This window comes from Diadema setosum, chromosome 7 (genome assembly GCF_964275005.1).
Source record: "Diadema setosum chromosome 7, eeDiaSeto1, whole genome shotgun sequence".
In the NCBI taxonomy this organism is placed as follows: Eukaryota; Metazoa; Echinodermata; class Echinoidea; order Diadematoida; family Diadematidae; genus Diadema; species Diadema setosum.
Window position 1 is genome coordinate 40,272,925 of NC_092691.1, and position 72,089 is coordinate 40,345,013.

At 37.2% G+C, this 72,089-nt stretch overlaps 1 protein-coding gene across 1 annotated transcript; it reads left to right on the forward strand.

The window, feature by feature from the left end:
• Positions 1 to 21,591: 21,591 nt before the first annotated feature.
• Positions 21,592 to 54,859, forward strand: LOC140231328 (epithelial sodium channel subunit gamma-like). Its single transcript, XM_072311483.1, has 6 exons — positions 21,592 to 21,943; positions 35,994 to 36,402; positions 39,872 to 39,972; positions 48,808 to 48,971; positions 53,553 to 53,748; positions 54,783 to 54,859. Exons 1-6 carry the CDS (start codon positions 21,592 to 21,594, stop codon positions 54,857 to 54,859), a joined length of 1,299 nt encoding a protein of 432 aa, XP_072167584.1.
• The last annotated feature ends 17,230 nt before the right edge of the window (positions 54,860 to 72,089 follow it).

The window sequence follows — 72,089 nt, forward strand, 5'->3', positions numbered from 1 at the left end:
GCCTTAACTTTTGATTGACTTGCGAATGGGAACACAATGATATATGCTAAAAGTTATGCCAAGTAACGGTATGTACTGAGCAAAACGAGGTCATGCGTTGTCGAACGACTGATTGGAACACAATTTCCGTTGAACGGCAGAATGATGTGTTCAAAATGAACCATATATCCTCTCGGGCATAAGAGGAAAAAATAAACAGTTTGAGTGCCCTTACGTCTGAAGTTGGAAAGATCGCTTGCACGGCTAATTTGTTCTGTATAAGGTTGTCGGTGTAAAATTCCAGGCACCTCCCTGAAAATTCTTACAACCGCTATCACAAACCTTAGCACAGGTTCCACAAGAGATCAGCTGTAAATAGAAATTGTGAATTTCTCTCACGTGAATTTGTGAGGAAGGGCTGTGTCTGGGGGCTATGTGAATTATATACCAAGAAAAAATGAACTAAATTCGTCTTGAATTGTGTGTTCTTGTAAGCTGTAATAATGATAATAATGATAATAATAATAATAAGAAGAAGAAGAAGAGGAAGGTCTTCTTTATGGAAGGTAGCCTCTTCAGTGTTGGCACAGCTCTACAAGAGAGCTATGCTGTTATCATTACCCCAGCGTTGCCAGGTACCCATTTATACACCTGGCGCCTGGGTCGAGAGGGACATGGTGGGTAAAAACATCTTGTCCAACAAATCCAAGGGCGTACGCACGGGGTGTAGCGTAACATGAATTTAATCAGCAACTACAGTTCAACATGAATTCAATCAGCAAATTTTCAGAATCTAATTTGGTTTACGCAATCACAACATATGACATAAGTGTACAATCATTATTTTATTCATCCTTACCAGACAGGTAGTTCTCTGGGTATGTTTACTACAATTACGGAAATGTTCTACTTGCCAAACGTACGGCACTTTATTTAATCAATGTCTAAAAAGGTGTCAAATGAAGACCACGGTATGACATAATTGACAAGGTTAAAAAGGAATAAGAGTGGATCTATAAATACATATTTGATCACATTCTATGTACAGAGTGATGTCTCAGACCTAAAATGAAGTATTATAATGATTTAAATGAGGATTTTCAGTTTTCGTTTGAAATTGAATGAAATGCCAACTCTTTCAGCTTGTCTTTAAAGAAAGAGAGGGCTGCCAATGGACAAAAAAAAAGAACAAAACAAAACACACACAAACTAAAACAAAGCACATCCTTTTGGGTTTGTTTGTTCATGTGTTATTATGTAGATTGTATATATGCCGTTATGCCTTTCATTAGGTGCCTTAACTCTTCATGTGCCACGTTCGCACGTCCAGCTCAGTCGACGGCGTGCCAACTTCGCATATTCTGCTCAACAAACAAAGCCGCCAAAACCGATCGATAAATCGCTAATCACTACTAATCCCACGGCACAATGAAAGCGTTTTTCGTGCTTTGGTCCCTCTCATATGCGGTTTGCATTCTATGTGCTGATTGACTATCAAGCGATGTTCCCAACTAAATTTTCTAGTACATTGTATGTTTCTGTTACTGTTTTATGTGCAAAAGTCATGCCTTTACAGCAATCATGGTAATGTAGCAACTGGTCATTCGAAAAAGAAATTGAAAATAAATTTGTGATACAATTTTTTATGGAAACAAAGTTTGGCATTACTCTTTAACTTTGCCTACTATTATGCCCATCCTAACAGAAAATTCTAGAGGTTACACAAAATAGAAAAACAGAATTCTTTCTCAAAGCATGACTACCTTCGAGTCTCGAAATAACGTGGCAGACAGGGGGTTTCCACCATGGCAAATAAAGAGTTAATTGCACTGAAATATCAGCCATTTTGTACAAGTCGGGTATCAAGTAAATTCTGAAAAAAATTAATGAGTTCGTTTTTTTTTTTTGTTTTTTTTTTTGTGCCTCTGCTATGTAAAACGCATCGCTGTAAATACAAAGTTACAATCTGTCTAATTTTCTGAAAAACGCCTGTGAAACATGGGGACTCTAGTCTTTAATCACCACCCCCCCCCCCCAACCACACACACACATACATAATACCGTATAGGTATACATTACGCGTATTTAATGAATGCTGACTCCTCGAAATATAATTGAGTCAGGCTCATACTATACATATTACAAACGAAATGAAACATGGCAAAAATTGCAACATTACGCACCATAACAATACAGACTGGTTCATTTAAAAATTTAGGTATTGAGTAAAACATTGATTTCGTGACATGTTACTGTAAATATTGTATTATCCATCAAAATACATATTTCGATAATCAAATCAATTCGAATTACCATGTTATCACAACTGCATGTTTACGGAACGATTCCTTAATGTGAAAAAAGAAGAGAAGAGGCAATAAAATCGATTTTAAATGCGACATTACTGCCGGATTATTGACTTGTTCTTTTATTGTTTAATGCTGTGAAATGCACTCTGCCATAATTAAGCTTATAAGGGAAGTAATAGAAAGTAATAAGTTGGTTTCTAATACTCTTGTTCATTTGAGTTTATTTTCATATTTCTCAATTAGATATACATCAAATATGATAATAGCAAGAAAAATGATGAAGAATGATGTTCGATATCCAATTTCTATGCACGATATGGTATTACAATCATAATATGGCGTTAAATCATGAACATTTGAGTCTGAGTAAATGATGCTAGAGAATAGTATTGAACCTACCAGCATAAATCTAGTGTCGAGATCAAAATAAGGAGCACGAAAACAACTTGGGACCCCCCTCAAAAAAAAAAAAAATTATATGTATTATTACTGTACAGACAAGCAAGTAGTTAATACAGCATTTCGTGAAAATGTATAAATACATTACATGACCTGCGTGCCAGGTGCGTGGGGCTAACAAATCAGTGAAGGAATTCCTCTGAACAATGCTGAAGGAATGGCAGAAGTACCACAGAAAGTCATTAATTTGACCGCATATGGGGACTGCGAAATTCATGCGTGGGAGTTACCTGCGAGGTGCTGCCGCTAAAGGCATCCTACTGGCGTTCTGCGTGTACCTCTAAGGGCAATTCCCACGACTCACCCGGAAAAAATTTTGATCATGCTGTAAACTTAGCTGCGGGTAAATCGGACTTGCGTGCGCACCTCTGGGCAAATACAGGCGAGATACGCGCTAGGTACTGTCAGGTGCGGACCAACTGCGGAGGGCTCCAGCTGGTAGCAAATTTCCTTCCCCGCAAGTCAAACTTTCCCAGATACGGTATGACAAGGCCTTGAGCATGTTCAAAATATGTTCCGAGTGAGTTGCGGGGGTATACACGCCGAACACCAGTAGGAGACCTTTACCGGCGGCACCTTGCAGACAACTCCAACGCAGGTACTTCGCAGTACCCGTAAGTCGCTCGTGACAGAAAGGGGATCGGTTTCAAAGTTCTCACGCAGGTCAAACGGAATACACGGAATACAAGCCCGCGCAGCTAGATAGACTTTGGATCCGAAATGGATAATAATAGCCTCAGAATAAACACGCTTGTTGATCCAAAGTCGCTTAGTCGTGCGACCGAAAGTCGTTTAGTGTGCGGCGGGCTGAAAGGACAAGTTCACCTTCATAAACATAAGGAATGAGAGAATGCAGCAATATTAGTAGAACACATCAGTGAAAGTGTGAGGAAAATTGGACAATCGATGCAAAACTTATGAATTTTTAAAATTTTTGTGTTGGAACCGCCGGATGAGGAGACTACTAAGGCTCGTGATGTCATATGAGTACAACAGTTTAAAGAAAATGTAAAGAAAATTCAACATATTTTCACTTTTTTTCGCATGATAAAAGAGCACTTGACTTGCCTCTTTCTACATGCAATGGGAATAATATTACCCATGACATATGTCAGTAACGAGTCAAGGGAATGTGTACTTTTTTTAAAGATGAAATTTTGTGAAATTCTCTTTATATTTTCCTATATTGATGTACGCATGTGACATCATACACTGCAGTAGTCTTCTCATCCAGTGGTGACTGCACAAAAACTTCAAAAATTCATAACTTTTGAGCGGAAAGGTGTGACACGGCCTTACAGGCCTTGTCATATCTTTCCGGGCAAGCCTTGCGTGCGACTTGCGAAGAACAATTTTTACTACACAGAGGTCCCCGCAGATGACCTGCACGTAACAGTACCTGGCACGTATCTCACCCGTAAAGGTGCGCACGCAAATCCTTATTACCCGTACCATGTTAAGGCCTTGGCACACCTTTCCGGTCAAGCTACGCGGGCTTGTTGCGTGTGAGGATTTTCCAGCATACCGGACAATTTCTGAGGGCGGACAAGGATTTGTGCGAGTTATGCATATGTGTCTTACTTGCTGGATGCGTGTTACTAATGCTCTTCTTGCGGGTATTCTGTGTGATCTGCGTGCCAGGGGCTGACAACTCGGAAATTCATCTGAAGGAATGGCAGAAGTCCAACAGAAATGACAGAATGTTATTACCTTGACCGCGCTGACCGCATACGGGAACTGCGAAGTACCTGCGTAGGAATTGTCTGCGAGGTGCTGCTCAGAATTTGCCTGCGGGTAATAAATCGGACTTGCGTGCGCAGCTCCGGGCAAAAAGTACACATTCCCTTGACTCATTACTGACATATCTTATGGGTGATATTATTCTCATTGCCTTTAGAAAGAGGCAAGTCAAGTGCTCTTTTATTATGCGAAAAAAGTGAAAATAATGTTGAATTTTCTTTACATTTTCTTTATACTGTTGTACTCATATGACATCACGAGCCTTAGTAGTCTCCTCATCCAGCGGTTCCAACACAAAAGATTTAAAAATTCATAACTTTTGCATCAATTGTCCAATTTTCTTCAAACTTTCACTGATGTGTTCTACTGATATTGTGAACTTGTCCTTTAACAGTTAAGTTTTCGACCTAAAACTTCAAGTTTGGCAATTACGTGTGAACGTAGCTAAATATTATACTGGGTAACGCCCGGGTTCCAGCCACCAAAAAGAAAACAAATAGGGCTCCAGTGAAACAAGACCGCATGAAAAGGATTGAATGATTTCCTAATAAAATGAAGCAGATAAGACCTCGTCACTTTTAGTTTCGAGTTTATTCAATGTATTTGTGGTGCGTCATCACGTGACCCGTATGAAGTCGGAGATCATACATGTCATAAGCGGAAGAAAATGCGCGTAAAGCTGACTTTGCCAAAAACAACCTTTACAGTTCTCTAACTTTCGGTTAAAAAAAAAAAAATCCCTGTAATGAGTAGAGCATATCATATATCAATCTAAAGCTAAGCATCTGAAGGATTCATATCTGCTAAAAGGCCAAAGTATAGTTTTCCCGACATTATACGTCTTTCCTGATGACGCATGACATTTAATGTTTTTACAATGTAGGGGCACAAGAGCCAAACCTCCAGATCTGTTTTAACTGCATGATACGGCTATGGATCCCTGCTCTTCGATAATAAAGAGACTGATTTCATGAGACGTGAAACTGCATTAGAAACGACGATGAAAGGTAAAAAAAATAATCACAACGTCAGAGGAATTTTAGTTGAGTAAATTGCTAGCCCGCATAAGGAAGTGAGTTCCCGAGAAGATGATAGGGGCCTTGAAGACAATTTAAGAAAGAAAAGAAATCGCGTGATAAGTGGACAATTATTAAAAGACGGACATAATAAATGGGCAGTACTGACCTCGGATACATCACATTGCATCCAATACTCGATGGTACTCGAGTCATATTTTGAAGAGTCTTCCCGATGTTTCCTTCCTGAAAGAGCTCATTAATTTTACAGCAGATGATTAGACACATCGACATCGTCACTCTTGTGGCCCAGTCTGTGGTCAAGCAGTGATTTGGAGCAACCTAATAAATACTTAATAAATTCGTAATACAATGTATTCATTTAGTCCCTCATGGCACAAACACACGGTCACATGGTTTATGTGGAAATGAAATTTGGACGTTTCCACGTAAACCACACTGTGCAACCGTGTGTTTGTACCATAAGGGTTTATTTATTTGTTTATTTATTAATTTGTTTTTGTGAGGATAACAACATATTTTTTTTTCAGCTTTGATTTAAAGGAAGGAAAAGTCAGAGCACCTTAACGCTGTTCCAGAACCGGAATCTATATGAAGACATTCCTTTAGATCACTGTGAATGCGAACGTTATTTTGACTGACATGATGGAATTCTTGTCAGATATGATCAGAATTTATTACCGGTACTTGAAAAGTATCCCTTCAAAATTTGATCAAATTGTGAATTGAAACCTTTTTCCCTGTCTGAAATACTATTCAAAATTGATTAGTTTGTCTGTTGAGTGTACACCCGCGGAACTCTTAATTTGGTGGAGTGCATGTTCTCTGCTTTACCATCTTAATTCTGTTTTTATATTGTACAATATGCAAACTTTAAGATTATGTGATCATAGATGCCTTGATGGTGAAATCATATACGAGTACATTGTATTTATTGTTTCTTTGTCTGTCGGTGAACAACTTTGAATTAAGTGTAACTTAATTCTGTGATCACTAGATGCCTTGATGGTGAAATCATATACGAGTACATTATATTTATTGTTTCTTTGTCTGTCGGTGAACAACTTTGAATTAAGTATAACTTTAAGATTATGTGGTCATAGATGCCTTGATGGTGAAGTCATATACAAGTACATTGTATTTATTGTTTCTTTGTCGGTGAACAACCTTGAATGAAGTATAACTGAGTGCGATATCAAGACTTTTAGTTTAAAAAAGAAATAAGCCTTCGCATCTACTCTCACCCTGAATTATACCCTCACTAACAGAAACCATGGAAACAGTCAAATGATAAGGATCGATTCAATAACATCATGGGTATTGCATGAATCCAAGGATGATTACGGCAAAAGAGAGACACATGTGTGTGTGTGTGTGTGTGTGTCTGTCTGTCTGTATGTGTCTAGTTGTTTGTGTGTGTAGGTGCAAACAGTAATATAAACGCTTAGATTTGCCGATTTGATCGCGGAAGTAGACCAAAGCTTTCCCTTATTCGTGCATCATTTTCTCCATCTTATTTGTTTTATTCAGTCAAAAAGTTATATTTATATGAATATTCTATATCCTCTTATTTTTTATTGCCATTATTTTCTATCTTTGTGTTTATTTGATGTCTTTTGCTTTGACTTATTCACCGGATTCGCTGTCCCTGATTCGCCCGGCACTTCGTCACTTGAAGGGTGTTTTTTGTTGTTTTTTGTGTTTTTCTGTGGGTTTTTTTTTACACATATTCGCGTTAAGCGATCAGCCTTATGTTAAGGACTGTCTGTGTCAAATTGTGATTATTATACCCACCCTTACCCGACCCTTCGTATATTAGGGCATGTTATTCACGAAAAGTCGGGTAAAGCGACTATCCGAGGCGAACGCGATCACCCAATGGATCGAAGTAAGTACAGATTTTAGGGCCCTTCTTTATTATTATTATTATTATTATTATTATTATTATTATTATTATTATTATTATTATTATTATTGTTGTTATTATTATTATTATTATTATTATTACTGTTCTTTTCATTGTTATTATTATTTCATGGCGACTTGCAGCAAAGAAATTGCTGAATAATTTTACATAAAAGACAAGCATTCATACAAACAATGACAAGTATAACGAAACAGTCTATTACGTGATGGACTATACAGATACAACCACAAAATCACATTTCGTCGTAGATATAGGGTAAGATTGCTAAAAAGACATTAAATTGGTGATCAACCAACATTGTAATCCTACCGGGTACCCATCTATTCTCCTGGGTAGAGAGCAGCAATGTGCTGTGATGTGGACAAAGTGCCTGGCTGAAGGGTAAACTTTATGTCGAGCTTCGCTGGACTCGAACACACGAACCGAAACCACGCCCATTTGGTTCAGAGACCGTGTTCTCTATATTACACTCGGCCACGACACCAGGTGTCCTACACAGTACATAATAATTATGTGTGTTTTTTTTTCTTGTGTGTGTGTCTGTGTGTGTTTGCCGGCGTTTGTAAGTCAGTTGCTTTTTCATTATGCTGTAGAAAAAAAAAAAACAAGAATATGTTGAATTTGTTTATACTTTGTTAATATAACTATCCACGCATGACGTCACAAAATGTTGCAGTCTTCTCATCCTGCGATGGCGGTATTAGAATTCATTAACATTTGAACGTATTGTACGATTTTCCTCACACATCACCGATGTATTCTCCTCATGTTGCTGCATTCACTCAATCCACTTTAATATATAATTTGAGTTTCACACGCAGCGGCATGTGGAGACTAACACCAGGGCCTGAGACGAAGCTATGTCATTGCATTGACAAGATAAAGCTTGAAAAACCCCATGACTCACAGCTATTTCGTTCTTTCTGGTTTACTGACATTTCATTTCGTCATCAGGACTACACGTCACATGAATAATGAACCAGTAGAAGAGAAATCTGAATCCATGCTATTTAGGTATATATATTTTTTCCTCTACAGAGGTACTTCATTCATTCATTTCCAAACCTATACATCGAGCGATTTCTTTTTTAAACAAATATTGATTATTGTTCAATTAGATATTAAGCTACTTCAATTTTTGTCAAAACTTGGTAAGTTGAATAGTCACATCTATTTTTGTCAAAATTGGTAAGGTAAATAGTTACATCTATTTTTGTCAAAACTTAGTAAGTTAAATACTTACATCTATTTTTGTCAAAACTTGGTAAGTTAAATAGCCATTTCAAGCGAAGTATAAGTGGAATATTTGCTGCTGCAAATTTCTTATTTCAATTGGACTATTTGTCGTTGAATATTAACAATTGTCGTGACGGAAAAAGCTAATACTTCTTTGATACGGTATAGCAGACTTTATGCCAATGTGAACTGGGCGTCCTCAACAAGTTTCAGTGGGCAATTACATTTAATGCAGGTCAGTTATGGCTGTCAACGTGATATCACTTGTAACCACTGAATGTTCACCACACTCTTGTGTCATAACCGTCTTTTGCAGTTTTCGTTTTGGTATATTACTTACATGGTTTATGTCCAGGGGTCAGGGTTTTTTTTAGATACTTTAAAGAACATTCGAAGAGTTTGTTTGCAAAAACCGATAAGTCCATATTTGTCAAATGGAGATATTTGCCATTAAAGGTCAAGAAAAACAAAGAGAATAATAAGAATTTTTTTCCTTCTTTTGACCATAACTTCAAAAATGTACCTTAATATGTAGTGACCAATATATCATTTAGAAGGTATTATTTTGTACTTTATGACAGATACCGTACTTAAAAATCTTCAAAAATGGACTTATCGGTTTTTGCAAACAAACTCTTCATATTTCTTTCTATTGGTAATATCATGAGATTACGTGCTATCAATACTTGGCCATTTAGACACTCCTTGCGAAATGGAACTCAGAGACTGAAAATTATCTTGCAGTATCGCTTGTCAATATCGAAACAAAACGTCTGCTTTTCCAAGTTCCTAACTATACAAGAATATTTTCACTTTTCATTACATCGAAATAAAAACTGCCTGAAAAGATAACATTAGATTTGTAACGGTTTATATCCTATACCATGATAGTTATTTAAAAAAAAATCATTCGTATAAACCTAAACCGTCTACAGTTATGGTTTATTGAGAAAAATAGTGATATCTCCTTAGATTTCAGGCGTGTTTTTTTTTTTTTTTTCAAAATGTGTACATAGTAGGATGTTTTGTGATACAACTGACCTACGCATATGCATCATAATGTGAGAACTCGAACATTTTTTAAGTCACTGCTCCTCATGGTAAACAATACATTTAATGAACGCATGAGTGGCCGTACAGCACAGCAGTACTACTTTATGAGTGAGTGAATGCTGGAAATGATTGAACAAATAAAACAGGGCATGCGCAGTACTTCATAGTTTGCTGCTATGATTTCCGCTCACAATGAGAATAGCCCTGTCGCTACATTGAATTCAGAGAAGCATTGCACCATTTTATTCTTAGCACAACTGGACTGAGGAGTTGTGGACTATTCAGCTGCGTATTCGGCACAAGGATATTGTCACATTGCACTTGATTCGCCATTGCTGACGGTGGATTTTTGAGTTCCCCTAACCTTTGGCAAACTTAAACACTACACCAGGACAGAGTTTGGTGTATGTGACTCTGGAATTTATATTGAGTCTCTGTTTCTGAAGTGGTGAGTTTATTCTCTCCCAGACTTCGCTTTGACATTGGATCAAACATTAGTTCTGTGGACATTTTGCTAGGACTCCGTATTATCATTAAAGTCATTCAAAATCCATGCAAAGCACCCATTCATTATTTTTTTATTTATGAAAATTGAGTATAAGGCCATGATGTTTCGCGCAGTAAATTAACACTTTGTCTAGGGAAGGGAAACATGTTCCAAAATTTTTCAAAAGATTATTGCTCCACGGTGGTTCTTGTATAGCTTTAGAGAGAGACTCTATTCAACTTGACATTGTAATTTGGTGAACGTCTGCAATGATAAGCTATCCAGACCGGATAACCGGAGATTCGAACCGTGGAGGCCAGAGTACACGAAATGGTTCTAACAGGCATTCAAAGCGACAATCCAAGAAATTATCCAAGAAACCGTAGATCAGGTGTATCTGCTGGTCTCGTATCAGGACAATTACCCCCCCCCCCCCCTCTACCAGGCCAAGTATCCCCGGCGAAACATTGGTTAGTGATAAGGTTAGAAGAGTAAAGATTAGGATTAGGGTAAAGAGTTTGGATTAGGATTAGGTTCAGGATTAGGACTAGGGTTAGGGTCAGGGGAAGGATCCGGGGTAATTGCCCAGGGGGCAATTGCCCTAGACAATACAATACAATACAATATGCAGGGCTCGACACTAACGGTGGCCCGGTGGCCCGGGGCCACCAGAAATGAAAGTCGGGCCACCAAATTAAAAAAAAAAAAGGGCGTATTTGGTGGCCCGCCTCGGGCCACCAAAATTTTTTGAAAAGTATGTCAATAAATTCGTAACTTTTTGCGCCGGAAATTAGCAGTTAAATTTGTTTAAAGGATGGATGAAAAGGACTGAATGAGTGCCTGAGAGTGAGTGTTGCGAGTTTGTTGAGGTTTATTTATGATATGTCCAACTTCCAATTCTTACTATGATAAAACTTAAATATTTGACTCATTAAAAAAACAGGACTTTTTATGCTTTTTATTGGGGTTTTTTTTTTCGGGCCACCAAATTTTTCTCTCGGGCCACCAAAACTTAAAATTGAGGATTTTGGTGGCCCCATCGGGCCACCAAACAAAAAATTTAGTGCGGAGCCCTGCAATATGTGAAGAGGGCGACAGCACCGATTTTATCACATCTTTAAATGCAGAAACCCAGGAATTAAATCTGGATTTTGATTTAAATGATATTTCACTGAAAAATGTATCTTCTAATTATCTTTTGGATAATGATATAGTTACATTGTCTTATTCTAACCCCAAAGATCTCTTTGTTTCGCATATCAACATTAGAAGTTTGAATAAAAATTTTGATCAATTTCTTTTATTTGTTAACGAGTTACAATTTAGTCACATGATCATTGGCCTCAGTGAAACTTGGCTAAAGGAAGCGTCGCCTTCTTCTCAATACTCCATTAATCGTTTTAAATTGCTTACCAATAACAGGACCGGGAAAAGAGGTGACGGAGTAGGTTTTTATGTTTCACAAACTCTGAATTGTCAATTGTTATATGAATACAGCATTACCTCAGAATGTATAGAGTGTATTTCTATGGAGTTTATAACTCCAAACAAAGGTAACATCATACTGGGGGAAATTTATAGACCCCCGCATTCTAACCCTACTGAGTTTATTGGGTTGCTTCATGATCTCCTCTCTGATAAATATTTTGATAACAAGACATGCATTATTATGAGAGACTTTGATATAAATCTCCTTAGTTATAATGATACTACAGTCAGTCAAGATTTCCTCAACCTTATGTTGTCCAAATCCTTCATTCCTTTTATAAGAAAACCTACTCGAATTTCCGATGTCACTTCAACTCTTATCGATAATATATTTGTTAATAATTTATCTCTTGATGTCACATCTGGTATTGTAGTCTCTGACATTTCTGATCACTTCCCGATTTATACCCTTGTACCTCAGTTTACAACAAGAAAAACTCCAACATCTAACCATGATATTCGTGACATGTCTGAACGCAATCTAAATAGGCTCAGGCAGGGATTTGGGTCCGTTGACTGGTCTCCTGTCTACAACGCAGGAAATGTAAACTCATCTTTTGAGGTTTTTATGAAAATTTTGATAGAAACTTGTGATAATCATATACCTTTGTTAAAACGATCTAAATCTAATTATAAAAGAATACCAAGACAGCCTTGGATTACTAAATCTCTTCTTAGGTCTATTAATAAGAAAAACAGATTATTTTGTAGATACCGTAAATCCCCAAATGTTTCAACTAAATCTCTTTATGTTTGTTATCGAAATACGCTGACCTCTACGTTACGCTTAGCTAAGCAGCAGTATTTTTACCGACAGTTCGATAGATGCAAATCTAATATAAAGAGTACGTGGAAGGTGATCAACACAGCTTTAAAATCCAGCACTAAGGCGAATTCCCCAAATCGTATTCTGAAAGAGGGTCGCCTGATAGACAATCCAGAGGACATGGCAGATGCATTCAAGTTTCAAGTTTCAAGTTTATTTCGTATTTCCATTTCTCAGTGATGGGATTACAAAATGATTGACAATAAAACAAAAGTACAAAACATATACAACCATATCTTATGTTTGAAGAAAAAAAAAAGACAAACAAACATTACACACAAATATAAATGGTCATTTTCATCTGAGGATATCACAAATAAATGTCAGAAATATGGTGGGGCCTACATAAAAGCAATGATGCTTGTAAAAACTGTAGGTTCCCGAGTTTATAGGCGTGAAATTATACGGAGAACGGACATGTTTATCTCGACCAACTTAAATTGTACCAGTGCAAAATCAGTATTAAAAACGAACTATCGAACCACATGAATACTTTAGTATCGCTTAAACGAGACTGTACATATTTCGCCGTGTTTACACACACACACACACACACACACAAAGTGCTATAACGGTATCGTCAAATAACTTGGAGCTGCAGACAAAGACAAAAGACTGGGGGTATAAAAAAAAAAATGTTGCTAAGACTTCAATGACTTCTTCGTTAACCTTGGGCCAGATCTTGCCAAGAATATACCTCGCTCCGGGACACCTTTTCATTCGTTTCTAAGGGATAGGAATGCACACACTTTGTTTTTTGTTCCCATTGTCGAGGAAGAAATTAAAGAAATTGTTCGCAAACTAAATAACAAGAAAAGTACAGGTGATGACGGAATTTCAGTTTTTCTTTTAAAAAACATAATAACTGAAATTATTACTCCTCTTACTTATATTTTCAATCAATCTTTGTCGACTGGAAAAGTCCCTGAAAAGATGAAAATTGCTAGAGTCGTTCCCATATTCAAAAAGGGTGCTGAAGAATCGGTTAGCAATTATCGTCCAATATCTCTTTTAACTTCAATTTCAAAAATCTTAGAAAAGCTTGTTCACAAACGAACTCTTAGATTCCTTATCAACTGCAATATTCTTTCGAATTTTCAGTTTGGTTTCAGAAAACAGCATAGCACAACCCACGCTTTATTAGCTTTCATTGATAAAGTAGCACATGCTTTAGACGACGCTTCCCATACTATCGGTGTTTTTCTCGACTTCTCGAAAGCGTTTGATACGATAGACCATGATATTTTGCTTTATAAGTTAAGCCATTACGGCATTCGTGGGACAGCTCTAGGTTGGTTTAAAGACTACCTTACTAATAGAAAGCAATATGTTTATTTAAATGGATATGAGTCTCTCTTGAAAACAACTTCTTGTGGTGTCCCTCAGGGTTCCCTACTTGGCCCGTTATTATTTATCTTGTACATAAACGACCTCCAAAATTCGTCCCAGATTCTTTCTTTCATATGCTTTGCTGATGACACAAATTTCTTTCTTTCACATCGTAACTCAAACACGCTTATACATATGTTAAACAATGAACTGAAACTTTTCAGTCCTGGATTCACGCAAATAAGTTGTCACTAAATACTGATAAGACGCATTATATGCTGTTCAGCAATTCTCTGAACTCTGTTTCTGATTATGTTAACATCAATGGTATCAATTCAAACCAGGTAGATAGTATCAAGTTTCTAGGACTTTACATTGATAGTGATCTATCCTGGAAAACCCATATTAACTACTTAAGTAAAATTTTGTCCAGAAACATTGGAATTTTAAATTTTAAACAAACTGAATTTTAAATTTTAAACAAACTGAAATATAATTTCCCCATATATATATTACAAATTATATATTCAACGATGATTTCCCCTTACCTCAACTATGGAATTCTAGCATGGGGTAATTCGTCCAGATTTTTGCTTGATTCGCTTTTCCTTCTTCAAAAACGCGCCATCAGAATTATCAATAACGCCGGATATTTATCTCATACAAAGGATTTTTTTCACAAGAATAAAATTTTGAAATTGATTGATTTGTTTGATTACAACGTAGGTATTTTCATGTATATGTAAAGTGGTGGAGTAACAAGCCCACTTTACTGTAGAGATTCTAATGGCGGAAGGCTGGAATATAGTAGCTTTCATGCCAAGACATGTAATATAAGGTTATGGAGCAACTTGCCCATTTTACTGTACATAGTGTTTGTAGAACCAGAAAGCTGAAATCTATTCATTACCAAGATACAATAGCTGCTTGGTACACAGTGTATTATATAGTGCCACCACGCAACCTAAAGGTTGAATGAGTTTATGAAACAAAAGAGGTACAGCCACCCTACTTGAATAGTGGATTTAGTGGCAATGACTGGACAGTGGCAATGACTGGACAGTGACTTAGAGATAGAAAACCACAAAAAAAGTGGCTGGTATTGTTCTATGTTACTTTGAAGTTTGCCACCTTGTGATGCCGTACAAAGAACCAGAGTACAGCATGCATGTAGAATTCTTTGTATTAAGTTTCTTTCTCAACCTCCCTCTCTCCCTCTCCTATCTCTCCCTCTGCCTCTTTGTCTCTCTCTCTCTCTCTCTCTCTCTCCCTTACCATTCATGGTCAGTTTTTGTATAAAGTTTTTGTATAAAGTTTCTTTGAGAAGGGTTAGTCAGGAAAGCTTGGGTACGATACCAGAGATAAGTATTATGGGATAGTAGGAACAGGAAAGTATATATAGCATATATTGGAGTTGATACTGGGTCAGTCTCTCTCCCCAGGGAGGTGGATTCCCACCTCCCTGCTCTCCTCCCCAAGCCCTGTGAAGTGGAAGGACGTGTTCTAGTTTCTCCGAGACCGAGCTGTTATACTTAAATGCTTTAGTGGAGAAACTCAACCTTTTGCATCTATGCACCAAATTCCGTCCTGACATAACTAAGTCATGTCTACTGTACATCAGTTCAAAGTTGTTAGGATGTTTCGAATGATATTCTATGGACGCTTTGCTGTACATTCGAAACGGTCTGTTATAATTATGTTGGTCGATCTAAGGAGGAGTCAAATGACTACTTAGTGTTTTGAGGACCAGACATGCAGCTTTTAGAATGTGCAGCAATCCCGAAGTAACTTTCACTTGGACAAGGACCACCCCCCCCCCCTAACTGTACAGATGTTTCGAATGGTATTTTATGGACGCTTTACTGGACATTCGAAACGGTCTGTTATCATGTTGGTCGACCTAAGGAAGAGTCAAATGACTACTTAGTGTTTTGAGGACCAGACATGCAGCTTTCGGAATGTGCAGCAATCCCGAAGTAACTTTCATTTGGACATGGACCCCCCCCCCCCCCAACTATATGTGTGAGTCAACTCAACGCAGAGATGTCTTCAAGTCATCATTCGCGGCTCCTCTTCACTTCGTGAACTGAGCGCTCCAACGAGATTCGCCATCAGTTAGCATGTTAATTCGACCGCGAGGACTGTATTTTGTGAGCATTTTGCGCAAAAATTGAATGGTAGTGCATGACCCAATCCCCTTCACTGAATATCAGAATGGACTTATATGTGAGTACATTCTTATCTCTGTCATTCGTATTATATAATGTATAATAACTCTTTTTATGTTGCATGGTTAAAAGAGACCAAACTGGTTGCTGTGATGCGTGACTTTGAATAAATCTCAACACCAACAAGGTGATTAATGTAATCCAATGTGTACTACATTGTCTTTGCCACTGCTTTGACGCCCACATACTTAGTTGGTTTAATGTTTCTGTGTGATATATCCATTTGGATGAAATTATGTATTCGGGGTGAGAATAAGCCATCCTGACAAGTGACTTTATTCTACACGAACACATTCACACTAAACACCCCCTTACATATACATACTCCACGAATGATCTTCCTGATGTTTTTCTTCACATGTTCAAAAGAAACTACTCAGTTCACAATTATCCCACCCGCCAACGGGACGCTTATCACCTTCCACGTACTCGCACAATTTTCGCGATGAAAACAATTATGTATGCGGGACCGAAATATTGGAACGATATCCCCCCTGAACTCAAAGGTTGTTTATGACTATCATCCTTCAAATGCAAATTAAGACAGTATTTATTGAATAATTACGCTACATCAGCTCATTGAAATTCTGTTTTGTGCTGTCCATGACTATCCCGCTATACTGTACTCCAGGGTTGTTGTCATGTTAAACCAGACTGTTTGCGCCCTCAAATTCTATCACTGTGTTATGTATATTTTTCCTTCTTTAAAGATAGCTGGGACGAGGAAACAGCTGGTATTTCACATTTTCATTGCACTGCAACTGGTTATTGTATGTCTTTTTTTTTTCTGGATTTGCAGGTGCATGTATTCCCTTCTTAATACACGCAATGTACACATTTCTAATACTGTCTAAACGGTATCATTATTATTATATATTAAGTCATATTGTATTGCCAGAACGACAATGGTTCATCCGCTTACAGCATGTGGCTTTTCCGACCCCTAACCTGCACTAGAGAAGAATTTGCTATATAACTGTATAATTGTACTTTTTTATTTTGTTTTTCTCTTATGTTCCGATCATTGTTGTACCCGTGCTCCCCTTCTCAATCTTAAACTCGTTTTTAACTGGGACCTACGCTCAACAAGCTCGCTTTTAAGTAGGTTCCTTCATATTTCGTTCATATTTCGTTTTTACCATTAATTTCCAAGCCTACCCGTGTCACCAGCCAATCGGCTACCCTCATAGACAACATTTTTTGTAATGTTCTTCCACTTCCTGAGTCTGGTATCGTCCTCTCAGACATCACTGACCATTTTCCTATATTTGCTCAGGTTCCAATTAAACTGACTAAACAAAATAATTATTATAAGCATCGTAAGATTACTGCAGATAATCTTACAAGTCTCCAAAACAGTTTAAAAGAACTCGATTGGTCTTCTGTATACAACACTACCGATGTCAATTTGTCTTATGATTATTTCATATCTACTCTTACCTCCGAAATCGATAACCATATTCCCCTGCGTAACATAAAAAATAGATATAAGCAAATTCCAAGACTCCCGTGGATAACCCAGTCTATATTACGATCTATAAATAGAAAAAATAATTTGTTTTATAAATATAGATGTAATCCCACTGAAAAAAATAAGAAAAAATATGTTTCATACAAAAACACACTCACCAAATTATTGCGTACGCAGAAGAAATTTTTTATGTTAATCAGATAAGCAAATATAAAAATGACATTAAAAACACATGGAAAACATTAAAGAATGCTATGAATACACCTAACAACTCATCTAATATTTTTGAAGTTCGGTGGGGCAATGCCTCCAGCAACACTCGCGCTGGCATGGCTGAAATTTTTAATGACTTCTTTTCTTCAATTGGAAAAAATCTTTCTCAAAATATTCCTCTTTCTAGTAAATCTTTTAGTGATTTTTTAGATACACCTAACTCCAAAACTATATTTTTTGACCCAACATATAAAGAAGAAATAATAAAGATTGTTGCCAATTTGAAAGAAGGTAAAAGTCCTGGCCACGACGGAATTGACAACTATTTGATAAAAAACATAATTCCTCAAATAGTGGATCCCTTAGTACATATTATCAACTCATCGCTTGCAACTGGCCATGTGCCAAATAGCATGAAAATTGCGAAAGTAATTCCTATTTATAAGAAAGGGGAGAAGGATGATGTCAATAACTATAGACCCATATCTTTATTATCTTCTATTTCTAAGATTCTTGAAAGAATAGTCTACATCAGGACATTACGTTTTCTTGAAACCTGCGACATATTTTCAAACTTTCAATTTGGATTCAGGGAAAATCACAGCACAACACACGCACTACTTGCCCTCATCGACAAAGTCACACACGCACTCGACACACTTTCACACACAATAGGTATCTTCTTGGACTTCTCCAAGGCCTTTGACACGATTAACCACGGAATCCTTCTCGCCAAACTGTCTCATTATGGAATACGTGGAAAGGCCTTGGAGTGGTTCACGAGTTACCTATCAGAAAGATCCCAATTTGTACATGTCAACGGCTTTGACTCTCAAAGTAAAACAATTGCATGTGGTGTTCCACAAGGGAGTTTATTAGGCCCATTGTTATTCATTATTTATATTAATGATTTTCATAGATCCTCGGAGAAACTATCATTCATATTATTCGCGGATGACTCTAATCTTTTTTTTTCCCACCCTGACCCAAATATCTTAATAAGAACAGTCAATGAAGAATTGATAAAGGTCATACAATGGATATACGCAAACAAATTGTCATTAAATATTCAAAAAACAAAAGTTATGCTTTTTAGTAATTCTTTAGATAGCCTCCCAGGCAATATAACATTTGATACTACTCCCTTAGAAGAAGTTTCTTCTTTTAAATTTCTTGGTGTCTGCGTTGATAACAAGCTTTCATGGAGGAATCATATTGATAACATATGTAAAATTATTTCACGTAACATTGGCGTAATGAATAGATTAAAATATTATCTTCCTCCATCTGCATTATTAACTCTTTATTCTAGTTTGATACTCCCTTATTTAAACTACGGGATTCTTGCTTGGGGTAATACATATCAGATGTTACTTGATAAACTTCTTTTATTGCAAAAGAAAGCGCTTAGAATTGTTTTTAATTTACACACCCGAGAACATACAGATGCTTTGTTTTCTGACCATAAAATATTAAAAGTAAATGATTTGTATGTGTTTCAACTTGGTCAGTTTATGTTTAATTACAACAGTAGCTTTTTACCTAAAATATTCCACGATTTATTTCATCGAAACAGTCATGTTCATAACTATCCCACGCGACGATCCGACGAATTCCATCTTCCGTTAATGAGAACCGCACATGCCCAAAATACATTTCTTTATAACGGACCCAGACTTTGGAATAATTTAGATAATAGTTTAAAAGATTCCCCCAAATTTGTCACATTTAAATATAAACTCAGAAAACATTTACTTTCTACTTATAATCTTAGATAATTTAAATTGCTATAAATTATGCTTGAGCTTTCACCTGTCCTGATGTCGCAGCACTTGGCGTGTTCTGTGTGCAGACCTCTCTTCTTTCTTCTCTCCTTTTCCTTTCCTGTCTATTGTTCTTCGTAGACTTGTATTGTTACCGTCTTCTCTCCTCTCGGTACTGTCTCGCGTCCAACAGTGTATATGCATGTGGGTAATTGAATGTGTGTACGAATGTATTGTCCTTGTCATATTTTCCCGGTACACGTGGTTCAATGAACAGTGTCCGGGCACTATAGCATTGGTATTCTATATTTTTTCCCGACCTGTGTATCTCAAAATAACTACATGTATATTGTTATAGAATAGTATATCATTCACTCATTATTTATCTAGCGATCCACGTCCGACAAGCTTTGCTTTTTAGTGGATCACTATTTTCCATGATCGAATTTATTTTCCGCTCGCCCACGTAGTACTTATACAGTGTTCCTCTTTATTATTGTACATATATGTTGTTCTATAATTTGTCTCGTATATTATATGAATCTTTTGCAAGCGTTTGAACAATATCACTTAATGACATGTATACATTGTACTATGTTTTTGATTTTCGTTGATTGGAAATAAACTATGATTAAATTGAAATTGAATTGAATTGAATTTCTTTAGCATTCATTCACAGATTCCAAACTTAACAGATCGACCACTATTATGTTTTATATATTTGCAATATTCTATGTATGTCATGTATTTCATTTAATTTTGTTATATTTGATGTAATTTTTCATCGAGAAATATGAAAATAAATTGAAATTGAAATTGAAATTGAAATATGGGTATTTACATAGCGTTCTTTCAATGAGTGGGGATGTATAACAGCGCTTCATAGAAATATTATATCCACCTTACACTAAGTAGGTAGGAGATGTCTACTTCAAACTTGTAAGATGGTCCTAGAAAATGACACTGAACGCAGTTGCTCTTGTTACAGTTTACAATGTTGTTAAAGGAGTACCTCACCAGATATCAATAATTTGTTTCTTTATGAAAACAAAAAATCAGCGCTCTTGAGAATTCGAAATTGTTATGTATAAATAGATGAATATCAAACACACAAGTGATGCGTGAAGCGTACTATAAATATATGCTCGGTGCAATAGATGATTATTAAGTGTGGTAAAAGAGAGAATGCATGAAAGGCAACTTCGCATTACGTGATCATGCATCTTTCATATTTACATATACACGTCGCCCTGAAGAAGACGTGTGATTACGTCTTAAACTTGGTTCATGCAAACATTCCTGTTGGACTTGCAAGTGCACTTTGTATCTCCCTGTTAGGGTCAAGATAATTTACTTTTGTTGTCATTGTTGCATTTGGGCTAAATCCTTACGTAAAGATACAAAGACTTGTCCCGCCTTTTTTTTGGGGGGGGGGGAGCAGGGCCTGAAAATAAGAAACTGACATTTGAATCTTCTTAAAAGATAAATTATGTGGTTTTTTTTTTCCTAAAACCTGACATGAATCAATCTTGATAGCAAAGGATAAGATTAAAGGGATGGTACAGTATTGGTGGAGATGAGAATTGGGCATTTAACTTTTTGCGAGATACCAAGAAAACACTGACTTGTGAAATAGTATACAGAGCATACCGTCTTAAGAGGAATTCAAAGTTCATTTGATGAAAATCGGGTTTGGAATTACTGAAACATCCAAAAACAAAGTGAAATAAAGCTATCGTAATAAAAGGTGGGTCCCATACTTTATTAGAATCGCTCTGTTTTGGATATCTCAGCCATTTCAAAACCAAGTTTCACCATATAAACGTTCAATTCATCATAGAATTACATGCTCTTTCATATTTCATTAGAGGTTTCTCATTACCTCACCAGAGAATGTTACAAACCTGAAATAAGGTCTCAACCAAAACAATACGATCCCTTTAAATGCTTCAGAACATTAGAAATTGACAAAAAGAAAAGGTTTGTGGAATATTTGTAGTTTGTTGATCTTGTTGATGGATATCTATTTTGCCGCAGTGAGGAAACATGGAGATGATCATAAAAACACAAGGTCAAGACGCTGAGGATGAGGGTAAGGTGAATGACTCCTCGTCCCCGATGAGTACAGCTGATGCCATCAAGGACTTCGCTGATAACACGACCACGCACGGTGTGCCACAAATCCTGAGATCAGATCGGTCCCGCCTATTCCGTCTTACGTGGGCCGTCATCACAGCGACCGCCCTGAGCGCGCTGCTGTTTCAGGGTTCAAACACCGTCATCGACTTCTTCCACAGACCGACGACGTCGAAAATCTCTCTCATCACCAGAAAGGAACTTCACTTCCCGGCCATCACTATTTGCAACCTGAACATGATGAGAAGAAGCAAACTGAACGGTAAAAAAAACGTTGACTGTGGTAAGATGAAAGAAACAATGATTATGGTACAAGTTCATGAAAATTGGCTGTAACGAAGTAAAGGGCCCTACAGGCTTTCATAATCAGAGTCTCATTTTTTTAATCACAATACAGTGATATAGCGGTCTCAACCACTGTTATGTAGATCAAGGTAGTAATTCCACAGTTCGCAACTTTTCTTCTGCTCAGAACCACTATTTGGCGGAAACACGTTATTGGCCAATTATCAATGAACTATAGACCCTTTCCCCTTAGATCCTAACATTGATTTTTCATATCATCTGATCGTGTGGGCGTTCCAAAAGGGATACTTTACTATGCGTAACCTTTAAGTCAGACAGGGCCCTGTCTCATAAAGTTACGCATGACTTTACGACCAACTGGAATATGAAGTGTCGACATGACATGTGTGCCCATTTTTTTCCTTACGAGGGTACGTCAATATTTCATCTGCATTGGAAAAAATATACTTTCAACTGAAAAAGTGTGTAAGCATGTAAAAATAATCATTATCATCTGTAAATTTCTCTTAAGCTATTGAAATTAACAATTAGTAGGAAACCCACTTTGCTTTCCATGTCTAAGTCATTCGTAAAGTTGTGCGTAACTTCACGAGCACAGGGACCAGGTGTGTATGAATATAATCTGTATATGCCTATACACATAATAATGAGTGTCTATGAGAATGTCAAAATTCTTCGAATTAAAATGCATCACCATATGACTTGCACGAATACCGACATTATTTCTCATCACAAATTTCCATGTTGAAGGGCCTACCCAAAAACATATTTTCTTCATTTGTAGCATTTGTACTCGATGTCATTTGCTTCCTTTTGCCAAAGTAGGGCAGTATAGGTACAATAGGTGCAAGTTCACACGAGCTGCTGTGTGTGTGGATCCCGAATCAGATCATTTGAGCGAGTGTGTGGTGTGTTATGCAGAGCCACGTTGTTGCGATCTGTGTGGATAACTTTTTGCGCTTGTAAACTGCTGCTCCTTTCAAATCCTAGCTTCTTTTCTAGCTAGATAATCATAAGAAAAAAAGGCGCGGGCCGGGCGGGCAGTCCGAACTTGGTCCGAACTGAGCTCGCCCGAGCAAGTTCGCACGTAGTCTAGTGGGCGACGTATTTTTAGCCTAAATCAGTGACTGGCAGTCAATAGAGGGCGCAACGATGTGGAAGTCAAGTTGACTAAAAATACGTCTAGTAAGAAACCTCCGAATAGAGGCGTGGAACCGGGTGTGGCAAGATAGTTGTCAGTCGTCAACTCTCGAAGTTTTATTGGCTGAGCATCGGATGTCAATCAAAATACGTCGCAGAGCCCGAAGAAATGCTAGTCTACTCCCCTAGGTATACTACAGATAATCTTTCAATAAAAATACAGTTTGCCTGTCTCTTTCAGCTTACTACAGTATTTTTTCCCTCTTCTCCATTCTTTTTGAGGTGTATTACATCTTACCTTACTTCAAATAGAAAAGAATGATGGCAATCAGTGCAACTGACTTCAGTTGTAAATCTATGAGGGTTTTGCACGTGGAAACTACGCCCAAATTACTGCCGAATGCAAACCTTCAATTATTGGAGTAAAGTCTACTTGATATTTACTTCAATTGTACGTTTCGGAAATGCATTTGATATCATTACTCCCCTTTATTATTTTTAACCTTCAGTTACTATATATTTTGTATTAAACTTTGTATGATATGTGCTTAACATCAATAAAGCTACATCAATCTCTATATCGGAGCACCGTAGACTTTAAACAGGCATTTTCTGTGGCGTTCACGCGTGATTACACTGTCACGGAAGAACTCGTCCGCGGTAACATGGGCGTCCAAGGGAAAAACAAAGAGGAGCTGCGACACAAAAAGATTCCTGCAAAGCCAAAAGCCCAGGGGAAATATGGTGCATTCTTTGCAATCATGAAATTACGAGATGCCATCTATGTGGTCCTGGCAACAAGTAATGATAAACCGATTCAATCTGATTCACATTTCATTACAAATGCATATATGAGGACATCTTTGTAGCCATTCTGTTTGCATGTATGGCTAAATTGAGTATCATCAACAAGCGAACAACTGTGGTAAAATGCACATACAAACACGCACGCACACACACACAAGACGTATTACGCAAGTGAGGCACAACACGCAAGAGTTGTGTCCATGTCCAAATCGCTAGAAGTGACACGTGTGGCTCTGCTTTAATAGTCCTTTACCATTTTCGCCTGGAACATCTCGTTTAGAGGTTAGGCGTGGTTGTTGAAATAGCATTCACTTGATTCGACCTTTCAGAAATGATTATACTCGTATTTTCTGACAAGATTTCAGAAATGATTGATACGTTCCTTCATGTCCTTTCTGGGATTCATCATTCCAAGGATCGTTAATCTGATAATAAAATCAGGTTCATTATTCCGAAAACGAAATATTCTTCTTTTAGTTACAAAATACGTTGATGTGACAGCAATAATAAAAAGGTTAAATATTGTGCAGTAAAAATTGAATGAAAAAAACGCACACGTATTCATGCCTACACACGCGCACACACACGCATTGACACACACAAGGACAAGTATAATGACAACCATACACAAACTAAAAACGTAAAAAACAAAGCATTCCTGTATGTGCTGATAATCCCCTTTGAAATACGGCCCAAATCATAGATCAGCTCCTTCCCACTCTCATAACTCAAATGCATCAGACATGCAGCTGTAAACCATGGATGACAGAAAAAGGCAGCAACGATGACGAAATTAAATCAGCCCACAATGTGCTTAGATAATACCTCAACTTATTTTCCACTTTGCTTAGAGTAGCACGCTTCTGAATGTGCTTTATCAAGACGTTTTGTCCAAGACACACGTGCTTTGGATTGCAGGGGTCAAATACCTCAGACAGTTGTAAATAAGGGGTGACGAAAGAAGGCGGTAACGGTAACGAAATCAATTCAGCCACAATATTCTTAAATAATCCATCAACTCGTAATTCAACATTGCTGAGAGTTGCATGATTCTCAACGAGCCAAATCAAGACATTTTATCCAAGAGACGTGCCCTTTGGATTAGAGGCTTAAATACTTGATGACGTTGTAAATACAGGATGACGAAATAAGGCAGTATAGGGTGACAAAATCGATTCAGCCAACAATATGCTTAGCGAAGACATCAAATCATTCTGCCACTTTCATTAGAATTGTATGCTTCTCAATGTGTCATATCAAGAATTTCTCTCCAAGTGGCATGAGCTTTGAATTAGAGGGCTGAAATGCATCAGACAAATGTACAGAAAGGGTGACGAAAAAAGGCAGCAACGGTGACAAAATCGAATCAACCTACAATGTGCTATGGTAATACAGTATCATACCACTTTGCTAAGGGTTACCTGTCTCTCAATGTACTATATCAAAACGATTCTTCATTTCTTCCAGGACACATGTGATTTGGATTAGAGGGCTAATATACATGATGAGGTTGTAAATAAAGGGCGAAGAAAAGAGAAAAGGAGAACGCTGACGAAATCGATTCAGGCAACAATACGCTTGAATAATACATCAAATCGTTTTACTACTATGATCGGAGTTGCATGCTTCTCAGTGTGCTTTACAGTGCATCAATAGATTTTCCCCCAGTGACATGTGCTTTGCATTCTTGGGCTCAAATACATGAAACTAATTGTACATGAAGGGTGGTGAAATAAGGCAGCAACAGTGTCTAAATCGATTCAGTCCACGATATGATTAGCTAATACGTCGAATTGTTCATTTTGTTCAGAGTTGCATGTATCCCAATGAGCTTTTGATATGGGGACTCAAATGCATCAGAAAGTTGTACATAAAGGATGAAGATAAAGGCAGCAACTGTGAGGAAATTTAACGAATCCTAAATGTGACCGTGCATCACAAAACGAACAAAAAGTCGCACACAGTGATTTTGTGTGAGGACTGAAAACAGGTGAAATGGGTCAACCTAACTAATGTTGAGTTTTTCATATTTTCTGAAAGAGCAAGTATTTTTCTATATTATATTAAAATTTGGGATCATAAAACAAACAGGAACTTGTATTCTCAGCAGTTTTTCTCGAACACTTTTTGGTGGAATAGTGTGATTAGTTGTTTCTCATAGAACCCTCGTCCCATTTCTCAAAAACCCTGTCCATACACTTCACTTTCAACTCCAATAACTTTAGAAAGAATAATGCTACTGCATTGAAAATTGGCATAAATCATGCGCAGAATGTGTTTATGAAGCATATTTAATTTCAATTTAATCTGATAATTCCTTCATTGCTGTTGCTCCGGTGGTCAACATCCAGTTTTTGTTCCATTCATCCCACAGCTAGCGTAACTTGGTAAAGATTAAGCGCTTGAATACACCCTGTACTTCAGAGCCTGTTTTCTCAGTTCACACTTTCCAGACTGTGTCTTTTCTTTCCAATATTTAGATAGGTTAGAGGAGTCCATTTGAATTGAGTTATACTGTACATCATTTTAAAGCTTAGAGTCTGCTCTTTCAGAATCTACTCTTAACTAAAAATCCTTGTCGGGCTACGTTTTGTTTGTTTTGTGATGCAGGGTCACAAACGTGGTTAGGCAATGTATATCAACTCGTCATACCACTTTGATGAGAGTTGCACGGTTCTCATTGTGCTACAGAAAGACATTTTCTCCAAGGGGCATGTGCTTTAGATTAGAGGGCTCAATTGTATCAGGGAGATGTAAACAAAGAGTGACGAAAACAGACAGCAACGGTGACGAAATCGATTTGGACCAAAATTTACTCAAGTACTACTCCACTCTTTATACCTTTCTACAGAGAGCCGAATGGTTCGTATTGTGCTTTATCAAGTCGTTTTTATCCAAGAAGAATGTACTTTGGATTACAGGGCTGCATGGTTCTCAATGTGCTATATCAAGAAATTTATAAAAGAGACATGTGTTTATATCAGAGGGGTCGAAAATACATGATGAGGTTGTAAATAAAGGGTGACGAAATAGGCAATCAGGGTGACGGAAGCAAACAATGTATCTAAATGATGCTTCAAATTGTTATACCAAATTACTTAGTGTTCCATGCTTCTCAATGTGCTACATCAAGACATTTTCTCCCAGAGACATGCTCTTTGCATTCGAGGTCTTAAATACATGATGCCGTTGTACACGAAGGGTTACGAAAAGGGCGACAACGGTGACGAAATCTATTTAGTCCAGGATATGATTAGCTAATTCATCAAATTGTTATACCATTTTATTACAGTTGTATATCACAATGTACTTTATCAATATTTTTTCAAGTGGCATGAGCTTTTGATTAGAGAACTGAAATGCACCAGAAAGTTGTACGTAAAAGTTGACGAAAAATTCACCAGCTATGACGGAATCAAATCAGATCAAAATGTGGTTACGTGATATATCAACTCGTCACGCCACTCTCTTGGGAGTTGCATGGTTCTCAGTTTGCTAAATCAATACGTTTTATCCAAGAGACGTATGCTTTGGATTAGAGGGCTTAAATGCATCAGACAGTTGTAAATAAATAGTGTCAAAAACAGGCAGCAACAGTGACGAAATCGAATTAGCCCACATTTTGCTCAAGCAATAAATCAACTCGTCATATCACTTCATTGAGATATGCATGCTTCTCAATGTGCTTTGTCAAGGTGTTATATTCAAGAGATGTGTCCTTTGGATGAGATGGCTCAAATGCATCAGTCATTTGTAGGTAACGGGTGACGAAAATAGGCAACAGCGGTGACGGAATCGAATCAGCCCACATTTTGCTCAAGTAATAAATCAACTCGTCATATCACTTTACTGAGAGCTGTGTGCTTCTTATTGTGCTTTATGAAGACATTTTATGCAAGACATTTGGGCTTGGATTAGTGGGCTCAAACGCATCAGATAGTTGTAAATAACGGGTGACGAAAACAGGCAGCAGCGGTGACGGAATCGAATCAGCCAACAATATTCTTTATTACCAGTACATCAACTCGTTATACCGCTTTACTGAGACTTGTGTACTTCTCAACGTGCGATATCGAGACGTTATATCAAAGAGAAAAGTGTTTTGGAACATATGGCTCAAGTATATCAAAGAGTTGACAGACAGGGGAAAACCCCACAACGAAGAGCTGTACGGTTCATATGCAGTGACTACGTTTTCCGCGATCCAGACTGTACAACGTGCATGAGGGAGAAACTGAACTTGCCAACTCTTACCTTGGGATGCCAGGTCTGGAGATTAAAATCATTCTTCAAAGTGGTAGAGGGGTTGGTCCCAGCCCTATATTCTGGAATTGTTTTCACTAAAGTAAGACCCAAGCGAAATATTACAGCAAAGAAATATAAAGAATGTAACGTAAGTAAAAAAAAATGTCGAAAATTACGTTACAAATCAAACTAAATGTTACACAGTAATTCACTGTAGCACATCAGTATACCGACCGAGTTTCCCTCTTTTTTCTTTTTTTTTTTTGGTGAAACCGATCCTGGTTTGGAATTAACTTCCAGCTGAAGTCGTTAACAGTATATTATGGAGGTTTTCAAAGCAAAGATTGAGCAAAGTCTTCTTCACTCTGACTACCAACGCTCCCAACGTGCCCTCTCTCACCCGGTGCCTTATACCGCAAAGTCCTGCACCGTACTACATCCAGAACCAGACAGGATGACGAAAAAAGGCAGTAACGGTGACGAAATTTAATCAAGCCATGACATGCTTTTAGGTAAAGCATCAATTCGTAATACCACTTTGCTGAGAGTTGCAGGCTTCCAAATGCTCTACATCAATATGTTTTCTCCAAGAGACAAGTGTTCTAGATTATAGGCTCAAATACATGATGACGAAGTGAATAAAGGGTGACGAAAAAGGGCAACAACGGTGACGAAATGGATTAAACCAACAATATGCTGAAATATTACATCAAATCGTTACACCAATTTGTTTAGACGTACGTGCTTCTCGATGAACTATTTCAAAACATTTTTGTCGCAGAGATATATGCTTTGCATTCGAGTTCTTCAAGGACAAGTTCACCTTACTGGACATGTGGATTGAGTGAATGCATTTATATTTATGTATAATATCATTTAAGCATATTGTTGCCTCAATCGATTTTGTCACCTCTGCTGCTTATTTTCGTCACCCTTTACTTGCACCTCATCATGTAGTATAGCCTCTAATCCACAGCACATGTCTCTTGGAGAAAACGTTTTGATACAGCGTACTGGAAACCAGGCACCTCAGCAAAGTGATACAACGATTTGATGTATTACCCAACCTCATTGATTAATTGATAAACATTGCAATTTTGTCACTGTTGCCTCTCATTTTCGTCACCCTATATGTACAACTGTCTCATGTATTTAAAGGACAAGTTCACCTTCATAGACATGAGGGTTAAGTGAATGCAACAATATTAGTAGAACACATCAGTGAAAATTTGAGGAAAACTTGACAATCCGTTTAAAAGTTATGAATTTGTAAAGTATCTGCACAATCACTGCTACATGAGAAGACTGTGATGTTATATGCATAGAACTATAATTATGACGAAAATAATAAGAGAATTTCATAAAACTTCGCTTTTTGAATAAAGTGCATATTTCCTGGACTTGTTACTGACGTATGTTATGAGTAACATTATCCCCCTCGCCTTCTGAAATAGAGAAGTCGATTGTTCTTTTGTTATGCGAGAAAAGTGGAAATATGTTTGATTTTCTTTATACTTTTTTTATATTGTTGTACACATGTGACATCACAAGCCATAGTAGTCTTGTCATCCAGCCAAGACTGAGCAAAAACTTCAAAAATTCATAACTTTTGAACGGATTGTCCGATTTTCCTTAAATTATCACTAATATGTTCTGCTAATATTGCTGCATTCACTTAACCCACATGTCTATGAAGGTGAACTTGTCCTTTAAATACATGAGTCAGTTGTACATATAGGGTGACGAAAATGAGAGGCAACAGTGACAAAATCGATTCAGCCAACAATATGCTTAAATGATACAAAATCGTTATGTATAAAAGTTTTCTCCAAATTACTAATGCTTTGGATTTGAAGGACACGCTGAGATAGTTGTAAATAAAGGGTGGCGAAAAAGGCGGCACGGTGACGGAGTTGATTCAGCCAGCATTATGCAAAAACTACATGCTTCTCAATGTGCTACAAGAAGTTTTCTCCCAGAGATATATATTATGCTTTGCATTCGAGAGATCCAATACATGAGAAAGTTGTATATAAAGGGTGACGAAAGAGGCAACTACGGTGAAGAAATCGATGCAGCAAACGATATGCTTACATACATCGAATTATTATGTCAGAGTATTTAGAGGTGCATGGATCTCAATGAGCGTATCAAGAATTATTCTCAAAGTGACATGTGCTTTAGATAAGAGGACTCAAGGGCATAGGACCGTTGTACACAAAAGGCTACGAAAAACGCAGCAACGGTGACGATATTGCAGTGTTCATCAATGAATCAATGAGGTTGGGTAATGCATCAAATCGTTGTATCACTTTGCTGAGAGATGCCTGGTTTCCAATACGCTATATCAAGACGTTTTCTCCAAGAAACGTGTGCTGTGGATTTGAGGCTATACTACATGATGAGGTGCAAGTAAAGGGTGACGAAAATAAGCAGCAGAGGTGACGAAATCGATTGAGTCAACAATATGCTTGAATAATAAATCAAATCGTTATACCACTTTGCTTAAAGTAGCATACTCCTTAGTGTGCTTTAGCAGAAAGTTTTCTCCCAGAGACATGTACTTTACATTTGAGTTCTCAATTTATCAGTCAGTTGTAAATAAAATACATGGTGACGAAATAAGCATCAACGTTGACAAAATCTATTCGGCTCACAATCTGCTGAAGTTACACACCAACTCTTCGTACCACTTTGCTGAGTGCTGCATACTTCTTACAATGCTTAATCAAGACGTTTTCTCAAAGAGATAGGTGCTTTGGATTAGACGGCTCAAATACATGATGAGGTTGTCAATAAAGAGTGAAGAGAAAAGACAACCACGATGACGAAATCGATTCAGTCAACAATATGACTAAATAACAAATTAAATCGTTAAAAACCACTTTGCCAAGAGTTACATCCGTCTCAATTTGTTATATCAAGAAGGTTTCTCCGAGAGACATGTGCTTGCATTTGAGGGCTCAAATACACAATACAGAGGTAAATAAAACAACCTCAAACCCGTTTGGAGATATATTTCATTGAAACGCCAGGACAGAACCAGCATCCCCATTCAAACAAATAGGAAGACCGAATTCATGACAGCAAAACTAAGGTTCAGATGTTCCTTAAAGAGTTCAAGTCCTTCTTCACGAGTGTCTTATCTGATACCAGACATAGTTACTCCACCCTCCATGAACAGCACACCGCTACACAGTCAACGGTGTGGAAACCCTGTTCGGGAGAATAGAGGTTTCGAAGCCACAGGTCCAGACTGCACAGGTCCCGACCCATTACCTAACACAGTGCAAAAAGAATGTGCAAAGGAGCTGGCTCCAGTGCTGGGGAATATCTTTTTCTTCAGTTGTCAGTAGATACAGGCAACTTGTCATCTAACTGGAGGTCTGCTCATGTCACACCAGTGTCGAGGAAAGGAGATACACATCAACCAGGAAATTACAGACCTGTCTCCCTGACATCCGTGATGTGTTAAAAACATGAGCAGATGATATGTAAGCATTCTTGCAACATTTGGAGAATCACAACATCCCGTCGCCCTTTAATCATGGTTTTAGGCTAGTGAACAATTGCCCAGCTCCTCACAGCAATGTATGATCTTTTTCTTGCCCATGGCAAGAAGATCCAGACTGACACCATCTTTTTGGATGTTTCCAAAGCTTTCGATACGTTACCGAACAGTTCTCAGGCGGTTACTATCTTTGTGCGGAATAAACGACCTACCAAATACCCTCAAGTCCCGACTCATTACGCCTTTTGGTAGATGACTACCAATTAAAAAAAATAAGTCAAGTCTCAGCGCGATTATCTCAAGTTACAAGATTCATTTCAACTGAAAAAAAAAAAAAAATGGGCATCCGACTGGGGAATGAGGCTCAATGGTGACAAATGCCAAGTTATGAGCACTGACGACAAATCCTCATACTTGTCCCAGGCCACCATAGACAAAATTATCACTAAATGCAATGTACATATGACCAAGAATGAATTTCTCAGGAGATATCACTTTTCATGAGCTGATATAGCAAAGTATACATGAACACCTCGTTACACTTGTCTGGGAAGAAGTGAAACTGAGCTTTCATCAACAGAGTACATTGAACTTGATGATCTCACGTCTGAAGATGGCTCAGATGTTTGGCCTATGAACGAGTATGCTGATGCACAAGATGGGATATAGTGACAGTGATGATGATTAGATACGGGAGTAGATCAAGTTCAAGAAACTTTACTGAATTAAAGGCATTATTTACCATGTGCAGATGAAACAAAAAACCCAGCTTAAGTGCTTCAAAATAGTTCTATTTTGGATTAGGGATAGAAACGACAAATGTAAAAATTAAGTACTATGTATTGTTGAATATACAAATTGGGTACAATAGTTATGATAAAAATTTAGCTAGACTAAACCGTATTAAGTTATAGTTTATTGAGAAAGGCTTTATTGGTTGGGGCTTTTTTATACAATGCATCAAAATTGACATGATAATTCGAACATTTTTAAATCACTACTCCCAATGGTAAACAATGCCATTAATAATCTTCATTGCCTCGTTAAATGTTTTTTACTGCTACTAATAAGTATTTCGTCTTGTGCACAACATCCATCTCTTTGTGTTGGATTCGCAGCATTTCGATAACATTTTCTATAGTTTCTAGGACTCCTTTCAAGTCATCTGCTCCTATCGTCATGGTTCGCTCGCATCTTAATAAAAACCGTGTTTAATTGGTCTTCTTGTTTTTGAATGGAATATAAGCAACAATAGTGAATTATGATCAGTGCACTTCAATACACAAGGCCAGCGCACTGGAGCAAACTGCAACCCACTGGTAGAATTAAAATTAACTAATCACATTGTTATGTGTACTATGACTGAACTGCAAACCGAATTTGGTTCACGTGAGTGAACATGTATTACACAATATAGGCCTATTTGAAAATGTAGGCCTATTGGCATAAATTTCCAGTATAGAGAATATGAACAAAAATATATAGCAAGATTGAACAACCTTATTGCTTTCCTCAAAGCCAACATAACTTTAATCCCCTTTGCTTTCTAATGTAAATGCTATCTCGACTATATCATGGCCATTTGAGATAAAATATTTGTTGTATGGATGATTAAACTGTAGTCCTATTATTATTATACTGACCCATTCGTCTTGCACGTTATGGTGGTAAAAGTACTCGTCACATGCAACCTTATTTTCTCAAAAGAAGGGCAATACAGAAAGCGTTTCAGCGCCTCTGTCACAAAATTCCATCATTTATCCATAAATTACAAATATATTCATCTCCCAAATTGATATGTTATAATAATCATCATAGATTTAAGTCATTTTCACCATGATCATATAAATCGTTGAAGCTATTTCTCCATAGTCATTAAACGACTCGGCGTTTTATGACAGCATGTTTTACAGTAGGGCCTACTAGTAGTCGTTGAAATAAGTTGTCGGTCTATTTGCACACATATAGAATGCAAGTTTTCACTTCATACCCTATTATTCGATAAGTTATTACTCTATTGAGGCACTTCCATCATGACTGGTGATATATGTGTCGCTGGACAGAATCTATAGCTTTATAGAGGACCGGATTTCCATGTTTCGCTATTCGAACAGAGTCACTTTCTTTGTCAGCTGAATTGGACACTGTGAAAAGTGTATCTTTTTTTCAGGCAAACGTATATCAAAGCAATGAAAATTCTGGCTTTCGTGCGCTAGCCACTAATGCAAGTTATTTATACAGATATTTGGTTGAATAGATGCAGAAAATCATGATGGATAAAGCTTGATAAGAAAACTATTACAGTGTGCTGATAAAAGAGATAACAGGGTCATTCGCGAAGCGTAAAAGCGGTATCGTGTTTAACATCTTCTATGGAGTGAGAATGGTGAATCTCCACATGCAAGCGAAGCTTCTATCTGAAATCGTTCGTCACTGCATTCAGAGCAACAATTTTGAAAATTCCAATTCAGATGTCCTCATGCTCACTCGACGTGCATCCATATTTAAAGAGTATGCTTTACCCATTTACGCCTATACTTCCTAGTCATATTTGACACTTTCAACAAAAATATAAAAAATACTGCTGGCGCTCGCGCATTTCCAAATATTTACCTAATGTCTATACTTTGTGATGCCACGTTGACCTGCTGTACTCCTGGAAATATAACTTTAACTTTTCAACCAATGTATAACGTCCCTCGAAGCACTTTCTGAGATATGAAAACCAGGAAAATAAGGTATAGGAATTACCATGAGCTACCAACTATATAAGCATGTATACAAATTATTCGTGGATGTTTGATTTGACAACCGTGAAATTGGATAAAAAATGACCATCACTTGTCTTTTCCGGCGCTTTGGCCATGGTCACATATCGTGCGTGTTATGCTTCAGTTTCGTAAGTAGGTCGTGTTTTTTTTTTTTCTTCCTTTGCGTGTGTGTGTATGCATCAGCCACATTGGTTAGCTTAATTTTCTGCATTGGCATGCATTTGGAATGGTCAGAAAGATGTCCTCATTTGCATTGGTAAAGAAATGTGAATCAGATTAAATCGGTTTATCATTACTTGTTGCCAGGACCACATAGATGGCATCTCGTAATTTCATGATTGTAAAGAATGCACCACATTTCACCGGTACCTTTGGCTTTCCATGAATCTTTTTGTGTGGCAGCTCGTCTTTGTTTTCCCCTTGGACGACCATGTTACCGCGGACGGGTTCTTCCGTGACAATGTGATCACGCGTGAACACGACAGAAAATGCCTGTTTAAAGTCTATTGTGCTCCGATATAGAGATTGATGTCTTGACGGTAGCTTTATTGATGTTAAGCAAATATCATGCAAAGTTTAATACAAAATATGTGGTAACTCAAGGTTAAAAATAATAAAGGGGAGTGGGTGATATTAAATACATTTCCGAAACGTACAATTAAAGTAAATATCAAGTAGACTTTACTCCAATAATTGAAGGTTTGCATTCGGCAGTAATTTAGGCGTAGTTTCCACGTGCAAAACCCTCATAGCTTTACAACTGAAGTCAGTTGCACTGATTACCATCATTCTTTTCTATTTGAAGTAAGGTAAGATGTAGTACACCTCAAAAAGAATGGAGAAGAGTGAAAAAATACTGTAGTAAGCTGAAAGAGACAGGCAAACTGTATTTTTATTGAAAGATTATCTGTAGTATACCTAGGAGAATAGACTAGCATTTCTTCGGTCTCTGCGACGTGTTTTGATTGACATCCGATGCTCAGCCAATAAAACTTCGAGAGTTGACGACTGACAACTGTCTTGCCACACCCGGTTCCACGCCTCTATTCGGAGATTTCTTACTAGACGTATTTTTAGTCAACTTGACTTCCACATCGTTGCGCCCTCTATTGACTGCCAGTCACTGATTTAGGCTAAAAATACGTCGCCCGCTAGACTAGTTCGCACGTGGTATCACCCTTGTCGGCAAGTTTCACGCTTGTCGGTAATTGTCTCTTCAAGCTCACGCTTGTCGTCCGACAAGGGTGATATACGCTGGCGAGATCCCTGATTAAGAAATGAATGAGATGTGTTCACGAATAAGGAGGGGAAGGTAGAGAGAGAGATAAGAGAGAGCTACTACTCTTTACTACTGGCTACTTTATATACTAAACATGATTGAATCGGTGCTTAATTACATCGGTGTAGGGCAATTCGTAAATCAGTTGCGATACATACAACTCGAAGCAAGAAGCAATTTGAATAGACATGCGATTCATGCATAGATATGACAGCATATAATAATTATATCAAAACTCTTTTGTTCGTATCAGGGACACGTTTTGAAGGACTGGTAGCTTTAGATGAACAGCACACTCGCTTCCAGGACGAATCCACAGCGCACGAATCCAGCAACATCGGTTTGGACTTCGGGTTCAGGGATCTGTTCCTGGATTCGTCCTCGAGTTCTACCGACTTCGGCGGTCTTCAATTTCCTTCCATCGTGTCCTCCGAATCATTTTCTACATGGGAATCTTCCTGGGGATCCATTTATTTCCCCACCTGGGAAGACGGGACGGACCCTAACGACTGGGAGTCTATGTACAGTCAATCCCAAATGTCGGATTTCAGCGACCTGCAGGGCGACGTGAAACCCACACGGGAAGAGCTGGACGAGTACGGACAGCCTGGCGTGGATTTGATTAGACAGTGCACCTTCGACAAGGAGAATTGCTCATTCAAGTGCGTTCTGACTTACTATTAAGCACATTGGCTGACTCGTGCTTGATCTCTTGTTCGTATGTATACTATTGTATGTCTTACTCGTTGCTGATAGAAGAAAAAATATCATATTGACCCTCTGAGCAAAGAAAAAAAAATGCACCCCGAGGTGCATTAACCATTGTGAAACTTATGGCTGAAATTACTGACTCTTTTCCTTCTTTCTTTTTTCGGCGGCAACTTGTCTATGACGTTTATTTTATTTGTCTCTCTAAGTAGGTTGGTTGTCTTTCACAACTTTTGAACACGTGGAAAAAAGTGCTAGTGCAATAGAAACTTACAGGTCTAACATACTTCCTGGCCTTTAACCTGATGATAAAGGTTCCAATTTATAAAGCGCTGCACAAAACTTTTCTCAGATTAAGATGTTTCATGGTATATTATAGCCTGTAATGCAGGAGGGCTGTCGTGGCTGAGTGGTTAGGTCGAGCCACACGAATGTAACACCAGGTTCGCTCTCTTAGCACAATGTAAATAAATACAATGTACAATGCAACGGTTATGTTTATAAGTGTGGATGTTCCTCCTTTTAATCACAGATTACTATTAGCAGGAGCAACAATATCTTTGACACATAATTCACATGGGGTTCATTAAGAAAGGCATCGATAAATATCCTCCAACTGCTATCATCAGAGAACTATTAACGGCGTTGTTTCGTGGGGAAATAACTGCTACTTTGGATTAACAGCAGAGCGTCCTTCAAACATTAAACAAATCAGGGGGGGGGGGTGTCACATCCAAAGAAGATCCAAATATGCGTTATTGTCACTGATGTCTCGAGTGTAGACTATCGATGAGATGAATCCATGAAGAAAACCCTTGAAAGGAGGTACCTTGAAAGGAGGTGCATATACAACATATACAAATGCACTAAATAAAAGGTCTAATACATACAGCGTGTTTGTGAATAATCTGCTAAACTTCTTAACCAAGTAATTGTTACGTGCACTTATCAATCAAATACATTTGTACTGACTATACCGATAATTTTATTTTATCAGCTCGAAGCAATCAAATAACTATAAAGGTTTGAATATTAGAGCAGAAGCTCATCTGTATCGAACATAAAGATTGAACTACACGTATTATCAAAGTCGAACCTAATGAGCATGTGAAGTTGCATTAACACTTTCATAAAACTAAATCAAATACCATCACTCTGAAAATGATTATCGTTATGGGTATTATTGGATATATTCTCTTTTTCCACTTATATAACCGCATTGATCTGATTACCCATTCAATCATGAATACTTTATCCGATGAAATAGAAATATATGTCATTATGACTTCTACACTTGTCAGCCTTGTCAATCTCAAAATATAGTTGCATTTCTCCTTATAAACATTAATAATGCAGGGTAGTTCTTAGCTATAACTGTACAGAATGTTTACTTTGGATGTCACTCATCCTCAATTTTATTCTATCACATATACTGCAGAAACCTACCTACTATTTATCAAAACACTTACAACTATGCTATACTATACTACACTATCATCAACGCTTACAACTATGCACTATGAACAATCCAAACTTGTTCTCCTTTTACCATTTCTACACAAGAATAATGTAACGGAACAATCATAATAGAATGGTAGTGGATAGTTACACTCAGCAGGGAATTAGTGATTACAAATAGATGGTATAACATACGAGTGTATCATATACCTATCAGGCCTGCACTGTATTTCACTACCAATGCATACTACGAACACAGGTCTTATCAGCTTTGTCCTAAAATCGGGATGAAGCCAAAGTACTAAAACAATCAAGTCCTTTCTCTCTGCAGAGGCAGGCTCTCTCTCTCTCTCTCTCTCTCTCTCTCACGCCCTAGCATGCAAGCACACCTGACATTAGCCTGTACTATTCAGACCCTAAAACTTTTGATTATCTTCAGTCATTATATTATGCACATTACTTAGCTCGTTGAAATGATAAATCGTTTACACGTGATTTTCATACAGTATGGTGTAAAAATCTAACAAATATAACATGAATACATGAGTGCATACCACAGGTATTGTTCAAAACTACACTATAACCCTAACACTTCGTCTCACACACATATAAAAGGGTTGCGAACTGAGAGCCTCGCCTGATTCATTGTGTGAAATGTTTCATTAATTGAACATCCTAACTTTCCTTTACAGAGAAATAAGTTTGTCAGTCCATTATATCTTCACTTGCATGTTAACTGAAGTTCATGTAATCGCCATAAAGGTTTATGACATGTAAAACTGGCTTAATATTGCTCTCACCTTGAAAGGAGCCAGCACCACACCTTATTACATCCACACTCTCCAACGTCCAAGGGGGCAAGAGGACGTGGCACTATGTGAACTCTATCTTTATCTCCCAAAATTTAGCAGTACCGATGTTGGTAGGGGAAAAGACGAATACGAGATGAGGAGAGACTTATGTACATTAGATATCTGCATCCCCGTGTAAAAGGAGAGAGGGCAGAAGAAAGATAAGGACGGTAGTAGGGGCTGGAGGACAATGCACGAGAGGGCATGTGGTAGTGGGAGGAAGGGGGGTTGTGTATGTACACACTGAGGTTGAAGACTCCAGATTCTCTGGTCTTCATCACAGGCCTTGTAACCCGGTGTGGTCGTCATCACAGACCCTGTGACCAGGGTTACACTAATAAGACATATTAGGCTTCCATGTACTTATGAAGGTTCGAGTCCGAGCCCGGTAATAGCGCCCTTTCGCAGGCACTTTATCTTCATCGCCTTTTTTTTATTCGATGTAGACTTGAAGCCGCCGGTTCAGTGTGTAGGTGAGTCATGTGTGCAGGTATAAAACCTATTTTATACAGAGCCCACTTCACTCCCACCGACTTCACTATTGTCTTAAAGAGTAGAGAGAAATCCCGCTGAAGTTGTTAAACGCCCAATACCGGCTAATATAGTCGAGTGCTGAGACCTACAGATCACAGTCACTTCAATGTCTGAGATTTCCAAAGGATTGATAATCATGATGATAATGCCACAACAAATTAGGTATATACTACTCACATAACTAAATGTAACCACCTGTTCTACTGGTATCATAATTTAATATTGAAAACTTACACTGAGTTATACATTGACGTTATTGGAAGTATGATTTGTCATACATGGCCGCCAAGGGAGTAATGAATACTTCTTGCTTCAGAGAAACACGGGGCTGACTGTTTTAAGTCCCCACTATAAGGACTATAGGCAATGAGAATAAGTTGTCTTGCTTTAGAACAAAACGGGCTCCTGCACGGTTACTCAAATCTGGGATTATTTCAGGAATTATAACCCTTGGATCTTATCTCTCCAATCCTCTTTTGCTGTCTGAATATGTATATATTTTATATATTTATTTATTTATTTATTTATTTATTTATTTATTTATTTATTTATTTATCTATCTATCTACTTTGATCCTCAGAAACTTCACGAAGATCCAAGACATTCGCTACGGGAATTGTTACATGTTTAACCAGTTCAAGAAATCAGCCGTCAAAACAAGAAGCACGGGCTCCCAATACGGTAAAATGTGATTAGCGCTTGGCGGCAAAGTTTAGGCGTCCGGTATGTTCTTTTGTTAATTCTTTGCCACATTTTGGATGCATTCTAAAGAGAACAACCACACTAAAAGTCTTTGAGGTATGTTTTCCCAAATGCATACTAATACAAAATATGCAGAGCTTAATTCCTAAAGGCGCTGAGTTCACATTCTGTTACTGCGAGTACATCAAGATTCGCTTTTATTTTCTTCTTAAGTTTTGAATTTGTTATCATTTTGTTTTTTAGTTCTCCACCACAAGCAAAGAGGTCTTTTTGTTTTGGTATCAAATTTGAGCCAAGTCTTGATAAATGCCAGGTAGGAGTCGGGCTTAATATACTTATGCAGCAAAACGTTTTGCAGCATAATTTTACACTATTTTTATTTAATTTTTTTATCAGGTGTGAGAGCACCCATGAAAGGTACGTTTATTGTCAATAATGTGAAACACGTCACGATTTCCCCTTCGGAATAGCTGTGTTCTAATCATATTATTTTGAAATGGTATACAACAGTCCATGTAATCATGAGTTATTTATCAAGTAATATTTTGGGAGGCAAGAATATGGTAATGGTCTATTCGAATATATTATGAATACTCACAGATCTAATAAAGGGCAATATGGAAGGGAGTGAAATTAGAGATCTTTTCTTCAAAATTCGAATAATTGTTAAAGGACAAGTTCACCTTCATATACATGTGGAATGAGTGAATGCAGCAATATTAGTAGAACACATCAGTGAAAGTTTGGGGGAAATCGGACAATCCGTTTACAAGTTATGAATTTTTAAAGTGTCTGCACAGTCACTGCTGAATGAGAAGAATACTACAATGTATAATGACACATGCGTACAAAAATGTAATAAGGAAAGTTTAAAGAGAATTTCACATATTCTTATTTTTTGAAAAAAGTGCACATTTCCTCGACTTGTAACTGAAGTATGTTAAGGGTAATATTATTCCCCCTGCCTTCTGAAAGAGGCAAGTCAAGCGTTCTTTTATTATGCGAGAAAAGTGAAAACATGTTGAATTTTCTTTGTGTTTTCTTTGTATGGTTGAACACATGTGACATCACAGGCCGTAGTAGTCTTCTCATCCAGCAGTGACTGAGCAGAAACTTCAAAAATTCATAACTTTTGAACGGGTTGTCCAATTTTCCTCAAACTCTCACTGATGTGCTCTACTAATATTGCTACATGCACTGAATCCACATGTACATGAAGGTGAGATTGTCCTTTAAGTGATAACTTTCCAGTACTCGAAAATCAATTGATGTGTGATGTTCGTTATTCCGAAACACACAAATTCCCCTTACCTAAATGTCGTTTATCCGGAAATGAAGTAAGGTTTGTTAATCCGGAAATGAAAAGAGAAAAGTTTGAATCAAAACAGATAATGCAGATAATCACTGATTTAGAGAGGAATTTACGATTCTAAGAGGGTAATCAAGTTTGAAAGCACAATATAAGTATATTTATCAAAAGAAGAATAAGCACCACAACACCACCTGAACTCGGTATATAGTCGCCAAAAAGTTTCCAATCTAATTCTTGATTTTGGATATCTGAAGGCTTCGGTTATTAGAAAAATAGAGAATAAATATTCAAGCGAAGTCAAGCAGTCTGTTTTCAATCTTATATGATAAAAGAGGAGAGGAATAGTAGGTATATAGTACATGAAAATGTTAAAGTAAATTTTGAATGGTATATTTTAGATGATTCATCTCCCACATGAGGTAAAGATCAGGAACAAACGCTATTAGAATTTAAACGTTGTATTGTCGAGTTGATTTCAATCGGATAGCAAAATAAGAGAGGAAAAATTAAGTGGTTTAAAATGGTTTAAGAGGGTTTTTTTTTCTTCTATGAAGCGTGATAGCCACTTTACCAAATTTGTATTCATAAGAAAGACATGAAAAGACTGTTTTCTGTGTGAGTGTGTCACTTTGGGGCTATTATGTAGTTATTACTCCCATGTAGTATATAAAATTTTAGAGACAACCGACTCAAACCACAAGTTGGAGCCTTTGCAAGTTATACTTAAAACACCAATTATACACATCACTTTCTCTTTCACAGGACCGATAATGGATTCCTGCAATGGTTATATAATGACGAATGAATAATTTTGCTGTAGTAGAAATCTTCCATTTTCATAAGATCCCATATTCAAGAAGTAAAACATGCTCTCTTTCTTACATTGCTTCAGTTGTTATCGTTGCTAATGCGAGTAAATTGTTTTGCCGTCTCACCATACACTGCGCGTCATAATGACATGATCTGCGACAAAATGCCATATTTCCTGTATGTTCGCGTGACAAATATAATACGCAACGAGACATGAAAACTCGTCACATTGAGGACGAGTTAGGTGATACGCTTGTGGTCATCAGATGACAGTCATCTGTGATCGACAAAGAAAAGAATGTGATATAGGCACCTTAAAGTTATATTGAGCGTGCTTGCGAAACCGTTTTTGTAACCACTCGGCCACGGGTCATCCACGGAAATGGTAAGACAAAAAAAAAAAACAATGTATAGATATAACAGGGGGAAACTCAATGCCCACTCAACTAACGTGGCCTGGTGAACATCTATTGCATTGTTAGACGGAGAAGCGGCCCTGTAACGACTGAGGTCACTATGCCATTTCTGGCAACTTGGGAAAAATACGTCCCGCAGACATAAAACCTATAATCGGCTGGTTTTGATACCTTGCCTTTAATCACAATTTTCAGTGTAATGACGTCATCAAATTACAAAACAATGACATCGTCTTGAAAGACAATTGTTCAAAGTACAACACCTCAGTCGTCGTCATTACATACTATGATCGGTTTGACAAAGTCAACCTGCAAAATGTTGCTGCAGTCGAAGCAATGTGGTCTCCAACACACAAAAAAGAGGGATATGGCGTGTGTGTGTGTCTGTGTGTGTGTATAGGTGCGTTTATATACGAACGTGATTTCTACATGGACGAATATGAAATACAAAATTGAAGAAAAAAAGTAAAATAAAAAAAAAAAAATGTTTCGTGATCTGGTGGGGTTCGAACCCGCAATCTCACGTCTCTGAGACGGCGCCTTTAACCACTCGGCCATACGTCTCGACGAGAAAATATGGGGAACGTAAACTTATGTATGTGAAAGATACATGGGGAATCGTTTTGTCCACATTCCATTTTCATTTTCAGTTTTAAACTGCAAAATTGTCAATCTGATGAGGAGATTTCAAAGAATAAAATGCATGATTACTGCAGCTTATTGTCTCAGCTACAACATATTAAAGTTTCAGAGGAAATGAAGCAAAATCAGCTGAGATAAAGGTGCTTAAACGTTGTTAAGTCAATTGATGCTTTTAAAAAAAATCACCTCCCATAGACAATACACGTAAACTTGTCCGATTTTGCGTCTTTACCTTTAATCACAATTTAAGGTATGATGACGTCATCAAATATCAAAAGCATGACATGGACTTAAAAGGCAAATGTTCAAAGTACAACATATCTGAATTTGGGATAATATTGAGCTTAAACAACAGAGATACGAGCAAATGAATGTCAGAAACAGTACCTTAAAAAAATTAATTCCACTTTTTTGATTTCAGATGACGATATGATGACGTCATATTGTAATTATGGAAATAATGATACTTGAAACGTTATTTTCAATTCATATGCTTTTGTAATATGCAATAAAAACATAGGGTCACCTGACGTTTTAAAGAGCTATGGCGAAATAAACAAAGACATGTTTTTTCACTATATTTGCACATAGATGCGCACGCGAAATTTCAACTTTGACGCCAGTGCATTGCTTTGTTATTTGTCAAAATCTATCAGAAATCAATGGATATTGTTACTCAAAGTATCAGGAATCCAGATCAGTCAAAAAATGTGCATTTTCATGTTACTGACGCGCTGTGCGCGCGAAAATGCGCGGACGGACGCGCACGCGCAAAATTGTTTGAAACGCTTAAAATTGTCTGAAACTTCGAGATTTCCCATTGGAAAGTTGTTTTGAGCCTTTTAAATGTTTGACGCGCGCTTACGCGTCCTAGATGACGTCCTAGGTAATTAGCATCTGAGAAAGAAAGATAGAGCGTGACCTGAACTTTATGTCCACAAAAACTGATACAGAAAGGACCTTTAGTTATGAAGTTATGATCGATCATGTAACATGGTCCGAAAATCACAAAATGGCGCCTAGATGACGTCATAGATACGTTACTGTCATGAAAACCTTATTGTGGCTAGATATTGTCATGAGACATGTTGACTGAAAATGTCATGTTACTCCGTAATGTCATTCTTGAGATATTGACGACACAAAATTGTCCAGAAAGAAAGAAGAATAAAAAACGAGATATGAAACTCGTCAGACTGACGAGTTAGGTGATACGCTTGGGGTTATCAGATGTCGGTCATCTGTGATCGACAAAGAAAAGAATGTGATATAGACACCTTGAAGTTATAATTGAGTTTGCATGCAAAACCGTTTCCCTAACCTCTCGGCCACGGGACATCCACGGAAATGGTAAGGCAAAAAAGAAATGTATAGATATTACAGGGAGAAAAGTCAATGCCCACTCAACCAACGTGGCCGCGTGAACATGTATTGCATTGCTAGACGGAAATGCGGCCTTGTAACTACTGATGTCGCTATGCCATTTCTGGCAACTTGGGAAAAATACGTGCCGTAAACATAAAACCTATAATCGGCTGGTTTTGATACCTTGCCTTTAATCACAATTTTCAGTGTGATGACGTCATCAAAGTACAAAACAATGATGTGGTCTTGAAAGACAATTGTTCAAAGTACAACACCTTCGTCGTCGTCATTACATATTATGATCAGTTTGACAAAGTCAGCCTGCAAAATTTTGCAGCAGTCGAAGCAATATGGTCTCCAACACAAAAAAGAGGGATATGGTGTGTGTGTGTGTCTGTGTGTGTGTATAGGTGCGTTTATATACGAATGTGATTTCTACATGGACGATATATGTAATACAAAATTGAAGAAAAAAAAAGTAAAATAGCTAAGTAATTTGTTTCGTGATCTTGTGGGGTTCGAACCCGCACGTGTGCAACCTCACGTCTCTGAGACGTCGCCTTTAACCACTCGGCCATACGTCTCGACGAGAAAAAAAAGAGGAACGTAAACTTATGTATGTGAAAGATGAATCAGGAATCGTTTTGTCCACATTCCATTCTCATTTTCAGTTTTAAACTGCAAAATTGTCAAACTAATAAGGAGATTTAAAAGAATAACATGCATGATTACTGCAGCTTATTGTCTCAGTTACCACACACTTAAGTTACAGAGGAAATGGAGCAAAATCATCTGAGATAAAGGTGCTTAAACGTTGTCAAGTTAATGCACATAAAAAAAAAAAAAATCACCTCCCATAGAGATAACACGTAAACTTGTCTGATTTTGAGTCTTTACCTTTAATAACAATTTGAAGTATGATGGTAAGTCTTCTTGAACCAAGAGTGTGGAACGCAAGCTTCTACGTGAAAGATGAATCATGACGATCACCCGTGACCGACACATCTTCAAAGGGATCAGTTATTAGAAGTGGAAGCCCTCGTGCCAAGCATATTGTCTCAGCAATTCCAAAGCAATGATACCCTTACATTTATGCATACCATAATTTCCCTCTGAAATCAATGGTAGGTATATTCATGTACAATTGCTTGCCTTGTCCATAAACTTTGCTTTACAAACTTTCAGTGAAACGTGTCATAACATAATTCTGTAACTCCATTAGCAGGGATTGACTTCATAAAGAAAGATATATCAAATTGAACGCTTAGCGCGTATAACTAAGGGGGATTTTAGCCTGATGCTCTGTTCTTCACTGCTCAGATACCAACAACACTCATTACCTACGACTACGTATAGAGAAACAGCCATGACGAAAATAAGTTATTCCTTTTCTTTGGCAGATAGACACACAACCCCTTTAAACCACACTATAATTGACATGGAGGGACATGAAAAAGTTCATTACTACTACTGAACAGTGATGCCTTCTACTCATGTGGCACAAGATACCTCTATAGCAACATAAAACCTGTCTACAACTCCGTTATTGCGTCAAACAATAACATCCTGGAATTTCAAAGAGATGAGCGAGACGCCATACACCTGGCCTAGAGTTAATTCATTCAGTTGCCATTCCTGCTCCAGTTGAGTTATGCAAATTATTTTCCGACCTGTCTTGTGACAATATAACAGGAACAAACGTAGAGAAAAGGAAAGGGAAAAGGAAAGGTGGCAAGCGGGGCACTGTACCAAGGGCAATTTAAACAATACGTATGATAAATGAAGCAAATCCAACCTAGAGCCTCCGACAAAAAAAAAGAGGAACTTGAGCGACTGTGTGTCGTGGGGTAGTATAATTGATAAGATAATACGATAAATGACATCGATCGGAATAAAGCTGAACTGCCAAAAGAAACACAAAGAAAGAGAGAGAAAAAAATGATAGCGTCCTGCGGGTCTCGAACATCTCGTCCTAAGGTAGTGCATAATGACCATGCAGCGCGCTAAGTGACTATAAAGCCACATGGCTGTACCGAAGATTGGATGTGAAATTTACCTTATATATATATATATATATATATATATATATATATATATTTATCTTAAATATTTATACCATATACAACATGAAAAAGTTCATTACTACTACTAAACAGTGATGCTTTCCATTCATGTGGCACAAGATACCTCTATAACAACATATAACCTGTCTACAACTTCGTTATTGGGTCAAACAATAACAACCTGGAATTTCAAAGAGATGAGCGAGACGCCATACACCTGGACTAGAGTTAATCAATTCAGCTCCCATTCCTGCAAGTTATTTAAACATACATGTTCCTACCTATCATGTTACAGTATAACAATAACCAATGAAGAGAAAAGGAAAGAGCAAACGAAAGGTGGCAAGCGGGACACTGTAACAAGGGGCAATTTACAACATTAAGTGTGACAAAATTAATGAAGCAAACCCAATCTCCAAACTCCAATACAAAACAAGGGAAATAGAGCAGCCGTGTTCACGGGTTACGTACACTTGATAAAGTAATACGATAAATGACATCGGAGTAAAGCTGAACTGCCGAAAAAAAAAGAGAAAAAAAAAGAAAAACCGGATAAAAGTCCTGCGGGAGTCGAACCTCTCGCCTTCCGGTATGGCGTTATGAACAACCAGCGCGCTAACCGATTATGCCACATGGCTGTCCTGAAGATCGAGTGCGAAACTTAAATCTAAATACTATCGTGACAGTGTTGACTTGTGATGGCGCTATTCAACTTCCCACAAGTGGCAGCGTGGATTCGATCAATATACAGTTGCAAAGAAAAATTGGGAATCGTTCCGTACAGATTGCATTCTCATTTTCAGTTTTAAATTGCAAAATTGTCAACCTGATGAGGAGATTTGAAAACATAAAATACATGATTACTAAGCTTGTTGTCTCAGCTACAACATATTTATGTTTCAGAGGAAATGGAGTAAAATCAGATGAGGTAAAGGTGCTTAAACGTTGTCAAGTCAATGCATGGTTTAAAAAAAAATCACCTCCCATAGACATAACACGTAAACTTGTCTGATTTTGAGTCTTTACCTTTAATCACAATTTCTAGTATGATGACGTCATCATATTTTAAAACCATCACATGGCCTTGAAAGGCAAATGTTCAAAGTGCAACATATCTGAATTTGGGGTAATATTGAGCTTAAACAACAGAGATACGAGCAAATGAATGTCAGAAACAGTACCTCAAAAAAATCAATTCCACTTTTTTGATTTAAAATGACGATATGATGACGTCATCGCGTATTCCTGGCAATACTAATACTTGGAATGTTACTTACAATTCATATACTTTTGTAATATGCAATAGAAATATAGGGTCAACGGACGATTTAAAGAGCTATGGCGAAATAAACAAAGACATGTTTTTTCACTATATTTGCAGAAAGACGCGCACGCGGAATTTCAACTTTGACGCCAGTGCATTCCTTTGTTATAGGTCGTAATCGATCGGAAATCAATGGATATTATTACTCAAAGTATCAGGAATCCAAATCAGTCAAAAAAATTGCATTTTCATGTTGCTTACGGGCTCTGCGCGCGAAATTGCGCGGACGGACGCGCACGCGAGAAAATGTTTGAAACGCTTAAAATTGTCTGAAACTTCGAGATTTCCCATTGGGAAGTCGTTTTGAGCCTTTTAAAATTTTGACGCGCGCTTACGCGCGCGTAATGATGACCTGTGTAACTAGCCTTAAAAAGTAAGATAGAGCGTGACCTGAACTTCATGTCCACCGAAAATGATACAGAAATGACATCTAGTTATGAAGTTATGATCGATCATGTGACAAGGTCCGAAAATCACAAAATGGCGCCTAGATGACGTCATAGATATGTAACTGTCATGAAAACCTTATTGTGGCTAGATTTTGTCATGAGACATGTTGACTGAAAATGTCACGTTATTTCGTAATGTCATTCTTGAGATATTGACGACACAAAATTGTCCAGAAAGAAAGAAGAATAAAAAAAAAAATAAAGAGAGATTTTGACAATCACAATAGGTGATACGCTGATAGCGTATCACCTAATAAATCATCTGTTGCAATATGTGTGTATGCATCAGTTAAACATGATGCATGTACTCAATCAGAGACATATTAAGTGAAATAAAACAAAAACTTGACATTATGTTATATATTTGTTAAATCAATATCTATTACTCTCGTCATTGTTGTTGTTTTTTTCCTCTCTACATCACAACTTTTAGGTCTGCACTTGACTCTGTTCGTGGATGAGCCAGAATATGTTGGTGTCCTCAGTCCAGAAGTAGGAGTAGTCGTAGCCATCAATCATCCATCCATTTTTCCCTTTCCTGAAGACGATGGCATCCTCGTATCTACCGGACAGGTTGCATCCATTGGGCTTAAAAGGGTATATCTTTACTTTCTATTAGCGAAATTAAATGTAAAACATAGCTTCGGTATGCCTGCAGAATCTGTTGATATTTGCTGTAAAATGGACACATTATACTAAAAAGCAATGCGTGCATTAGCGCTGTCTGGCATGATTTCATTTGGGTAACGACGAAAATGCAATGTATCATAGCGAAATAAGTACATGTACTCCGATAGTATTAAAATCTCAGAGCACATCTTATCGTGGTTCATTATAAATACGTTATGTCGCACTCTGCATAACGTCATCTAATCGTGATTCTACCAATCATGTTATAGTCCATGGGCCAGGCCAGATGTTGGTACCACCTGAGGTGGCAAAACCTTTTTGGTGTCATTTTGTTTGTCGGGCATAGATATGCTTATCAAGCTATGATAGCATTTCCAAATGAGTAGCTTAGTCATAATATATGAATTTTAACCAATTTGGTGTCGTTGTTATATCCCCATACTTCTGAATCGAGACTAACCGCTATACAGAGAAGAGCACTGTCTTTTGTATGTTCACAGGTGTTCTGTTGTATTAACGCGGTGCGTTCAGTCTTTATTCAAGGCAGCGAAGGAAATATCCAAAGGGTTATGATGTCCACAGCGCTTAGTCTCTATTCAAGACGGCGAAGGGAATATCCAAAGCTTATAATACAGTGTATATCCCTTTATCTAAAGACAACAACAAAATAAAAGCAATTCCTCGTGAATTTTACCGTATTTTTCAATTATTTATCATTTTCCGGTGAAAACGCTACGGTGAAAACGCTAATACCACGCCAATGTCGCTTTATTTATATCCAACAATGTAAGATAATGCACACACACACACACAAAAAAATGTACCGGTACACTACAATACATTATTATAAATAATATTGTAAATGAACAGAGGGATTTTTGCTTGAAATTGATGTATTTTTTAATAGGGTAGTATAAAAACAGTATAGATAATCCCTTTTTTTTAGGAACTTTAGATATGATAACGGTACATTGTTCTAGATAAAGACTAAGCGCACCGCGTGACAGCTGTGGACATCATAACCCTTTGGATATTCCCTTCGCTGCCTTGAATAAAGACTAAGCGCACCACGTTTACAATAGAGCACCTGTGGACATACAGAAGACAGTGCCCTTCTTTGTATAGCGGTTAGTTTCGATTCAGAAGTATAGAGATATAAAAACGAGACCAAATTGGTTAAAAATTCATTTATTATGACTAAGCTACTCATTTCGAAATGCTATCACAGCTTAATAAGCATATCTATGTCCGACAAACAAAATGACATCAAAAAGGTTTTGCCACCTCAGGTGGTACCAATAACCCATTTTTCGGGTCTTGGCCCATGGACTAATATCTGAACGGAGATCATTCATTCACAGAAGACTCTCTGGCGTCTGTTTGAGATGTATGAAATTGTATGATTATTTTTTAAATGAAACCTAATACAGTTCAAGTTCAAGTTCAAGATTTGAATTAACACGTGGGATAAAAGCCGTGTCATATACGATCTAAACCATGATACATTTTTGGTCCCCAACCGTAACAACTCATTCTCACGGCAAATCGCGTCAGCCGGACAACTTCCTGGGTGAACTCTTTTGATATACTGCCAGCAAATCCCCAATAGTGGCAGATGAATTTGAAACCTTCCCATGTTTTACGTTTGACAATACTACAAGTATATGTCAAAATCGGTCTTTTCAGATTTATCAATGGGGGCGCTGTGGTATAGTGGATAAGACTCCCGACTCCCGATCGGAGGACCCAAGTTCGAATCCCGTCCAGTGCTTACATCCTTGGACAAGATGTTTTACCCACTATGTCCCTCTTGGCCCAGGTGTATAAATGGGTACCTGGCAACGCTAGGGTTATAATAATAGCAGGGCCCTCTGGTAGAGCAGTGGCAACACTGAAGAGGCTACCCTGGGTAAATAAGACCTTATTATTATTAGGTGATCCGAGTATCCTCTCGGATCACCTTCTGTATCTGTACGGATTCTTTGTTGGTTCTTCTTCTTCTTTCTTTATTTCTGGACAAATTTTGTGTATCGATTAGCTCAGAAAGTATTCTTCCTATCAATGTCAAAATTATACCATATATGTATCATGTCCCAAAGACGACGGGTCAAATAAAATCATAGTGATCAGTCGACCGTGACGTCACTATGACGTCATTATATGAAAACACATTTTCATTCATATCTCATTAATGGAATGGAGTTTTTCAATGAAATTTACGTCACATATATTTCAAGTTATGCGAATTCTACTCATATTCTCAAAACTCATATTTTCTCTTAAAACGTGCGCGTACGCGCGCGTCGAAATATTTGTATGATCAAATCGAGCTCAAAATTTTTTTGCACACGTTTCAGACCATTTGGAGCATTTTTTGAAAAATTGAAAAAATTGGACGGACGCGTACGCGCGCGCATATATACGCACGCACTGCTCATATGCAATAGAAATTTCCCGTTTTTTCACACTTATCGGATGCCTGAAATGTCAAGGAATATTTCTACCAAGTTTCAAGTCAATCCGACTCAATATAACGTCATACAGACCCGTCAAAGTTGAAATTCCGCGCGCGCGTCAATGGCGATATACAGTCCAACAATGCCAAAAAACCGCCAATTTCAAATCCGATTTTACTCGTCAGGATGGACGGTGACCCCCCATTTTCTTTACATATTCTGAAAGCTGATGAGTTGTACATGTCATTTCATGGGTTGACGATGCTGAAAAAATGATTAAAAGATATCAAATTTCTTAATAAAGTAAAAAAAGTAAATTTTCAAAATGACGTCATCAAATTTTAAGTTCATTCGAGCGTATCTCACTAATCCTTTGCCTATTTTCACCTAGATTTCAGTATGTTGTAGCTTATTAAATGCTCTTTCAGTAATATAATAACATTATTTTGATTGGATGACGGCATCATCTCGTAAAAATGGATTGAAAGTAATCTTGTCAAATTTGACCAGTTTACGTGTTATCTCTATGGGAGTGCAGTTTTTCTGGAAATGAAAATTGACATGACTATCTTTCTCGCGCACTAGCTCACTTATGCTTCGGTGAATTTCTTTCAAATTTTAATATGTTGTAGCTGAGACTTTGGGCTATCGTTAATGTGCCCTTTGTTTTTCATACGACGTCGGCATCACGTCAAAAAATTTGGTTGAAATTAAAGCTTATTTTCGATGTATTGAGATATTTCTTTCTTTCTGCAACTTTCTTTGCAATAACTCAAGAAAGACAGCCCCTATCACCCCCATATTTTGCACATGTTTAGTTCATGTTACGTACATTATTTCATAAAATAACAACTACTTGATCGGACACCATCTTGGGTATGTAAATTAGAGTCAAAGGTCATAAATATTTCATCCTGTATCTTAGTAAATACATGTCCTATCTTTCCCATATTTTGCACACGTAAAGACCATGTTACAAGAATCATTTCACAAAATAACTACTTTTTGCTCAGATGCCATCTTGTCTGTGCAAAGTGGGGTCAAAGGTCATATGTACTTTTTTCTGTACCTTCGTTATGACGTGTTATGTCTATGGGAGGGAATTTTTCTAGATGTGAAAGTTGACATGATTGTCTTTATCGAGCACTAGCTCAGTTACCCTTCGGTGAATTTCTCCCAGATTTTCATATGTTGTAGCTGAGACTTTGCGCTATCGTTAATGTGCCTTTTGTTTTTTCATACGATGTCGGGATAATGCTAAAAAAACTTGGTTGAAATTAAAGCTTATCTTCGATGTATTGAGATATTTCTTTCTTTTTGCAACTTTCTTTGCAATGACTCAAGAAAAACAGCCTCTATCACCCCCATATTTTGCACATGTTTAGTTCATGTCACGTACATTATTTCATAATATAACAACTACTTGATCGGACACCATCTTGGGTATGTAAATTAGGGTCAAAGGTCATAAATGTTTCATCCTGTATCTTGGTGAATACTTGTCCTATCGATCTTTCCCATATTTTGCACACGCAAAGACCATGTTACAAGAATCATTTCACAAAATAACCACTTTTTGCTCAGATGCCATCTTTGGTGTGCAAAATGGGGTCAAAGGTCAAATATACTTCATTATATATCTTCGTTAGTGCATACGGATTTCGGTACCAAATATGGCAGGTCTGACTCCCTTTTCTAAATGAGACTTCAAACATCACATGGCCAATGTCCCCTCAACACAGATGAAACCTGTATGGTCATGCCTATTGGCATCAGGACTCAAATCATTGATTTCCCAATAGATCGGATCACCTAATTTGTCAGTGTTGACAAATTCCGAGTCTAGTTATTATTATTATTATTATTATTATTATTATTATTATTATTATTATTATTATTATTTATGATTGTTGATTCTTATCGTTCACATTGTTATTGACATGATACGTACATCACGCATAACAATTCATAAGGAAAGATATGGCGAATCAAAGAAATACACACATACACACAAACACACGCACACACACACACACACACACACACAAACGGAAACTTAAGTATTTTTGTCATTATCATCATTTCCCGTAAGACGCACATCACTCGTCTCCCAGAGCCATACGGTGACTGCGGGAAAGGCGGGGAGAATTACGCTCCGGACAAATACGACTTTTCCCAGCGTTCGTGCTTTAAAATGTGCCTGGAAAGAGAGATGATGAAGCAATGCCAGTGTGTCACCGACATCCTCGTCAATGGTACCATGTGCTCCCCCACCAACAAGACAGAGAGTAAGTCAATCATTTTTGTTTAAGACAGCATTTTTTTGTTCGTCTTGGAGTAAACATTTAGATAATCCTGCCTGGGACTATGTAATAGAAACAAAAACGCAATGTTGTTTCAAAGAGGAGAAAAGTCGATTTCAGTTCTAGGTCAGGTTCATGGAAATCGTATTCACGGTAGTATGGTATTTTCATTCAAACAGAAAGTCTAAATTACAGAAATTGAGAGACTCACAAACGAAAAGGATATAGATGTTATATGACAAACATATTATATCCATAACTATATTCATAAATCATTTTTAATGCAAAGATAGTATTACAGGTATATCTTTTCTTTCACAACCAAAGATGAGATGAGAGCAAGACGCATTAAAAAGTGTTTTCTGAAATCATTGATACTTGATGATGGCTAGATAAAAAGCAGGAACAGACGCAAGTGTAACTCAATTTGGAATATATTCATAATACTGCTTTATCAAACTGTATGTATATATCTGTAAAACTAAGAATCACCCAATCCAGACATGTACTGGGAAAACAACGAAACGCTTTTCAAACAACGGAAGTGATATGTTCACAGAATGCAATTATGTATTTACAGGCATACATGCACTCTGAAAATTCAAATGGTAAATCTAACATTTAAAATGTTGTCGCTCCTTGAACCTTTCGTAAATATCAAATCTAACACTCAACATGTTGGGTTTACCACTTCCCTTTTTTTTTTTTAAAGAGTGTGCCATTGTGGTGTCGTACACTCAGATGAGATGTGAAAAGTGAGAAAGCGATCATTCCTGTTACAGGGTAACAACTTCTCAACTTCGGCAAAATAAAAACAGAAATAAAAAGTTAAAGTGTACCACATTATGATCACGATATTTTTGAACCCCCCCCCCAAAAAAAAAAAAAAAAATAATAATAATAATAAATAAATAAATAACAAAAATAAAAGAAACTATATTAACACTTCGCTTTCAGATAATAATAAGACAAACTCTTACCGTAATTTCATGCCACGTATTTTTCTCCTTCAAACGAAGAGAAATGCCGTACTGACGTCTTCAAAAAGTACATCAAGAATACACTTGGCTGTGAGTGCGAAAACCCGTGCGAGTGAGTACAGTTTGTTTCCATACAACACTTGATTATCAAAATATGGATGAGATCTTGATAATTTTTTTCTCGATATTGACAGAGGCCAAACATTTTTTTTTTTTCTAGCATTGTCTTGATTGATGAATTGTTGTGGCTCAGTTGATGGCAAAGACATTGGACTGCCCATTCGACTTCGGTGGCTCGAGTCCATGAGCTGTGGTAGTTGCGCCCTTATGATAAAGCAAAGCACGTTTAGCCTCGTTGCTTAGTCTTTGGAAAGGACTCAGAGGGGAATTCACTCAAACTAAGACATGTATTACAGTATTGTACGTGGATTGAGCGAATGCAGCAATAGACAAGGAGAAGGTATCAGTGCAGTTGAAGGAAAACCGGACAATCCATAAGACGTCGGCCCTATGGTTGCTTGTTCACAAGCATTCATTACTTGTAATACTTGGCGGCCTCGTAAAACACACACACACACACACACACACACACACACACACACAAACACGCACAAATGTAATCACGATACAATGCGGATCTTCAGGACGTTAAATCACCACGTCAACTTTCTTCAGAATAGGGCTACTCTGGCAAAGAAGTTATTATTGAAGGGAATGTCTATATCTTAAATATTTACAGAAGCAAAATATTCTATTGCGTGCGATTTAGCTTGTAGAAGAGATAAAAGAAAATCATTGTTCTTTAAACGGTAAATTAATACAAACACACATACACACACACACACACGCATGCACACGCACATGCACGCACACACACAGTCGCACAACCACATAGGTCTTGAATGATCTTTGCTCGTCAGTACCTTTACATGAAGCAAATTTGGAAGTAATGGAGTACATGTACACGCAAATTACTTACTTAATATAGACTAACAACTGAGAAAAGACACACACAAAGATATGAACCACATCTCTGCATGTATACTGTTACTGTTGATGTGTATCTCTGAGTGGTTTTTATGTTTTATTATTTTTCTCTCTCAAAAAGTGAAAACGTCTACAATGCGAGAATCTCAACGGCTCGATGGCCCAGCGAGCGATACGAGGTATGTAACTTTTTCTCTCGTACATATAATGAAGACGTATCACCAAAACGAAGTGAACACATTGTTTTCAAACTGCTAAAGTGTAACGCAACACTGACAGGTAAATTAATTAAGAGTGAAATACGATGTACAGAATGGTAGGGGACTACCAAACAAAAGCGTAAGATAAGATTTATAAAGTTTTCACATGCATTCACGAAATTGAGATTTTAGTCGCCACCTCATTTCAAAGTTTGGAAGAGGTGATGTCACGACCCGCAAAACACGATTTAAGGTTGGTTTAGATAAAAGAAAAAAGAGTTAAAACCGGAATACTGCAAGTTTAATGCAAGTTGAATGTAATCTTTTTACATGTCAAGAAAGAAAATTTAGCTTACATCAAATTTTTCAGTATGATGTTAGACGTCAGAACGATAGAATTGTAATAAACTTTTGATTTGACTTTGTACCTAACTGTATTATTTTTGCTCTTCAAATTAAAACAGATGTTCATTATTTCATTGAAAAAGTGTCGGCCAACGGCATTTCTACCTAAAGATTCTATATCAAAATAAACAGCGGAAACACATAAACTGGACTTTACCTTTATATTGGGTACTTTAAAGTAGTTATTTCTGGGTGCTTAACGTGAGATAAAGTATTAAAGTGTCTGTCTTCTATCAGGGATTCTGAGATAGCTGCGGAAAAGAAAACGTCGCCTAGAACTTTGCTGATAATCAGTACATAAATCGAATTCAAATCTTATTTCTAGGAGCATCTTTACACGAAGCTCAGGGCTGAAAACGGATCGGCTGCAAAATTTAAGCTATTCAAGGACCAGGCCAGGTAAGATTCATAGGGACGCGTGTCGCTTGACAAGCAAGGACGAGGACGAAACCGAAATGTACACTTCTGAAATTAATTCTTTAAAAATGTTAATCATTTCTTCAGAAATATCTGCACATCGCCTCATTTCACTTCTGTGTTCTGCTATGGCATGTCATGAGTAATCGCATAAAAGTAATGACACTTAGCAACTAGTGTTTGTATTCAATTTATATGCGCGTCCCACAGCATGCAACTATTTTCCGTGTGTGAGACGTACGAATCATACATATAAATCATATATATTATTTTCGAGTGTGTTTGTTTGTTTGTTTTTATTCCACTTAACAGATAACTTTATATCAATTGTATTGGTTTACAGTATGAAACATTTTCAAGATTGGTGATAATCATTTTGCATGGCAACTCTGCCATCTTCATAATTAACTTGGTAAGCAAATCTCGGACCCATCCTTGATTGAACAAACACCAGTACCATTTTATTGCATAGCACACACACACACAAACACACTCAGACACACACTCAAACACAAATGCATCCATAATTCTGATAGTTCGGCCTCATGCTGTTTTGTGCAACGGTTAAACTCTTATTTAGCCAACAGGGTTACTCTATTGAATGATCCAATTAATGTTCTCTTTTTTTACTAATCAGCAAAAACCTTGTGCGTGTGAAGATATACTATGAAGAACTCAACTTCGAGAGGGCGGTGGAGACTCCATTAAACACGGTATGTTACAATTCATTTTGATAATATGCTGTCGTCAAGTGTATGACATTTTTCAAACCTCTAAACAGATAACCAGCGAGGGAGTCAACTCCATATCTCTTGATAATATTCATTTGTCTGTTGCATTCATGCATATAACGAAATGTGACAAGGAATGGTATGGCTACCCTAGGATGAGTTTTCATGATCGAACACAGTATTACTTTTATGGCACGTGAGCTGAACTGGTGCCTTCATTTATAATAACATCATTGCAGTTTATTCTTTCCGTTCTTACTGGGTTTTTTTTTCGGTTTGTATAGGTCGCGAGTCTGTTCGGCAATATTGGCGGTCTGATGGGTCTGTACGTTGGCATGTCAGTCATTTCCATTGGTGAAATTTTCGTCCTCATTTTCCACGTCATCCGATCCGAATATCGTATAAGAAGGACACCATGATGACGGGAATACAAATCCCATGTGAATCCTTCACTTAAGAATTTGACTCTGTCACTCGAATTCTAGGTGACCTTTCAGTAGATCGGTTCTAATCAAAATTAATCAAGGAAAATTGACTTTTCGAAATATATTGTCTCCCATAATATGCTTGTGCACGTGAAATTTTATGAATATTATTTCTAAGTAAGATTAGCAACTACAACCTCTATATGAAGAGCTTGCTTCCAAAAGGCGCAAAAATCCAATTTTCATCAATGGATTAGCGCCTTTTGGTTGAAAGCTCTTCATAATCATGGCACTCATGGAAGAATAGTAAGATCAAGTCCGACACTAAATAGCAAATTATGTTTATTATTTGAATTTTCTCTATATCGACGTACCGAAGTAGCTCACTTCAAATATATGTGTTCGAAGCTAAAGAATGCAAGAAACCAAGATGTACGATTTGGAACAAGCTTAAACTTTGTTCGAAAAAGGGTCGGACTATAGTGTCTTGTGTAGAGTTGACAGAACGTGAATGAAATGTAAATTGCGTGTTTCATGACGTTTCTTTTGTCTTACTTGATTTTATAATCATGTTTAAAACTGATGTTTACTCAGGAAAAAAGTTCTGTAGGTCGTTGAGCTGTTACTAACATAATACACGCATTATGATAGATTTAGACGTAGTAGTAGACTGAATAATCTCCTCACAATTGATGGATGACAATCTTATTAACCTTTTGTAATATGAAAACTTTGCACTTCTGATGTAAGGGAAAATTTGTACACGCTGATTAAAAAGAAGAGACCGGGGTGGGTTTTATGACGCCACAGCCCCTGGAAGCTTTTAGTTGAAATTAAGTCCGTTGAATTGTGTAAGCAGAAATGTCAGTGAAGTGATGTTTAGGTTGGTTTCTCTTGATATGCAGATGTTAACCATCTAGGACGGACAGGTTTCCTACTACAAGATTGATGGAAACAGTAGAAATCATACTGTATATAGTGCATGTTTCCAGGCTCATTAGTAAGATGTATAGTATATGTATCTCTGCCATGGACATCACAATCTGTTGGCGATCACTGACGCAGTAATCAGAGCCGTAATGATTACGGCTCTAGCAGTAGCTTCTTCATGCAGTAACCCTACACCAGCTCCCTCTGTCGTCGCACGAGTGCAGGAAGTGGGGATGCTCATTCGCAAGTTATCCCAGCCATTGTGGAAAGCAACGAGAGCCGTTGTCGTCCGCGTGATCTTTTGTTGTTTACAAATCAAGGCAGGACTGGATGTTCCGTTTGCATTTTCGGCACTATGTATATCTACTGCATTCTTTCTTGGACATGGCAATTTGCTCGCAATGTCCGTCCTGTTGCCATTTTTCATACCATTGTGCTTGGTAACGCTGGGGTGATGACAATGGCCACACCCTCTCCGAGACCAGTGTTTGTAATACTGAAGTGACTAATCTGGGTTTATAAGAATACATTTATAGTAAAAATCCAAAATATCATTATGTATCATTTTTTTTTATCGCTTAGAGACGTTAATGAGCTATAAAAGTATTGTAAATTATTATTATTACTACTATAATTACTCTAAAGATATCCTTGTGTGGTGTTAATTGTTGATTTGTTACATATGAATGTTCGAACCATCAAAGAACATTACAAAAGGCTTGCTATCACGTGACCAGGATTATCCAATCTCTGACTGACGTCTGACCAGCCGATGTAATACATTGCTTTGTTATGATCAACCTGTAGAATGAGGCTTACGTAGATGCAATATTTGGTAGCCTGGGGTACCAAATGAAAATTCGCCACTTTGTTGAATTAATTTTTTTTTTTTTCAGCTCTGTACCCTGGCTTACCAAAAAAAGTGTCAAAATATTTTTTGTATCATTATGCACAAAAAAAGTTTTCTTATTTGTGATTATACAACAATTAATGCATGCAACTGATAATTATTTTCTGCTCTGTTATAATCTTAGCTGTTTGATACTATTGTACATATTATTGTTAGTACTGGCATTCTCCAGTTTACCTCTTCTATTGAGTTTCTTGTGTTTTTTGCGAAATTTGAGTATGTCCTTGTATCCGCTGCTAGCACGGCCATCACTGCACGCAGACGCCATGACTATGGCCGTTGCGCTGGCGTAATGCTAGCATTCGTGCTTATTATTACGTAGCGCAGTGTACGTGTAATAATCAATAAATTGCAGACGAAGTTGCCAGTCTACTACCCCGTAAATTAATGAATACAAAATGAAATAAGAAAATCATTTAAATGAAATATTTTTAATGATAACATTAGAAATCCACGTAAATATTTTATTAATCTAAGAAATAAATTCCAATTATCTAAATTGAAACTTTTTCTTTCGCATTTCATCTCTTATTATCGACCATTCACGTACGCATAGAAGATTATAAAGATGGCAGCCCCCATGATCAAATTTTGAAGAAATACAGTTGATTTTGGGGTGAATTTTCTGGGCTTTCGGTGATTATTTTTTTTTTTCCTGAAAATAAAAGTTACGGTAGATGATGTTTACAAAACGGTGTGGTGCTAGGAATTACCTCGAAAAACACCTATGGTGCTAGTTCACATTGCGACGACTTTGCCGTATCCGAATTCGGAATCGGCGTATCTGAGTTCGGATACGCATTATAAATAATGGGCATGAGATGGCGCTATACAACGCGGTACTCCGGGTTACAACGGTACCCCGGTGTACGGCGTGCCGAATCCTGATTGTAGAAATTCGGAGCCGTCTGTTTGATTTTCATGGTACAGACTGAAAAAGGTATTTTACACTCATTTGCATTAAGAGGATATGACGGCCCAAGAAATATGAATTGTTTATACTGCGATCATCTGAACACCGTCAATGCTGTACTTTTCAACGCTATTTTTTTTTTTTTTTTATTAATGTTGATGATGCTCAGGTATACTGCATCCTACCAAATTAAGATCTAGGTAATATAATACAAAGCTGTGCTTTTTATTTAGGCTCCCCCACTTTGGTTCTTATGACTACTACTTTTGTTGCGAATGTATGTATGTTAATAGAGTATGTGTTTCTATTATTTATTATTGTTTATCTATTGATAATTAAAGACAAAATGTTATTGTATAATCATTGCAACACAGTTGTATTTGTGTTTGTGAACATAAAGTGAAAATAAACTTAAATCAATCAATCTAATCAATCACATGCGAAGCTGCAATCTGATGTCTTTGTTTTCGTTTTTAACTGAGATCAATGAATGAAAAGAAATCCCTTTGATCGTGATGAATAAATTTATCTCATTTGTTATTATAAAGGGACTGTATCAGTTTCATTTTGTTACTGACATGCCAAACTTCTGTATTTCCGTTCCCTATATGGCTGTTTCCTGTAAACAGACAGATAACACAGAAATGACATTTGTCCGATTGACCAGGTTTACAGTCTCCCTCGGCCAAATCAATCTGAGATATTAAGCAAAGTAAGAGTAAAAACGAAATTTGTGATGAACACAACTGAACGAGCAGAAAGCCGAGCTGGAATGTATGCTCGGGCCTACGGACAAGACTAACTCAAACACATTAACGCACGCAAACACATACATTTTTTCCAGTGTTTTTCACACACGCAAACACACACACACACACTCACACACACGCACACACACACACATACCCACGTGAGTAAAACTTGACTGCAATGATTAACACAAAGTCATCTTATGAATTAGGTTTGAATGAAAATTAGAAACATTTTGATATTTCACTTTTGATGATAAATATTCTAACATGTATAGAGTAAATGGCGGCAACTTTAATGAGTTTATTGGTTTGGTTTGGTTTGGTTTTATTTTTGCCTTTTTCCAAATCACACATAACAAATGAATACACATATTTGGAAATTAACATTACACGACGCATAAGCCAGCATACTGTCTTACAAATTAATTCAAAGTACATATATACACACACACTATGAACATGACAGTATTCGATGTATAAGACGTGTAGCATAATATCACACACAAAAATGTTCAGAAGCGAATCGTTGAAGTAACAGTTGTAAATTATGTAAATAATGATTGATCACTCACTCAGAGTATGTCATGTCGTTACAATTAACGAATTTCAGAAAAACATAAAAGAGGGGGATTTAAATGAATAGATTTTGAAATTGAGCATTTACAGTACATTATAATGAAAGGAAAGCAGGAGACCGCGATCATAAGCAGCAGCTTGACATGGATCGAGGCCTCGGGGTAAAATTCGAGACTTAAATTCGATTTACATAACTATATGACGGACGTGTCTACAACATAGAATAATTAATCAAATTCAAAATATCGTAGTAATTTGTGAGGTCAAAAATAGAGGGAAAATTCAAAATCGTTATCGTTTAATTATTTTCAATAGACATTCTTTACTATAATTCTGTGCTGAGGTGAGTGCTGTGCTGTGCTGTCCTGTGCATGCCATGAAATTTAATGTTTGGGTATATAATACATGACTGGGTATGTTTCAAGTGTATTTTTGTCACATGCATGTCTGTTACATATTTCTGTTTACAATATCAATTTTGATATGCAGTAAATTACTACGCTCCTAATATGCCAATATAAACTGTTTAGGAGTTAACATTAAACAAACCCAAAATGTCATGTCACTCGTTTATTATTATATTTCGATAAAAAACATTTTTTTCATAAGTGCCTTAAAAGAATATAATTCAGTGGTTGTCTTAATTTGCTTACTGAGAGTATTCCAAACGTCTGGTCCGTGGTGTCTAATTGACTTGTGAGCTACCATTAGCTTGGGATTGTGAAGGTGATAATCTTTGGAATGTCGAGTTGTGTAAGCGTGGACGCTGGAGTTCACAGTGAATAGGTTGTGGAACGAGGAAGGGAGGGTGTTGGATGTGTATTTGTACATGAATGTTGCGCATGGTAAAGTATGAATATCTTTTATTTTCAGGGTTTTCAGTTCAGAGAATAATGGTTCAGAGTTTGCAAGATAATGTGAGTTGGTGCAAACGCGGAGTGCTCTTTTTTGGAGAAGGTGAACTGATTGAATTTTTGTCTTGTTAGAATATGCCCATACTATCCTGCAGTATGTGATGTATGGTAAAATCAGTGCATTATATAAAATAAAAAAAGACTTTTCTATCAAAAGATCTTTCAGTTTGAACAATATATCTATGTTTCTCGATATAATACTACTTATATTGTTTACATGTTCATTGCAGGTAAGATTAGCATCAATAATTACACCAAGAAATTTGGTAGACTTTTTATTCTACAAGGGGTAACCCATCAATATATAAATTACATTCAATATCAGAAGAGTGAACATTTTTAAAATATATTAAAATTGGTTTTATCAATATTTAAAGATGATTTATTGCATATGAACCAAGAAGAAACTTTACATTAAGTGTGCGGATAAGTATCTATGGATCTTTATGTGAATAAAATATATTATCATCTGCAAACAAAATGTAAGTTAAAATTGGTGAAGCATTGAGTATGTCATTAACATAGATAAGACATAAAAGAGGGCCTAAGATAGACCCTTGAGGTACTCCAGAATTGATTTTTAATCTCCTGGAGGAACATGAATCAAAATCAACATATTGCTCACGGTTAGATAGATAATCGGTAAACCATAACAAGGGTATTCCTCGAACTCCATAATGTTCTAATTTTCGAATAAGAATTTTGTGATCAATAGTATCAAATGCCTTACTCAGGTCCATAAAAATTCCAACAATATGTTCCTTATTAATAAAAGCTTCAATTATTTTGTCACAAAGTTGAATAAAGGCGTAGTCTGTAGAATGATTTTTTCTAAATCCGAATTGATTCGGAATGAGAATTTCATTTTCATTGAAAAAACAAGAAAATAGTCTTTTACAAACAATTTTCTCTAAATTTTTTTGATATGCTGGGGAGAAGGGATATTGGGCGGTAATTTTTTAGTTGTGTTTGATCGTCATTTTTATGGATTGGAATCACTTTTGCGATTTTCAGTGAGTTTGGGCAGCGGCCAGAACTGAAAGATATGTTGAATATGTGTACTAATGGGGGTGCGATGAAATGAATAATCTGTTTAAGGGGATAAACACTTAAACCATCGTAATCCGAAGACTTACTGGATTTAAGACCTTTAACAGTGCTAACTATTTCATGGTATGAGGTTGGTGAGAAAAAAGAGAAATACCATGTGATGCGGAAAAATACTGCATAAAATTACTGTCAGTTACATTTATGGAAGATGCTAAATTTGATCCTTTATCAATAAAATACTCATTAAAGGGACTGTACAGTACTGGTTGAGGTGGGGATTCACGTTTTGAACATTCCTAAGTGAGATAATGAAAAGCCTTTTAGAAATATGAAAGAGCATGTAATTTTAAGAAGGATTCAACGTTTATTTGATGAAAATTGGTTTTCAAATGGCTGAGATATCCAAAAAAGTGCTAATAATAAAAGGTGACATGCCACAACTTTATTAGGATCTCTTTGTCTCACATTGTTTTTGGATATCTCAGCCATTTCAAAACTGATTTTCATCGAATAAACTTTTGATACCCCTTAGAACTGCATGCTCTTTGACATCTCATAGAGTGGTTTCTGAATATCTCGCAAAAGGTTAAAAGCTAAATCCTCACCTCGACCAGAACTGTACACACCCTTTAAAAGAATTAGCAATAACATTTGGGTCCGTCATTTCATATCCATTTTCAATAATTTTAAAACAGGGGGGGGGGGGTTATTTCCCAAAAGATCCTCAATTACCTTCCAAATTGAGGTTGTATTGGTTCCTTTAGATTCAATATTTTTTGAATAATAAAATTTACGTGACAATCGTATAATAGTTGTTAATATATTTCTGTACTTTTTATATCTATCAAAATCAACATCTAATCGCGTCTGTAACGTTTTCCTGTATAAATTATTGCGTGTTTTTATCGATAACAAAATACCTTTGGTAATCCATGGTCTGCGGGGCTTTCTCCTATTTTTTTTCTTTCATTCGTACAAAGGGTATATTCCTGTTATAAAAAAGAAGCTTATTTATAAATAATTCATACGAGCTGTTAACATCGGATTCACCGAAAACATCATCCCAAGACTCAACTGCCAAATCAGCAATTAATCTATCAATATTTTGTTGTGTCTCTCTTCTAATATATACACGTTTATGCTTATTCCTGATACTATCAACCTTATTCCGAGAAATAACAAAAATAGGGAGATGGTCAGATACATCAAAATATAAAATACCATTATAATTTTTCTGACTCACTGACATTGGACAATACATTATCTATTAGAGTTTCAGAATTGTTAACTATTCTGGTTGCTTTATTGATGTGAGGATGAAAACTATACATGGAGAGTGTATTCAATAACTTAAAACTGTTATTATCTAATTTATATACCCATAAAATAAATATATTTATTTTCACGTGCCAATCTATTAATATATTCTAATATTTCTAAAAACAAATCTATTGAGCTGCTAGGGGGTCGATAAACCACTCCAATAATCATATTTTTTTTTTTAGGTATTACTTGCAAGCTCTACAAATTGTTACGAATCTGCCCATGTAATCACTTAATAATGTGGTTTTATGTTTTATGATCATGTGTATGCGATCACACGTGCACGATCGCGAATGTTTGTAAACACCATCGGTTACGTAATCTCCTTTCGAGTCATTCGTTTTGAACCGCAGCCCCACACATTTCGCCCAGGTTGAGTTTAATGTTGTGAATATATTGAGCTGGGCGTGCCTGACGGAATTTTCCATGTATGTAACATTGCTCATGTTAAAAATCCATTGCTCGCGTCAGTCGACAATCAGACTCCGGTGAGAGAGGACCGTTATAGCTTTCTCAACGTCCCGTCCACGGTCTTGGGAGAAATTGCTTTCCCTGAGACAAGTATTCTGCGGACTGAGTTAAAGTGCTAAACAGTAGGATAATCCAAGAGATGCCAACCTGCTTCTAGCCCGTTTCCCTTCGACGACGACAGCGTCGATAAGTTTTCGTTGACTTGGCCAGGCGAACCACCAGGCGGTCTGGAGCCAACGCCCACCTGTGACTGCTACACGGCAACTAGTGGGAGCCACGCCGAGGTCGATCCAGGGCGCCGAGACTGTGTGAGTGGCAACGCGAACCTGGCGGCCAACGTCCTTCTGCGTAGTCGCTGAGCTGCAAGCTGACCTGAGATAGCGTCGCCCGCTGATTCGACGACGTCCCCGTGCATCGACGCGCTCTCGACGTGATAGCGTCTGGCGTCGCCTCCCCGTCACGTCGCAGATGAGTTGGGCCCCGACGTTGGTTTTGTTAGGGCAAAACCCTGGCCAGGTATTACATAATCTGTCTTTAAGTTATCAATCGTTAAAACGTTCCCGTCTAACCTTTCATTGTTATGGTTATTTTCGCTGTAATTTTTTGAACAATTATCATTATTCCGGTTGGAAACTGATTGTTAAGTAAATTCCTAATAAAGCTCCGGAAGATTTGTTCATTTCAATTCACGGAGACCGCCTTGCATTCATTTGTGTGAACTTGACCGTAACAAAATATATTTTCGGTTCCTTCAATGTATATATCATTTCTGTTTGTAAAAGTGAGAGAATCATGAACACATAAGGCGACACCTCCTCCTCGTCTGAATCTGCAATCATTTCGTAAAATTTTATGATTATCGATATTGAATACAAGGGCAGAGTTTTCATGTAAGGCACAACAGAAATACTGTGTTAGGGAGATATCTTCGTCGCGACGATATGAGACAAAAGATCGTCGCCAATCGTCCCCGACGATCCAAATTTTGGGCCTCATGTGCTCATTACTGCGCTCTTTTTGGCTCATTATAAATATCAACAAAAGATGGTTCCGACGAGTCGGAACGAAGTCGTCTCTTTTCGTCGCGACTAATCAATTAAGGAGGTCTTTTGTCGATCGGCGAAGCGTTTCAGTGATTGTTCAAACGTCGCACATCGTCCCCGACGACTGCGTATTCAACTTGACTAACCGTTTTGTAAAGGTTTTGGTGATGGTTTCGCGTCGCTCATCGTCCCGACGATTGACCATTGAATTTAAATCACCGTTCCGTGGCGAGTTTGTTAATCCATAATTGCTCAAACGTCGCACTTATCGTCCCGACGATTGTCCATTCAACTTGAATCACTGGTCAGAGACGCGTTTAGTAATTGTTAAAGCGTCGCGCATCGTCCCTAGGCTTGCCCATTGAACTTAAATCACCGTTTGGTATGAGTTTGAAACGTCGCACATCGTCCCGACGTTTGCTCATTCAATAATAGAAATTGCTCGATGCTGAGGTGTTTATTTTTTCTAACATCGCGAGCGGTCCCGACGATTGCCCATTGAATTGAAATTGTCGTTCAATGATTGCCACCAGGGTAATTCATCTTCTATGAAGCCTTGCTCTCATGTTTACCATACTTTCTGTAAACAATACAAAAACATCGTAACGAGATCCGATGGCTGTCAGACTCCCGAAATTCTTGAATGAATCATGAAAAAAAGTGAAGAACGTACATTATTATCTTTCCACAAATTCAGAGCTTGAAAGAAAACATCCGGCATTCATTTTATCATCGTACGAAGTTTCTGTTATTCCCATTACTGAAAATTGAAAATTATGAAGCGAAGACAACAATAAATCAAAAGAATCAAAATTTTTGTTCATACTTCTGGCATTTAAATGAACCAAACTGAAGTGATGTTTGACATTTTCAGTCCTAACACTCCGTTCAACTGAATCATTGTAATGAAAATTAAAATCATTATCATTATCAATCTCAAATTTTTCATTGAATTCTTCAGCCGTATGAAGATAACAATCTCCTTTACAGTAACTTAGGTGTCTCCCAGTCTCTTTTCTTCTTTTAGTCCGTTTGCTTGTTGATGCCGAACATAAAAACTGTCAGGGATTAGCTATTAAGCAAGAAGCAGAGTGTAAGAGCATTTGTTAATAAACATTCATATATTATACCTATTCTCTAACATAGGACTTAAGGGTATAATGGTCTAAAAGCTTTAAAGCATTGAGTTTTAGCGAGACTTAACAAAAGCTTGTAGACTGCTCCTGATGTACAATATGAAACAATGGTTCTTACATTATATATACTTTCAGTCGGAGTTTCCATGCCTGAAATTGCGATGTAAGTCATCAATACCGATGTGGTTGATGAAGTTTGATGAATAAGTATACCTCACTTTGAAATCGGACTCTGTACAGGTTCTATGCCAGCGCGTTACGGAAATAATCGGTGATGTTGAAAGTTTGACTATGGTGCATTCACAAATAAATTGAGCAAGGTCTACAGCTGTGATACCATATAAACCAGGCAAACCGCACACAGTGTCAGGCATGTGTAGATCTGCGCAATAGTTCGATGCCTGGATGCCCCAATGAAACTTTAATATGAAATGAAATCAATCTACAACTCTGCATAAAGTGGAATGTATGACTTCAATTCGGCGATGCTCTCACCGTTGGGTTACAAAACACAAGAAACTTTAGAATCAAATTATACAAACCCTTTTATGAACCTTGCTAGTATTGAAATTAAATCAATGTTGTGCACTATGTCTGAAAAAGATCAAGTTTTATTTCTAGCGACATTCACCTCTCGATATAAAATGATCCAAAACGACATGAACATTAGATTAGTTTCCCACATTAGATATTTGAGTCTGTGCGTTCTCTATATATTATAATAATTATTCAGTATGATTGCGCCTGATGTTCTCATAACCAATATCAAGAGATATCTATGAGTTCTGGAACCATACTTTGGCCACTCAATCTCCTCTTATCCAACCGTATAATCGGTCTGATACTCAACTCGTTAGTCTTGAATGACCGATTTACTCTCATCATGAATTTCCAGTCCGTTACATGAAACACTTCTGACAGGTTTGGTTAAAGTTTCGAAATATAATGGATGATATTTGATAGAAGTTTAAGAAAAAAATATGCTAATTTTGGCATTATCTGCTGGATTTTATTTCTGTCGTGGAGAAACCTGAGAACTGATTTTGAAGAACTTTCAAGGGAAGGCAAGAAGTGCGCCTAGAGACACGGTATTTTGGCAACGATACGTGTTTCGGTCCGGATGCCTCTCTCCACGAGGCCTTTCTTTCTTTCTTTCTTTCTTTCTTTCTTTCTCTCTCTCTTTCTTTCTTTCTCTCATTCTTTCTTTTTTGGAGCGGGGGTTCCTGTACTTGCATGTTCTTGTCTTTTTCTGGTCCATATAGATATCTGAGAAAGGGGGGGGGGGGTCAATTTACTTTGATTTATCCACGCATGTTATATACATAAACATGAACACAGACACACACACAAAAAAAAAAAAAATATGAGTATCATGGCGATAAATCAAATGCCCTAACTTCCCCTGTTCAAAGCACGACTGACTTTTTTTCCAAGCTATAGCACTTGAAATAGCGTTCTCTGCTGATTATTTGTCTGGCTTGCTCTAATGACTGTACAATAACGTTTGAAAATTCTTAACATTAGCTATTTATAATAATTATGTATATGCAAAGTGCAATATTTATGTTTTCATGTTCTCATGATATATTTCCTGTATTATTAACAAATTATTTTAAGCTTAATTGCCAGGTGCCTCCCTGGTATACCCGATTCAGCAACACTAACTCAGAGATACTGAGTCACTTTAATACAATACGTCCACAAAGCGGAAACCCCTATCCCCTAAACAGTACATTTCAACCAGCCGGACCACTCAATTATTGACAAAGTAAGGATTACCGGCATGGCATTGAGACAATTACGACAAAATCTCGCCCAATAATCTTCCACAGAAGTCCTTCTGGATGAAAAAATTTAAAAACATTAATCCCCAATGGTATTAAACTTTTTATTGCAACTGATTGACTAATTGCCCGACATCGACGTAAATAAGCACTGAATTGATCAGTGTTTTAGTAGAAGCCATGATAAAAAAATTATGGGCGTATTGGACTCGAGCAGGACTCGAACCTAAGACCTCCTGATCTCCGGACAGGCGTCATCTCCACTAGACCACGGAGCTTCCGCCCGACAGCAAGTGTTGGTTCTAATCCTTATAGCATGCAGCGGGTACTGAGTATAATTATTCAAATTCATGACATTCTTCCGTCGGCATGTTTTCATTGCAACTGATTGAAACTTGACCAGTGAACCCTAAACCCACACAGCTTTTTACGAAAAACCCCTTTCACTTTGACTCCAGACTTGCAGAGAGACACACAGCCCCCTCGACTACACAAGAGAGAAAGTCGAATGTGGGTATACACACACAAGTTTCTTATACTTTGATACTGCGTCATTAGATGAGACCTCATCATTCTGCTCTACTGATTACTACTGTATGACCATACAGACATGGGTAATGTTGAGCGCCACTTTTTTTCTGAGTCATGATTCAATCTAACTACACTCAGCCCCCCCAAAAAGAAGAAAGTAAACACTTTTTCTATTACATATGTTTCATAGAAGAATCTTTGTGTTATAAAGCAATAGGCTGTCAACCCAGTAGGGGAAAGGGGGAAATTTTACGCATGAGTGAACACATTCGTTTTTGTCTTCCAAGGCACAAAAGTTAAAGGGATGTATGTAAATATTATATATATATATATGTATGTATATAATATATATATATATATATATATGTATATATATATATACATACATACATGTTTATATATTGTTGTGTGAAAATTATTTGCTTCAGAATGGTATCTTTAATTCAAGTAATGTGCAGTTTAATGTTTCCAGGTTAGCATGCCTGTACAGTGACGGGGCGATCGTGAACGGGCCGTTAACGATCGCCCCGTCACTGTACTGTTTTTTGCTGAGTGTATTATGAAATGAAATATAAATTGTTTAAACTTCGATCATCTGAATGCCGTCAATGTTTGTTTGTTTTTTCAACATTATTGTTTTTTAATGTTGTTGATGCTCACGTATGATATGCTGCACCCCACCTATTTAATACCTTAAGTAATACAATACAAGCCGTTCTTTTAATTAAGGCTTCTCCACTTTGGTTCTTACTCTCTAAAAAAAATCCGAGTGAAAATGTTCACTCTTGAAGGATTATATGAATAACAGAAAAGAGTGAATTTTGAGTGAAAATGTTTATTTTCACTAATTTTGTGACCTCGGGGATCACTCCAAAATCTTGGAGTGATCATGAGATCACTCTAAAATGAGTGAAAATGAACACTTTCATTCTAAATTCAGTCTTGTCTGTTATTCACTCCTTCAGGAGTGAACATTTTCACTCGATTTTTTTTTTTTTAAGAGAGTGTGACTACATGTACTTCTTTTGTTGCGAATCAATTTTATAACAAAGTGTGATATTAGAGTATGTGTTTCGATTATTTATTTACGTCAAAAAAGACAAAATGTTATTGTATAATCACTGTAACACAATTATGTTTGTTTTTGTGAACGCAAAGTGGAAATACATTAGAATCGATCAATCAAATGAATCGTATTATTCGAAATCATGCGATGCCTTTGTTGTTGCTTTTTAACTGAAATCAATGAATGAAAAGAAAACTCTTTGTCGTGATAAATAAATTTATCTCATTTGTTAATAAAAGGGATTATATTACTTTTATTTTGTTACTGGCATTCCAAATGTCTGTATTTCGGTTCCCTACAGGTGTTTCCTGTAAACAGACAGATAACATAAAAATGACACTTGTCCGATTGAGAGACCAGTTTGAGGGTCTCCTTCGGCCAAATCTGTGAGATATTAAGCAAAGAAAGAATTAAAACAAGAAAATTTGTGGCGGGAACAACTGAACAAGCAGAAAACCGAGCAGTGATGTATGCTTGGGCCTGCGGACAAGACTAACTCAAACACTTAAACGCACACACACACACACACATACATACCCACGTGAGAAAAACTTGACTGCAATGATTATTAACACAAAGTCATCTTATGAATTAGGTTTGAATGGAAATTAGAAGCATTCTGATATTTCACTTTTGATGATAAATATTCTAACAAGATAACAATCTCCTTTACAATAACTTAAAACAGTCTCCCAGTCTCTTTTCTTCGCTTAGTCCCTTTGCTTGTTGATGCCGAACATAAAACTGTCTGGGTGTAGCTATTAAAGCAAGAAGCATAACGC

Excerpts from the sequence above, each read along its gene's own strand:
- LOC140231328 (XM_072311483.1), top strand. The coding sequence starts at position 21,592 with ATGGAGATGATCATAAAAACACAAGGTCAAGACGCTGAGGATGAGGGT. Across the intron at positions 21,944-35,993 it reads GAGAAGAAGCAAACTGAACG|GGACACGTTTTGAAGGACTG; the intron begins GTAAAAAAAACG and ends TGTTCGTATCAG. Across the intron at positions 39,973-48,807 it reads AAGCACGGGCTCCCAATACG|GTCTGCACTTGACTCTGTTC; the intron begins GTAAAATGTGAT and ends CACAACTTTTAG.